Below are 72,089 nucleotides of genomic sequence, written 5' to 3' on the forward strand. Positions count from 1 at the left end.
CATTGTTTACAAAATTTTTGCTTCCGCCTGACAATTTTCAAATCCAATGAAAATTTATAATTTAAATGGATTTTTTAATTTTCTAGGTCAAAAAATATATTTTAAATGAATTTCAATGGTCACGGCGGGCGCCCGAATGGACACATCACATGCCAAACACAAATCCCACATTTTCCAAAAATTTAAAATAACCTTTGTCTAATTTTCCACTAATTTTCAAGATTTTTTTGAAATTTTTAATTTACCTCGAGCGCATTTAGAATACGAACGATCAAAAAATTTCAGAATCCCAACGGTTTTCCTAGAATACGGAAAGCCAACAGTTTCAGGAAAATGATAAGACAAAAAAAAATCGGAATGTGAAAGGTCAAAAGTTTTCGAAATTCGAAAGGTCAAAAGATTTTTCAGAATTTGGAAAGCCAAAAGGTTTTGGGAAAGCGAAAAGCCAAAAGTTTTCCTGGGAATGCGGAAAGCCAAAAGGTTTCAAGAAGAAATTTTTAGAGAATTTTTTTCTCAAATTTCATATTTTTTTTGGCTTTTTTCCAAGCTTTTTTGAAAAGCTTTCAAAAGCTTTTTTTTATTGGAATAAAAAAAACTCCTTTAAAAACGAATCAACAGTAGGATGATTGTGGCACCTAGAGCAGCAGTAGCAGCAGCAGCGGGAAACACGCAACTCGCAACAACATCTTGATGTTTTGACAAGGTGCGCACAACAAGTGCAAGACAAGGAGCATCAGCGTGAGTGCGTGGGATGCACTGGGAAAGAAACGATGTGCATCACCAACATCAATAGTAGAGTGGAGAAGTGCAACCGCCATTCTCAGTAGGAGACAAGTTGCTGCCATCGCCATCAGTAGAGGCGACTACAAAGATAACATTTTTGTGTGTGGTGGTGAAAACCCTAACGATAGAAAACCATAATCTATTTTTTGTGGTGTAAAGTCTTAAGCAAGGGGTTGTTCACATGGGGAGTAAAAGGAAGTGTGTTATTTACATCAGCTTAAGATGTCACAAAGGGTCTTTCTTCGACATCAATATGTGTTACAATGAAATCAACAAAGTCATCATCATCAACATGTTCTACATCAAACAACCTCGGCATCAACAAAAAAATTATCATGTTGTAAGCGGCCAAATGAGCACGTATAATATCACAATCAACCAACTCACTACCCAAGCCAATATTGTAAAGGCCAAAAATAATTTGAAATGTTGTAACACTCGACCACTTATTGAGAGTAGCTAAAGATGCACCCATGGGGACTAGAAAACAAACCACCTCCAAGTAACCTCTGAGCTAGAGAGTGTCCAAGTTACCCATATCAACATATAGAGTCATCAACGTCTCGATGAGTCACATATGTACATCCGTAAACCATAAGGTGGATTGTATAAATCACCTAAAGTACGGAACTAGAGAAAGAAATGCCAATAAAAGAAAAATCCAAATTTCCTTAATCCGAACACAACAAGATAAACTCGCTGAACTCTAAAGAAAGAGATTCCAACAAGTGAATATGCCGACGAGATTACCCTCATCAAAGCATGCAGGCTATAGATAAAAGAAGTTTATCTAGAGAATGCCCACACTATAACTTTAGTGAATTTAGAAAATAAGATTATCTTTGAATGTTGAGGTCAACATGCTAAGTGATGTAAGCAAAGGTGCCGATCCAGGCGACAGACATTGTCAGGTGGGGTGTGTTAAAAGATAATGCAAGTGTCCTAAGTGAGCTCAACGAGAATAGAAATCTCTTGTGGAACAAAAGGGTAAAAGCTCATTTGATTTTGATTTTCAGTACAAATACAAATTATGAAAGCATGGCCTATCGATCCTTTAGATTTTCAGAATCAGAAGCTAGAGGTGTCAGAAAAGTTACCACAGGGATAACTAGCTTGTGGGTGGCAGCCAAGCATTCATAGCAACGTTGCTTTTTTATCCTTCGATGTCAGCTCTTCCTATCATTGCGAAGCAAAATCTGCTAAGTGTTGGATTGTTAACCCACCAATAGGGAACGTGAGTTGGGTTTAGACCGTCGTCGTGAGACATGTCAATTTTACCCTATTAATGAGCTGTGCCGCAATAGTAATTCAACTCAGGTATGAGAGGAACAATTGATTCACATAATTGGTTATTGCACTTGGTTGAAAAGCCAGTGGTGCAAAGCTACCATGTGTAGGATTATGACTGAACGCCTCTAAGTAAGAATCCATGCTAGACATAGCACTCTCTACCTCCCTGGTTGTTACCCGACTTATAGTAGGGGTGCTTGTGCATCCTTGAGAGCATGTGTCCCTCGAGGTGGCGAAAGCGGCCACCCTGGGGGCTCTGAATGGCAATTCTAGGCGATCGGGGAGATGAATCCTTTGCAGATGACTTAAATATGTGGCGAGTATTGTAAGTGGCAGAGGAGCCTTGCTGCTATCTACGATCCACTGAGATTCAGCCCACCATCGCAATGCTTTGTCCCCTCATGCATTTAGTCGTGGGGTTTGGCATGGCTCTCCTCGTGTAAAAAAATGCAAGTCCCTTTTTGCTCCATCCCCTCCTCGTGCCACTCCTCCACACTCGCATTGTAGGGGGGCCCTTGCGTATTGAATGGCAGCCCTTGGATTTGTCTCCTCTTCGTTTAGTCGTGGGGTTTGGCATGCCCCTTATTATCGAAAAAATTGTAAGTAATTCTCGATGAGACCCATCCCCCCCTGGGCGGGTCTTCCACGCACGCATTGAATGGGGGGATTTGGATTCGTCCCCTCTTACATTTAGTCTTTGGGTTCAGTGTGCCCATTGTTGAAAAAAAATGAAAGTGTGCCCATGATCTCCCCCTCCCACACAAACACACACACACACACACACACACACACACACACACACACATTCAACGGGGGACTTTGGATGAATGAGATACGATGAAATAGCAACATTGTACCCTCTCGCACACACACACACACACACACACACACACACACACATTCAACGGGGGACTTTGGATGAATGAGATAAGATGAAATAGCAACATTGTACCCTCTCGCACAATGTGGGATTGGCTTTTCAAGTATGACATGTATACACAAGACCATGCCTTCTAAGAGTGGTGCAGTCATACCAGCGCTAATGCACCGGATCCCATCAAAACTCTGCAATTAAGTGCACTTGGGCCAGAACAGTACTGGGATGGGTGACCGCTTGGGAAGTCCTATGCACCCTTCCCTTTTTTTTCGAGTGACTTTTGACACATTTCCCCCCTTGCACCCTCTCCTTTTTATTCAAGTGACCTTGGAAACATTCCCCTCGAGACCCTAACCCCTCAACCCCCTCGGGTGCCATGCTTGATCACCTCGCCTTGCCCACGTCAGCTCTTGAGACTAGCCACCTCACCCCCGACACTCCGGTGTGATTGTCGCACACCACCCACATCAGGGTCTCGGGATCTCCTCGCTTGCCCCCCGATGACGCCCCCAGGACCCCCCCAACACTTCACACACGACCACGCCATCCCACCCTCACCAGTGTTAAATTTGCAACAATGTGATGAGCTATGGTGGATCAAATGCTAGAATCAACATCATTAACAAAGAGATTAAATGATAATTAAGATATGATTAGTGAGTAATTAAGATATGATTAGTGAGTAATTAACTGATAGCTTAATGTAGGCATGGATAATAAAAAACCAGCAAATTCTCATTAGGCGAGTGTCTCAATTTATAGGGTTTACATCCAAGCATCTAATCCCACTGATTTCTCCTTGATTCACTCCACCTCTTTTGCTTGATTCTCTCCACCTCTCCCAGAATATCTCTACACATCCTAAATCTTCTCATGCTACCATTTATTCTCTCCCAGTAGATACTTCTCACCTTTTCACAGCTTCTCAATTTATAGGGTTTACATCCAAGCATCTAATCCCACTGATTTCTCCTTGATTCACTCCACCTCTTTTGCTTGATTCTCTCCACCTCTCCCAGAATATCTCCACACATCCTAAATCTTCTCATGCTACCATTTATTCTCTCCCAGTAGATACTTCTCACCTTTTCACAGCTTCTCTCACATTTACAGATTCTCTTTTACAGTCTCTTGCTAAGGGCTTGTTCCCGCACAAACCCTATTCACTTGTATATTTCAACACCTCCCCTCAAGTGAATACTCCTAGCACACCTAGACCTTATACCAAGTTTCCATCTTACTTGATAGTCTGCGACCAGTGCCTCAAGTCCCTAAACTCATTGTCCTTGACACAGTCTCTCTCTATGTGTCCAAGGCTACTACAAGTGCCCATGACCTTGACTAAAGTGCTCACACATACATCTACCACATGGCCTACATCATCGGTGGTTTAGAGGTGGTTTTACTCTGTTGGGGCAGGTTACATTGGGTTGTGGGGTTTCACTCTCTCTCTCTCTTAGAAAAGATGATCTGACTCCACTTCCTTAGGAGCCTCCATGAAGTTTGCCGATGTCGATCCTTCTCCACTGGGTTTGCTGTAGCAGTCTCTTGCCATGTGTCTTGGCTTTCCACAGTTGTGGCAAGTGAAGGGTCCTTCCTCCTACTCTGCCTCTTCCTCGTCCTCATCCTCGTCCTCGAGAGAATCCTCCTCGGGTGAAGAATGCTTTTTCTTCTCCTGATGTTGAGTCAAGCCATTTCTTCGCTTTGCCTCTGGTCTCTTGCTCTAGTAGAGCTCCTTCTATCTTGTGTAGCTTCAATTCAGGTACATTCTTTAGTGTTATTACAATGTTTTCATATTCACCTTTGTCCACACTCTTCAGAAGCACTGCTAGTGCCTCATCATCTTCTACCTTTTTACCAATAGCTGCTAGTTGTTGCTTAATGCTTTTATATCTGTTCAAGTGTGTGATTAAAGGTTCACTTTCCTTTATATCCAATTTGTAGAATTGCATTAATAGATTTATCTTTGAATTTTTAGCTTGTGTGCCAAATAATTTATTTTCATCCCATGCGTCTTTTGCCCACTGTATCCCTGTGATGTGATGAGTGATTTCATCGTTTAAACTGAGTGCGATAAGTCCCAATGCTTTTTCATTCTTGCTCTTCCACTCATTTTTCCCTCTCACCTCTGGGCATGCATCTCTTCCCTCAACTAGCCCCCACAGATTTTTCCTCATGAGCAGATACATGGTTTTTGTCTGGGCTGCCATGCCATGTGTAAAACTGTTCCCCATTAAATTTGGGTCTCTTGTGCCGTACTCATGATGATGTGAAGGGGGTCTTACCTCTTGATCTAATTCAAGATTCAAGGGCAGTGTTTACCCTTTTACAACTCAATCTGGTTTTAGGTGATGATTACAACAGATTTATCAGCATAAAATCACGAGAAATTACATTAAACCAAGGGTAACAAATCTGTATGGAATGATTGGAGTATCAAACCATCTCTGAATTGCAATCTGAAGTTATAGGGATATGTATCGGATACCCAATGGTTAATTTGAATCCTCAATTGCACCAAAATATAGTGATTAGTATTGATTAATCACTGATTAGCAAATTAATCCTCTGTTTTGTGTGCAAAAGACAGTTGATGCAGGGAGTCGAGATCTAAGGCCTTAGAGTTCAAATGAGCTCAAATCCTTTCAAGGCCCTCAATAGCAATTAGTAGAGTTCAAATGAGCTCAAATCCTTTCAAGGCCCTCAATAGCAATTAGTCTAGTAGAGGATTAAGCCAAGAAACACAAGATTTGACCAAACATTGAATGCTTAATCTCTGTTTTACCAAAGTCACCTGCAAATTTGATGAAGAGCTTGGATCTCACTGTAGACTTGATCAAATCAAAATCTGTCTTCACCAGCTTGTAGAGCACCCTTGAAAACCCCTAGGGCCAAAAAGAATTAGAGCCATTACATCTGATGAAGTAGAAATCTCATTTTTTCCTCTGTAAAATTAGCGAAAATCGAGAGCTTGCGCCGGCGGTTTGAGGTTTTGATTGAATGGGTTGAACCCTTGGGAGTGTAGCTATGCTTGGCTAAAAGATTTTGCCCTAATGTTTCTCCTGGAGATCAAGCCCCTCCACTGGCTGGGGGTGCAGAGAATACTTGAAAAAGAGGTAAAAAAATCTAATTATCTACTAATCCTAATTAGCCAAGTGATTAGCAAGATAATGGGCACACTGGAGTGTAGCTATGCTTGGCTAAAAGCTTTTGCCCTAATGTTTTTCCTGGAGGGAGACCAGGCCCCTCTATTGGCTAGGGGTGCAGAGACTACTTGAAAAAGACGTAAAAAAATCTAATTATCTACTAATCCTAACTAGCCAAGTGATTGGCAAAAGATAATGGGCTTACTGGAGCTCATATTTTATTAGGTAAAGCGAATGATTAGAGGCATCGGGGGTGAAACACCCTTGACCTATTTTCAAACTTTAAATAAGCCGTTGGGGTTTCTCTTTTGAACCTGGTGCGGAATGGGAGCTCCAAGTGGAAAATTTCTGGTAAGTAGAACTAGCAATGTGGGATGAACCGAAAGCCAGGTTAGGGTGTCGAACTGCGTAGTGCTAACCTATATTCCACAAAGGGTGTTGATTGATTAAGACAGCAAGACGATGGTCATGGCAGTCGAAATCCGCTAAGGAGTGTGTAACAACTCACTTTCCGAATCAACTAGCCGGCCATCAAGGTGAGTGCGAGGCCCCGATGAGTAGGAGGGCGTGGGGGTCATGGCGCGGCTCCGGGCGCGAGCTGCTTGAGTGTGAAACGGCCCCCAGTGCAGATCTTGGTGGTAGTAGCAAATATTCAAATGAGAACTTTGAAGACTGAAGTGGAGAAAGGCTCCATGTGAACAGCAATTGGACATGGTTTAGTCAATCCTAAGAGATGGGGTAGTCCTGTGTCAAGTGCGCAATGCGCGCCGTGCATCATCAAAAGGGAATCAGGTTAATATTCCTAAATCGGGAGATATGGAGGTGGATGGCAACATGACTGAATCCAGAGATGTCAGTAGAAGCAGGGTCCCCGGGAAGAGTTCTCTTTTCTTCCCGCCCACCCTGAAATCGGATCATCGGAAGATAGGGTCCAGTAAACTCCATTCCCATCGGATAGATTAAAGTGGTCTCTTGCGATTGATCCTATGACGTAAAAAGCTCTCTCAATCTATCTCTCTTTCCACTCAAGGAAGGGCCCTCCTCCGTCCTCCCTACTAATCGTCTGCGGCGGCGAGACGACGACCAGCATAACTGATGGGAACGGGTAGTCAATCTCTGATCCCACAACTCATCCAGAAAACATTTTCGCACCATACTGCATCCTGTAGTGCTGCATACCCCGCGTCCAAGGAAAATATAATCATGCCAAGAGGTGGTTAACGCGGCGGCGCGAGGCGGGGTCGCCCACGTAACGAGGTGGCCGCTGCCCAAGAGGTGGTTAACGCGGCGGCGCGAGGCGGACGCTGCCCAAGAGGAAGTGTCGGCGGCCCCCCAGTGGCGGCCAATGCTCCAGCATTGGTGGCTGGCCGTCCCTCTCCCCGTTGCTGCATTCATGATGGCTCCCGTGCGTCACGTAAGTGCCGCAAACAAGAGTCGTGATTTTCAAACTTGTAATTTATAATTAAGGAACCGACCACATTTTATTTATAAATTCTTGTAAGTTTGCATGTATGCGTGGATGATCAAAACGCTCAAAATAATCAAGATGCTACTAATGATTTTTATTTCTCATAAAAATTAATCAAGGTCGCATTGGGGCACACCTTGGGGTAACCAACGCCGGGTAGTGCGTTGGGGTAACTGGGGATAATCCTCGTCTTTAGGGTAACCAACCTTAGGTCTAGGGACCGGGTTGGGGTAACTGCTCAGGAGTTTGACCCAACTCCGAGCAGGGTGGGGCTCCTTTCTAGAGCAGAACAAGTGTAAGAGTGTAAGGGCTTACCAGCGGTTGTGAGGAGCGAGGTGAGAGGACATTGGCGCCCGACTAATAAGATTCCGAGGCATCAACTACATTGTTCTCTAGATTGAATAACTCGGTGCACCGAGGGTACTTAGCTCATAAAATCTGAGGGATGAGATTGTAATCTCTCAAGTTAAATTTTAAATGTCTTTTCTGTTCTCCAAGAGTTGCATGCGAAAAAGATATGGTGATTTATTTTAAATGTTGCAATAGCATTAAGGGTTAAAGGAAAACTGTGCTAAATAACAGGAATTAGAAAATAACTTTGGCGTACCCATGCGTCCATGCCAACCTTGTGGTAGTAATTAAAAACAAGCATTACAACTTTTTACTCAAAGGAAAGCCGGTGGGGCAGGGTGGACCTGATTAGTCGTTGGGTGCTTTCCTTCTTGCATAAGATCCAACATGGTAGGAATCTATGATTGGGGATCGCTTAGCTCATCCCTACATATAGAGGGGGCCAAGGATTAGGCAAGCTATCCCAAGGAAAAATTGTAGGGTTAAACTACCGAGTGAGGTACCCCCCATCGTTACTCTGAAGGGAATCAAAGGTGGTATCAGAGCGATGTTTTACCCACCTTGTCACAAAATTTTAATGTTGTATCTCTGCAGAGGCGAGTGTTGGATGATGAGTTAGTGCTTGGCATTAGCTTCGATTGCCATGAAATCGCTCGACTTTCGTAAAGCATGGGTTGACCATTCTGCGGAGTTTTACTGCTCTCGAGGTTCTTCCAATCGGTGGTACAATAGCCTCCACTACCGCAAATACATCTTTCTAAACGACATTCGCCACAATCTAGACCCGAACCTATGTTTCCTCCAAATATTAGAGAAACTTAGGGTTGTGCACCATTTCGTGTTTTATGGTGCATTAATCCTTGATGAAAATATGATAGTAGAAGGGCAGCAAGTGTACGTGTCTGTATACTACTATAATCGCATCCTAGAATTCATCCCAAAGAATAGGATTTTTTGCCCAGGTCGTTTCCATCCCGGATTTTTGAGTATCTCTAATCCCGAGAAGATCTATAGCGTAAATGTGTACAAAACTCCCCCTCGCTTTGTGAAGGATTTGTCCTCCTTCCCGAAGCAAATCTGATCAAAGTTGTAATTTCTTCTTTTTGAGAATCTTGCAGTCTTTTTCTAGTGTTGTGACGAAATCTTTTCTTAAGGTTAGCTAACTTACGCGTATCTTTCCCAGGATGGGGATGATGAGAGGAGAATCCTTCTCAAACAAATGAAGCCATCTTCTTTCTCTGGTGAGGGAAATGAAGTGGCGAAAGACGTTGAAGCTTGGATGGAATCTTTGGACTACTACTTCTTACTTGTTATGGGACCACAACCGGAAAACCAATCAATGCTAGTTAGTTATTACAAGTTAAGTGGCAAAGCAAAGATTTGGTAGAAGGAGTGGTGCCATGAGCAAGAGATTGACGAAGCCTCAGTAACCTAGGAGATTGTCAAGGAGGCAGTCAAAGAAAACCACGAAACCCTGAAGATGAATGAGTTCTATAGGCTCACCCAAAGGAACCTCTCAATGGATTCTTCACAGACATACCTTCATAAAGCCACAAACATACGCTCATAAGCATACTTTCCTTAGGCCACAGACATACCTTCATAAAGCCACAAACATATGCTCATAAGCGTATGGATGTACCCAAAAAAAATCCCGAAAAAAATATCAAAATTTTCAAATCTTTAATGGTGCATATAGTCTACCTCCCCAACCCACTAAAGTCATTTTTTACACGCACGAAACACCTCAAAAGACCATTTTTTACCTTAAGTGTGCATTCACACGCGAGGCAAAAGAGAGCCAAAACTCCTATTTCGGGTCCACGCACACCGTTGAAGCCTTTCTAAGCTTCCCCGCACACCATGGACACCTTTTGGTCATGGTTGCGTGCCCCAAGAACCCCCATTCCATTGGGTGCCATGACCACCATAGCACATTCACATGTGATCGCCATGCCAAACATGTTTGGCCGTGAGGGCGAAACAATTTATGAAGAGTCCTAATCTAGTGGGGCCCCTCCATACATGCATCCCGACGTGAATAGACACCCTGAGCACACCCACGGATCTCCCCCTCTAATAACAGCGAATCTATTCCCACCCCCACCCACATACCACCTCAAGCCACAACTCGACATTCCGAGCTTAGCACAAGCTTTAGGAAGGGGAGGGTCCCAACAGTTGCACCCATAAACCGTACATACACAACCCATGTGGGCAAAAAATTTCAAACTTCTGCCAAAATTCCACGGAGTTGGAGACCCCATATTCCACATAGAGGTCTTAAACCAAATTTGTAAAGCATTTCAAATTTTTGATGATGCAACCAAAGTCCATCTCCTTGGGCTCAGCCTTGAAGGTAAGGCAGTACAATGGTTCTCCTTGGACACTCAGCACAAAGGCACTTTCAATGCAATGAGAAAGGCCTTCATTCTTGGCTTTTCACCCTACGGGCCCAAATAGAGCCCCGTGATCCAACTCTTCCAATTGGAACAAAAACCAGAGGAAACCTCGACTACATCGCACACATCAAGTACCTTGATTCACGTTGTGAAGAGAGGGAAAAGTTGAGTGACAAGCACTTAATGGATCGTTTCCTCTTGGGATTGCACAATCTAAGACTTCACTACTGCATGTTGGTTAAGGACCCTCCACCTTTGATTAGGCCTACAAATGGGCGATCTCTTTCTATGATAACATGCGAGAAAGCTATTCCATGCCACCGCACCAATGACAATCCCAAGCTCATTTGTAACATTACCTTCCTTTCCTCCCGGGCACCAAGCCTTAGTGGTGGCACCACCCCCAACTAACTACTCACACATAGCGCCACTGCAACCTTCTCTAGTGCCTATCTTTCCAGTCCAACCGTTGCCTATCCAGGCAAACCCCATTGATCATGGAAAGATTTAAACCAGGTCTATTGTTAAACCCTTGGAGCCCATCCGCTCCACCATCCTTGAGGCACCCATAGCATATCACCTCCCTTTGCATGTGCCTCACATGGACCCTAAACCAATTGTGCACAGCATTGGTGCACCCACAGAGGGAAACCACCTCTTCAGTGTTTCCTCTGCCAGGGACCCCATAGAGTGGTTAAATGCCCTCAAAAGCAATGCATGCTAGTGACACCATAACATCATGGGGGGGTGGCTGTGGAATCGACCATTACTTCAAGGATTTCCCTTTGCAACCAGTTTTTCACTCCACAATCAAAGGCATGCCATCCCTCAATGTGTTGAGAATTAAACATGTATCGATTGTCCCCTTGAATGTCATCACACGGTTGCAAGCCAAGCTAAAGAAGGCAACATCCCAAAAGAAACAACACTCTAAGCAGATTGGCCAAAGGTGACGATCAAGTGAGCATTTGCACTGGCTCAACAAAGACCACATCCTCCTCCTCCTGAAGTGATGATCATGCCGAAATGCCACTCCCCCATGCAGCTCCCCAAAAACTCACCAAACGGCAAAAATGGTTGGCCACATATGCTAGTGCCATCATTGAGAAGCAGCATCTTTAGGAGGCCCAAGCACTAGTAGAGCACTACCATGCTCAACTTGAACCACCACCCATTTTTTCACCTTTGACCCAATATCTGAGTGCGCGTTGTCCCCCATACCTACTCAATGTCCAAGTCAAAAACCTAAACTTCCGCACCAGGTAAGGCAGGAGTCCAACTTATGTTCAAGGCCAAGGAAGATCCATTCACTAACATGACGTTGACAAACAAAAATCTTGCCCCACCTATGCCTCCTAACCCTCGAGTGCCTATTCCACAAGCGGTAATTCTAGAACCTAGTTGGACTTGGTTAGAGGCCTCCCTCACCTAAAAAAAGATCCTTAGTCTTTTGTAAAGAAATCTATGAACTATACCATGCCAGTATTATACTAAAATAATGATATTTTTTATTATCCCTTAAAAATCCTCTACTTTTGGAGAGAGTGGAGCCTCTCTCTCTCTTCAACCATCCTTGGAGCTTTCCTTTCAACACACAAACCAATTGATTGGTTGGGGGCTTCTTCTATGATAGAGAAACAAAAAAAACGAGAGGTAAATTATAATTTTATGGTTTTTCTCTACTATTCTCAATGTTTCTCACTTCTCAACCCCTCTTAATCTTGAGAAGTTTTTAATTAAGTGGTTATAATGCAAATCAAGCTTTTCTTAAGAGTTGTAATGAATAATTAAGAAAAGTTTATATTTATGCTTAATTTAGGATGCTTTTATGTTTATCTCTCTCTCCCCCAAAGAATGGTCATTCCTATGACCAATTCTCTATTCAATTGATGCTTCTCATGGAGAAATTCTCAATTCACAAATCAAACTCTAGGCTTGTGAAGCTAGAGGTTAAGAAAATGGTTTTTTATACTTATATGCTAGTAAATTATGGTAATTTTATGAGTTAAATCCATAAATTGGATTTAAGGCTAAAAGATAGTTATACTATCATAATTACATTACTAAGTCTTATTCTTTTCAAAAATATTAAAAATTGTCAGTAATAGTAGCGGAGCTATGGCAAAATTTTTAAGAAATTGACACATAATTCATTCTTATGCATAACGTGAAAAGAGGACTTTCTACCATATTCTAGGATTGAATATCCTAGGCTGAAAGAATGATTTTCATCACATTCAAGGGAAAATTAAATTTTAAGATTTATGTATAATTAAATAATTAAGAAAAGAGAAAATAATGGTAATTTTATTTAAATGATAAAAGAGGAATTCCCATGACATTTGGAATTCAATCACTTAAATAGGAATAGTGGGATTCCTAGCATATTGGAATTAATAGATATTTTATTTAAATTCAAAGATAAATTTTAGATAAATTTATTTTATGCATGAGAAATATTTAAATGATAAAAGATGAATTCCCATGACATTTGAAATTCAATCATTTAAATAAGAAAGGTGGAATTCTTAGCATATTGGAATTAATGGGTATTTTATTTAAATTCAAAGATGAATTTTAGATAAATTTATTTTATGTATGAGAAATATTTAAATGATAAAAGAGAAATTCCCATGACATTTGGAATTCAATCATTTAATTTCACGAGCCACAATTTTAACTCGATTTGTTAATGGGTAGAGATAGTCAGTGGGTCCGAATAGATATGAAAACAAGATTAAAAGCAGTGGGTTTAAACTAGCATTGTTAACCACATATTGCAATGTTAACGTATTCCTACGACAACTATGTCCACACACTTATGTAATGGGTGCCCGCATTATATTTTAAATCCTGCCATTTGATGAGGGAAACACCCTAAAGATTATCCCCAGTATTGAGCTTCGAAGGACAAACAAGAGGATCTTGGTCAATTGGCCAAACCATAGAGAAAAGACTTGTAACTATGTTTTGGGCACCCCGGGTCACTTACTCCCAGGCGCAGCCTAGTGGGAAAAGACTTGGAACTATAAAAGCTAATTTCTCTTATTTGTAACTCATTCTCGCATTTGTGCAATAGAAGTGGAGTGTTCTCTCTCCCTCTCTCCCTCTTTCTTGCAACTCTAATCTAGCATGTGTGGTGTGCTTAAGGTTAGGATTTAGGAGTGATTAGTACTAATCACTTATTCTCTCTTGCTTCCCTCTTGCTTCTTCTCTCCCTCTTGCTTGAGTGATTAAGCTACCATCTCGATCATCTTCTATAGAGATCCTACACGATCTTCGCAAGAGAGGTTGCACCACCCGTTGGATTAGAGTAACTGCCTCAATGTGACCAACGAGTGCGGGAGGATGGCGAGATGACGAGCAACTACGGTGGAGCTCTTGAGCCTAGCTTCTTGAGCTCGGGGAATCGGCAACTTCCCATGACATGTTAAGGGGATCTTAACATATTTGGCAAAGTTGTCGGGGGAGCGCCAATCCACTACTTGTCAAAGCCTTCTTTGATTCGAATTCGATGAAGTCTCCATAGCCTAGTGCCAAGTAAGTAGCTATGGCATTCGGTTTTTGGTTGTTGGATTTGTTGTGTTTATTTTTTTGTTGTTTTTGCTTTGATTTTGTGCATAGCTTGTGGTTGTTGGGAGTAGGATAAGCAAGTGTTTAGGTTTAAAAAACTAGAGATTTAGGCGATTAGAGAGCTCAAAGAAGAGGGTTTTTGCTTAAGCATAGAGTGTTTTTTGCTATTTCTTTACTTTCAAACATGTTTTGTGTTAGATTAGTGTACATAAGTAGCTTAGGAATGTTCGATAGAACCCTAATCCATCAAAAAACCCAAAAAATCATAAACAATCTCTTAATTTTCACTAATTAGCACTAATCTCTTAATTTTCACTAATTAGCACTAATCCACTAGTTAGTATGATTAGTGAATTTAAAGAGAGCAAAAAATCAAAAAATTATGCCAATTACTCGTAACAATTAGAGTAATTAGAGTGGAATTAGTGTTCTAAATACTTGCCTTGACCTAATTTCATACCTAGTCCACCCCCATTAGTTCACAATTAGTGAGAATTAGGTCTCATTTGCCTAATTTTTTCTTTTTTGAGTGGGTTAATTAGAGACCTAATTAGAGAGAATAATTAGGAGTGATCACATCATTGGGTTAGCCTAAACATTGCTAATCCACCTAACAAATCTTCATCCCTAAACTCATCACCATTAGGGAGTAATTAGAGAGCAAAGAAGAGGGTTAAAAGGTGATTAACAATGGGATTAAGAAGAATTAATCTTTAGTTAAGTTAGAGTGTCTCTAAACTGCTTGAAAACCACTAATTTCAAGTTTATCTCTAACTTTATCCCACTGCTAATCCACCTAACAAATCTTCATCCCTAAACTCATCACCATTAGGGAGTAATTAGAGAGCAAAGAAGAGGGTTAAAAGGTGATTAATAGTGGGATCAAGAAGGATTAATCTTTAGTTAAGTTAGAGTGTCTCTAAATTGAAAACCACTAATTTCAAGTTTATCTCTAACTTTAGCCTTTTCCAACCTACCTTGCATTAATGAGGGGATCTTAGTTATCCCCCACTCAACAACCACTTTCTCCCTAAATTCAAATTTAAGCAGCGTACGAACGTATCGTCCCCAAAAAAAACTTTTTTCCAAACCTTTTTTTTTTGGCCATGGCCGTACCTTCCTTAGGGCATAGACATACCTTCATAAAGCCAGGGACATACCGTCCCAAAAATAAGCTTTTTTAAAAAATAAAAATTACCATAATCGTACCTTCCTAAGGCCATCGGGGTACCTTCAAAAAGTCATGAACATACACTCACAAGCGTATTGATGTACCATCCCCAAAAAAAAATTTAAAAGTAAAAAAAATACCACGATCATACCTTCCTAAGGCCACGGACGTACCTTCATATAAAGCCACAGACGTACCTTCATATAAAGCCACAGACGTACGCTCATAACCGTATGAACGTACCGTCCCCCAAAAAAAATCTTTTTTCAAAAAACAATTTGCCACGACTGTATCTTCCTAAGGCCACATACGTACCTTCATAAAGCCATGGATGTACGCTCATAAGCGTACATCCACGGCTGTATCTTCCTAAGGCCACATACGTACCTTCATAAAGCCATGGATGTATGCTCATAAGCATACGGACATACCATCCCCCCAAAAAAAATTCTTTTCGAAATTTTTTTTAACCATAGTCGTACCTTCCTAAGGCCATGGACGTACGTTCATAAAGCCATGGACGTACGCGCACATAAGCATACACGGGGACATCATCCCCAAAAAAAACTTTTTTTTGAATTTTTTTTGCCATAATCGTACTTTCCTAAGCTGATTTAATCCTCTGTAATCGATGCACAGTCAAAGTGTTCCATCCTTCTTCTTTTGGAATAAACCTAGAGCACCCCCAATACAAGCCCCCAGTACAAGCCAACGAGTGCAACAACATCTTGATGTTTTGACAAGGTGCGCACAACAAGTGCAAGCCAAGGAGCATCAGTGTGAGTGCGTGGGAGGCACAGGGAAAGAAACGATGCGCATCACCAGCATCAATAGTAGAGTGGAGAGAAGTGTAGCTGCCATCCTTAGTAGGAGACAAGTTGCCGCCATCGCCATCAGCAGAGGCGACTACAAAGATAACATTTTTTGTGTGTGGTGGTGAAAACCCTAATGATAGAAAACCATAATCTATTTTTTATGGTGTTAAGTCTTAAGCAAGGGGTTGTTCACATGGGGAGTAAAAGGAAGTGTGTTATTTACATCAGCTTACGATGTCACAAAGGGTCTTTCTTCGACATCAATATGTGTTACAATGAAATCAACAAAGTCATCATCATCATGTTCTACATCAAACAACCTCGGCAGCATCAACAAAGTCATCATCATCATGTTCTACATCAAACAACCTTGGCAGCATCAAACAACCTCGGCAGCATCAACAAAAAAATTATCATGTTGTAAGTGGCCAAATGAGTTAGTATAATATCACAATCAACCAACTCACTACCCAAGCCAATATTGTAAAGGCCAAAAATCATTTGAAATGTTGTAACACTCGACCACCTGAGAGTAGCTAATAAAGATGCACCCAGGGGGACTGGAAAACAAACCACCTCCAAGTAACCTCTGAGCTAGAGAGTGTCCAAGCAAAACAAGAATCTCTGAGTCACCCAACCAAGTTAGAATTAAGAAGGGGGAATGAAATTTGTAAACCTCACATCCAACCACCTTGAGTAGCCCAAAGATTTGCCACCAAGGGGGGGGGTGTTAAGATATGTGGTGCCAAAGAGCACAAGGAAGAGGTAGGGAAGTCACATGAACAAGAGAAGAAGTATGCACATTAGAAAAAAGAATTGACTAAGGGTCTAATATGCAAGGTTGATTTGTATGGTCACCTGTGTAAAAGGTAAAGTCAATGGTCAAAAGGTGAAACATGGAAAGCACAAGGTTGCACATGTAGTGTGAGCATTAATGAACACATGGTTGGCACTAGGGTGCACAAAAAGCATGGATTAAAGTCCTTCCCAAGACTATAAATATGGGTGTATGAAATTTGATTATTGCAATGAGATTATGGAGTTTGTGCCTTAATCATTGTGTCATTGATTAATCCTTATCTTAATCTCATATTAGCATTTTCTTAGTTTTCATTTATGGACTTAATAACTTGCTACTATGAGCTACCTAGACTCATGTATTCTAACACACTAGGCAATTGAATTTTTGGCATTGGCAGTGTAAAGAGATGGTTTGCCTAGGGAGACCCATGTTTCCCATGGCAAAAGATTGTGGCTAGTTGTGGGAGACAGCAAGACACGTTTTCTTTCTATATTTATACCAAAGGGAATTCTAGCCATATCCGTAGGGTGGTCGTTTTGTGTTGGGGAGCTACACTTACACTCAGAGAGTTAAGCGAGGCAATGGCCTTGTAGGGTTCATGAAGGGACTGGTTGTGAGGTTGAAGGTCATGTCACAGACTTTTACCTTGAGGTCATGCACTAGGGGTCGTGCAGATTTCCTATCTGCAAGCTTTATCACCAATGTCGTTTCCCAGCATGTTCTTGTGAGGATGCTTATGCCAGCACCTCCATCCATGATGCCTTTGACCACATGTCTGTTATAGGAAATGGGTAGGGCTGCATTTGTGTCATCACCTTCAAAGTAGTGGCCCAACGCATTTACTTAAATTGTTGGTGCACCTTTGGCTTGTGGTGATGGAGTAGTTCGTTTGAGGAATCTAAGTTAGCTCCCTCCTCCAAACAAGCCGGTAGTTTTTGTTCCATCCAATCCTAAGGTCATTCCATAAATTTAGATTACCTTTTAACAAGGTTCCAATGACGAATTTGGATTTGGGAAGAAAGGAAAGCTGAGAGGCTGGCCAGATTACGTTAATGAGGAGCTTCTGCAAGTGCGGGGCCTTTATCATAAGGTGGACCAACAATGGTATATGGAAGTTCAATGTGGTCCTTATTTAATGGGGGTGGAGGTTGAGATTTGGGTGCCATAGGAGGGTTAAATACCTCAGCAAATTTTGTGTGGGCATCTCATGAGTCTTTGTGCGATAGGTTCAGTTTGGCTGAATTTGGACAAGATTTGGACCTAGTTTGGCTCCCTTTTGATTTGGTTTGATCCAAGAGAGAGAAGGGATAAAAATATCACAATTTTTTTGAGTTAAAAACTCCACCACATGTGTGAAATAGGCGCCTCCTTGAAGTCCCCCCTTCTCCTTACCAAGGTGTAAAAAATGTATCATTATACCAAAATATCTCATTTTTTTAGTAATATCTCATAGTTTTTAACTAATAAACCTTGTACTCAGTCAACTCTTCATCTTATGTGGGCATTTACTCATTTTTGGGTATTTTCTTTAATTCGTTGGAATTATCTCCTCCCCACACTTGGATTGATCCTATTGGCCCATAGGAACCTTAATTGGACCATAATCTATTTTTTTTGAAAATCTAGACCCTTAGGCTAAGGTCCTTTATACACATTTTCAATTAATTCCAATTGCACATTGGAAAGTTCTTTTTGAATTTCTGTTTCAGGGGAAACCATTTTAGACACTAGGAGGATTTTTATATCCAAAAATATCTCAATTTTGGATTATCTCTCTAGACATTTTCTCTCTCCAAGCCAAAATCGGATAAAATAGGATCTTTCTTTTATTTCAGAGAGGGGAATAATTACAAGATCAGAAGGGGAGGTTCTTACTCCTTTACACCTCAAAAGCTGGAGGGAGGAATCTTACACCTTCCTGCGTTGCTCTTGCGTCAGAAGGCTTCTAAAATGCCTTTGCTTGTTGAAATTATATATGGGGCTAGTCTGGGAGATCTGGTGGCTAAGGTTGGGGATAAACAGCTCTTCTTCACCAAATTACATATGAAATCTTCACTCTGTTTTGTTCCTTTTGACAGCCTATCTTTTCATAGAACTGGTTCTCTATAGAATCTGCAGGAGATCTTCACACTGAAGGAACCTTGTATGCAAGTTAGGAGAGCCTTTGTGGTGCATGGGACACACTGGCTCACACCAGTGGATTGGGTTCATTTCCCAAGAAGGCCATACTTGCAAAGACAGTGCTAATCAACAAACTTTTTGAGTTTCTGCACTCAAAATTGTAAAGCTTGTACACTTTTGTATCAACATTCTCTTTGCATAATACTGATTGCTCAGATCGATAATAGAATAACATACTATACATCTTCTTGATGGCAATGTGCTAAAATGCTGTAAACCAAGGTATGTGCTTGTAAACAGTGTTTTCTCAACACTTTTCTTGCTTTTTTTACTTCTAATATATCAAGATTTATAATGATCTGTGTAGATTTATACTACTCCAACAGATTTGTAATCTTTGTCTATATTCTTTGCAAGAAAGTACCAAGATTAGAAAGATTTGATCAAGAATCACTTATTATTCTGTTCTGTATCAAGATTTGATTTCAGCACAAATAACTTTGCATAATCTGTAAACTGCTATGTTCTGTACTGTAGATCTGCACAGTAAATCGTATTTTGTATACTTCTTGAAACTTAATACTTTGCACAATAATCTAAATTCTTTACACAATAATTTGAATACTCTGCTCAGCAATATGGATATTATACACAGTAATTTGAAAACTTTGCACAACAACCTTGATTTTATGCACTGTAACTTGCTTCTTGCAATGTTTTCTCCCAAGAACTCAAGATTTGGGAATCTAGGGTTATGTCTAAAAATTGGATTATGTCTAATCCAATTTTTTGGATTGCTTGCATGAATAGGTTTGCTTATAGGTTGCTCCCTCTCATTAGCTTCTTCTTCATCTGCCTTTTGAGAGAGAGAAGCACCACAAGGGCCATTCTCTTCTTGCCTTTATCTAGGCATAGAGAGCTCTTTCTTTACCCACATAGCCATGGAGCATTCCGGTGTGACAATGGATAACTTAGCACTAGAGATTATTTCACTAAATTGAAAACCTTACTCGATCTAGACTAATTATTGGAAACGACAATCTAAACAATTATAGTGTATCAAACCACACCTCCTCAAACCTAATCTTTGGTCTCAGTAAACAACCAACAAAGTGCTTTCCTATTAAAGAGACAAGACTCCTTTAGATCTACCTGGAGAAGGAGCTCTGAGAAAAAAATGAGCTAATTAAATGTAGACGTGAGCAAACGAGTTCTTAATGGGAGTTGCCATGGTCCTCCGAGCCCTAGACTCACCAATTGCCTCAAACCACACCTCCTCAAACCTAATCTTTGGTCTCAGTAAACAACCAACAAAGTGCTTTCCTATTAAAGAGACAAGACTCCTTTAGATCTACCTGGAGAAGGAGCTCTGAGAAAAAAATGAGCTAATTAAATGTAGACGTGAGCAAAGGAGTTCTTAATGGGAGTTGCCATGGTCCTCCGAGCCCTAGACTCACCAATTGCCTCAATAAATAGTGCCATAAGTGTTGTGAAGAGGGCATTAAATCGCCCTATCTTTTCGCAAAGCTCCAGTGAAGAAGTGGGAGCAATACACAGAACCTCAAGGTTCGCTCCCTCAGGTAGTCCATGTCGAATGCCACAATGTTTCAAACACTTAGTATCTATATTGAGCTGGGTTTATCCCAAACAAGAAATACAACAACAACAATCATAATATTCAAGACATATCTCCTTTGTTGTGCCATTAGAGATAAGAATTCCATAAAATACCCATCAACAAGCACATAAAGTGTACACATGAGTCCCACCTTCTACAAGAGTCACCACTTCCATATTTAAGCATTAAAGCTTACCAATTACAAGTAGAGCCGATGACAGCGGAAGTCTTCGCGATGGAAACCAAGTTCTAATTCCTCACTTTTTTGGACAAGGAACATGGAACACATGGAAAGGTAAAGAGCCAATTGCTATTAAGACTACCTCAAACCCAAGGGATCCACAAGAATAATCACAGAATGTGCCCTTAGACACAATAAGCGTAGAGCCTCAAAGTGAGGCATGCTTTGCCATTGGAAATCTCAAAGTGTCGACCTGTCAAGTGAAGGTGCTCTCTCTTTCTTTAAAATGGGATGGAAGTAAAATGAGCAACGACATGGCCATAACCTACAGAGTCTAAGTGGGCTTCAAGGAGTCATCATAGCCATTGTGCTTCATGGAGTCGCCATAGCCAGTGTCGACCTTTCAAGTGAAGGTACTCTCTCTTTCTTTGAAATGGGATAGAAGTAAAATGAGCAATGACATGGCCATAACCTACAAAGTCTAAATGAGCTTCAAGGAGTCGTCATATCCATTGTGCTTCAAGGAGTCGCCATAGCCATTGGGCTATTGAGAGAGAGAGAGAGAGAGAGAGAGAGAGAGAGAGAGAGAGAGAGAGAGAGATGTATGGACCTTGACTGGTTTTTTGTTGCATCCAAGAGGTGCTACAATCCTTGTGTCCGCCCATGAGCTGCCCATGTAGGAGTTCAAATCATCTCCTTGGCACACAATACTCTAGATTCTTGCAATGTTTAGCATTTCTCCACATTCTACTAAATCAAGCAACCACACATCAGGAAGTTTGTTGACATAGTCTCTGGTGTGGAAGAGTGACTGGGTGTGTGTGTGTGTGTGTGAGAGAGAGAGAGAGAGAGAGAGAGAGAGAGAGAGAGTGGCTGGTCTATGAGAAAGATGGCCAGCTAAAAAGTTGGACCTGGGCAAGGAAAGCATTCATGAATGAGCTTGGATTTTGAGAGGAGGCAACATGTACCTGCATACACACACACACACAAATTCAAGAGTGACTGGGTGAGAGAGAGTGAGAGGGTGGAAGAGTGACTACGTGAGAGAGAGAGGGGGGAGCAAGGGGGAGAGTGCCGAGCTATAAAAGAGAGAGAGAAAGAAAGACTATATTAACGTCTTCAGAAAACCAAAATGTCCTATGAGACAACACCTGTGTACAATCATCATGTCTTGTGGACATCACAAAAGAACTAAAAAGTAGTACAAATATGTATACAAAATCAGAAATCCTAAGAAGATGGGCAGATATGGGATATGGATCTATATCTAGGCTCCATGTAGCACTATATCTCATTAGCTAGTATGCCAAGGGTCGCAGTCCATGTCTCTCTGATGTAGAGCTATAACAAATCATATCTCATGATGCGGTTCCTCTCCACTCAGGAAAGGCGGAAGTATGGACAATCATCATCATACTGAAAAGGAGGAAGTCTAGCCATATCAAGCCCGTGCTGTGAGAACCAATGAAGAACCTCTGCATACCATGATCTCTGTCTACCTAAGGTTGCAATCCTCTCGGATGACTCCAGGGCCCGTTTGGGAAGTCGATCTGGATCCATGGCTTTGACTCTCTGAATGAAAGCCATTGTTTCGTATAGAGCCTCCACCAACATCGGAGATGCAACAAACTCTGCCCTAACAATATCGTGTGGAACTGATGATTTGCTACGAATCATCCCCATGATAACATGAGTATCTGTGGGAGCTCTATCTGTCGCTAGTCACCCACTGAGAGACTCGGAACCCATACAGGAGAGGCGTACATCATAGTTGGCATAACCATGGTATCAAATACCCACCCCTTCGTGTAGGGCTCCTGAACATGTGCCTAATGACATTGCCTCTCAAGTAGCGCTAATGTTGCATATCCTCTAGTCAATCTATCATGTGCTGCTTGCCTCATGGGAGAAGTGACCAAATATACATATGAGAGAGAGAGAGAGAGAGAGAGAGAGAGAGAGAGAGAGAGAGAGAGAGGGACTCGTCTATAAGAAAGAAGGCCAGCTAAAAAGTGGGGCCTATAAGGATGGCAAGGAAGGGCATTCACGCATAAGCTCTGCAGCAAAAATTGAGGGGAGGCAACATGTACCTGTGCACACACAAGCCCAGGGCAGAGAAGAGAGTGTGTGTCGGGCTGATTTGAGAGAGAGAGAGAGAGAGAGAGAGAGAGAGAGAGAGAGAGAGAGAGAGAGCTCGCCAAGAACCCAACTCTTCAGATGTGTCTCCCAAGGGTGAGAGCAAAATCATTGGAGCTTTCTCCACCCCCCCTCTTGAAGCAGCTCATTAAGACAGATCAGATGCATGGGTTGGTAGATCAAGTGCATAGAGAAAGCGAGGGAGAGTGATGAAGGCATGCCCCAAGTTGCTGCACTATTATAGTTCTGACGCCTTGATGTTGCACGCCCCAGGCAACAACTCGGCTATAGGGAGAGCAAGGGCTGACAGTCTACGAGAAGTCTTTGAGTGGTTCTCGCTCTTCTATCGCCGTATAGTAATGACATCACAAAAGAGACAATCACTCAAGCTAAGCAACTAAAGTAAAGTGCAATCACACTTGCCACAACTACTTCAAAGTTAGTAAGGATTCATGCATACAATAAACTCAAAGTAAGCAAGCCAAATCAATGTAATGGGCAAGCAAATCTACTAATTCCTACTCAAATAATCACTAAGGTAGTTACTCAAGCCCACACATAATTCCTACTCAAATAATCACTAATTAAGTTAGTTTCTCAAGCCCACACATGATTCAAAGCTCAAACAAGCATAAGGAGAAGAGAGCATAAGGTTTCATTGATTCATGCATGCACATAAGCCCCCCACACACATAAATCAAGAAGCTTAAGCTAATTCAACAATGCTTTAATTAACAAAGAGATTTAAGAAAAGAGAGAACGATAGACTTCTTCATTGCAAGTGTAGCATCAAGCATAGAGCTTACTAATAAAACATAATGCTATCCCATGATGCCACGTTGGCCAAAATTAGCTTACTTGCATGCCACGCTGGCCCGCTACCCTGATTCGCCACCACGTCATCCTTTTGGGTCGAGTTTACAAATTTTTGGCCTAGTTTACTTTTTTGGAGATGGACGGCCCAGATTGCTTCAATCTTGCAACCCCCATTTGCCGACCGTCGATCCCATGGCTTAGCTTCCCCTCAGCGGCGGCAGGCCGTGCCCCTCACTAAGGGAGTCTACACACCGGGCGCCAATTTAAGTGCGTGTGCTGAGGTGGCTGCCAGGTGCCACCCTCCGCAAAAGGAAAGGAGGGCTCGCAAAAAGTATGGACCCCCCAAGCTACATTTGAACGCCAAAGTATTGAACCAAGCAGAGATACAGACGGCTGAAGCAGAGAAGTCCGAAGCAGAGATACAGACGGCTGAAGCAGAGATGCAGACGGCTGAAGCAGAGAAGTCTGAAGCGATGCAGAAGGTTGAAGCGGAGCTGCAGAAGGTTGAAGCAGAGAAGGCCAGGGAGGCCAGGGAGAAGGTGCAGAAGGCTGAAGCAGAGATGCAGACGCGTCTAGTAAATGACATAACAGATATGGCAAAGTTGCAGGGTATAAGTCTTGGTCTCAGAGACCGTCGGTGGTTGAATAGGCTTGATAAGGAGGGGCTCGTTACACTGGCTCAAGATTTCCAGCGAGCAGCAAACGATGGTCAAGGTAAAGAATTCTGGGAGAACAAGGCTAAGGCTGATGTAGATTCAGCATTAGCAGCCCTAGCCGCAGCTTTCACAGCACCGTTTGTGGACCCAGATCATTCTTTACGTATGCTTCTGGCAAAACTAGATGAGCGGCAAGGTACTGCTTCAACGTCAACTACACCTTGTGCTTCATTGATACAATCCAGCGGCACTGGCAAGTCCAGAAGCCTCGTGGAATTGAGCAGCTTGGGTGTATTTGTGTGTTATTGCAGTCTTCAATCCAAATCAGGGTTTCCTTTGCGAACTAGTCCACTAGCTGATGCCCTGATAAGAGAAGAGCAAGAGGAAGCCTATTATCGGGGTTATCTGAAAGCTTGGTTGGAAAGCTTGTATATGTATCTCACAGGGGAACTGCAGGTTGCTTCTTAACCATCGTCATCTTCTGCTGCTCCCCCATCACCATCATGCAAACAATGGATTCTGGATCACATCATCACAAAAGAGGAGCAAGTATCAAATGTTATCGACTCTGTCAATCAACAGTGGGTCCAGAAACCTGGTTGCACCAAACTTGAACTTGGAGGTGCCTTGAACAATGTCTGCCCACGACTTTTCCGCCAAGAGGGCGTGGGCATCTTATTTGTGTTTGATGAAGCAGCTCAACTCTTTTCCAATGGAGCAGGAAACAATATAAGAAGAGCCTTTCTTTCTCTTCTGCGGTCAGCGTTTGGAGTTTTTGTTGACACATGCCCCAATGTATCAATGCTTGCACCAAGCTTGGATAGGGATCCCAGTCAAAGGGTCCGCACAGGAAAGCTGACTGTTCCTCCACCTGTGTGGGAAATCTCTAATGTCAATGTTCTAGCAGAGGACCTTAAAAGTTTTGGCAGTGTGAAAGACCTCACATTGCAGAGTCTTTTCATGTATGGGAGGCCGCTGTGGCCATCCTGCATGTCCTCCATAGCTAACGAAATAAAGAAAGGGTCACGAAGCCAAGGTGAAAAAGAAACTGCAATGCGAATGGCCAGTCGAGAGGCACTAGCTCTAGCAACAAGAAAACTGTGTGGAGGGGTACAAGAAAATGCCCTTGACAGGGTAAGACAGGGAAATGATTCGTTCGAGCCATCCACAGCCATTGCTATATTAGGTGCACGACTTGTAATAGATGTCAATCCCCTCTCTAGGTTGGCAACCAATCTAGTGGCATCGCACATGAGCTATGTCCTGGACATTTCTGATGATAATAGATGTCTTACATCATGTGAGCCATGGGATCCCATAGTGACGCATGCTGCCAAAGGTATTTTTCGTTTCAAAGGGTTCAGGGAAGCTGCATTGCACCGTCTACAAAGGTGCATGGAGAATCACTGGGTTGACGAGGGTAAGAACGGAGAGCTGGTTGGCCGGTACATTCTCGTAAGGGCCATGGATACAGCAAGGAGGGAACAACAGACTGTCCCCCTTTGGGATTTCTTGCATGTGCTGGCAGGTGACACATGGTATGGCATGCCAAGAGGTGTGCAAGATGTGAGACAAGCAAAAGGCCTGGTAAATTTCTCTGGCTTTGTGCCAGTTATAGGCCACACTCCTGATCTCGAGGATCTGTTGCACTTGTTTATCCTAGAGAAGGCTGCCATATGTAGGACTAATCAATCCAGATTTGATGTTCTGATTCCAGTACTTCTTCCGACAGAGGACCAGTCGTTCCTCCTGAGCCAAGAAAGCTTGTCAATACTTGGTATTCAGTTCAAAAGCATATATGGAAAGCGTGATATGAGCTTTGAAGCATCTACATGGATGAGTCCAGAAGGTGCAGAAATTGGTGGATGGTCGTCTAATCAGCCATTTGCAACAGTCTTAATGCAATTGGGTCAATGCGAAGTAGGGTCCGTGGAATTTGTTAAGTACCACAAACCAGTAACAAGGTCTGATACTCGCAAGGCAGCAGCCACACCCAAGCCAACTACCAAATCTGGCACTCACGGATTCAGCAGTAGTGAGATGGCAACAAGTTCCGGCACTAAGTCTGCCTCTCTACACAGGGTACCCAACATAAAACAGTTAGCTCTTGTTGTGTACGGCCTCACAGGCGTGTATGATTTCTTAGAAACGGAAGAACGGACCTTACTGCAGAAACTGATTCATTGCAGGAGGCATCCACTAACGGTCCCAAGTGTGAGACAATCTGCCCAGACAATAATGCCTCTCTCTTTGAAACGGAGGCATGACTAAATCAGGAGGCATGCCTATCTTGCTCATGCTTGGTTGGTTGTTTTGTCGCTACCTTGTTGGTGAATGAATATGTATTGTACTTCTTGTTTGTTAAGATGGCTCCTCAGCAAGAGTAAGCTCCCTCCAAGTCATGCTGTCTATCTGCAAACGAGGGTGATCAACAGCAACTTTTACACAGGTGGATGATCTCTACTTAGTTCTAATATTGTAGTATGGAGGTGTCTTGCATAACCTCATGCAAATTGTTTGTTCCCTCCTTGCAATCTTTTACTGGATGAAGTTTTTTCTTACCTTACCTTCACAATATTGGTTGTGGTAGTGGGAGGGTGTCTTATACATTCACTTTCTTTGGCTCCCTACATGTTATGTTTTGGTCATCCTCCTAGGAATTGTGTTTCCCAATGTAACATTTTGCATGATTTGTGGTAGTGATATCTCCATCCCCTATTACTTCTAATCCATGATGGTGGTTGACTGGTCTGCTATCTTTTGGTGTATGAAAGCAGTGCTGGTCCTTACCTATGATAAGATTTTTTTGGTACCTGATGATATTCGCCTAGGTTGGCTCTGTTCTTGTTGGACACTTGCAACACTGTTTCGTAAACTTCATGTTTCTTGTTGCATGGTTATTATAGGTGGTGGTCACATGTGTACTCTGGCCTATATATATATATATAGGCCTATATATATATACGCATGCGCATTAGCGTATATGCGCTAATATACGCTAACGCTTTATCAATCTAAGAGATGAATCTAGACTATGGACATACCTAAACTACATTGTTGATGCCTAATTTATACATAAACAATATGTATTTCCCTCTTACTTGATAGTCTACGACCAGTGCCTGAAGTCCCTAAACTCATAGTCTTTGACACACACTCTCTCTATGTGTCCAAGGCTACTACAAGTGCCCGTGACCTTGACTAAAGTGCTCGCACATACATCTACCACATGGCCTACATCATCGGTGGTTCAGAGGTGGTTTTACTCTGTTGGGGTAGGTTACATTGGGTTGTGGGGTTTCACACACTCTCTCTCTCTCTCAGAAAAAATGATCTGACTCCACTTCCTTAGGAGCCTCCATGAAGTTTGCCGATGTCGTTCCTTCTCCACTGGGTTTGTTGTAGCAGTCTTTTGCCATGTGTCCTGGCTTTCCACAGTTGTGGGAAGTGAAGGTCCTTCCTCTGCCTCTGCCTCTGCCTCTTCCTCGTCCTCGTCCTCGTCCTCGTCCTCGAGAGAATCTTCCTCGGGTAAAGAATGCTTTTTCTTCTCCTGCTGTTGAGTCCAGCCATTTCTTCTCTTTGCCTCTAGTCTCTTGCTCTAGTAGAGCTCCTTCTATCTTGTGTAGCTTCAATTCAGGTACATTCTTTAGTGTTACAATGTTTTCATATTCAACTTTGTCCACACTCTTCATAAGCACAGCTAGTGCCGCATTATCTTCTACCTTTTTACCAATAGCTGCCAGTTTGCTTAATGCTTTTATATCTGTTCAAGTGTGTGATTAAAGGTTCACTTTCCTTCATATCCAATTTGTAGAATTGCATTAACAGATTTATCTTTGAATTTTTAGCTTGTGTGCCATTTATTGAGTTCATCCCATGCATCTTTTGTCCACTGTATCCCTGTGATGTGATGAATGATTTTATCGTTTAAACTGAGTGCGATAAGTCCCAATGCTTTTTCATTCCTGCTCTTCCACTCATTTTCTCCTCACCTCTGGGCATTCATCTCTTCCCTCAACTAGTCCCCACAGATTTTTCCTCATGAGCAGATACATGGTTTTTGTTTGCCATGTGTAAAACTGCTCCCCATTAAATTTGGCTATCTCTTGTGCCGTACTCATGATGATGTGAAGGGGGTCTTACCTCTTGATCCAATTTCAAGAGTTGAGGGGGTAATTTAATCCTTGAATAAATCTGCTACCTAGTGGTTGAGTGGAAACGACCGGGGCAGAAAATTCTATGCCTTGGGATGAATTCTAGGATGCGATTATAGTAGTATTCGGACACGTACACTTGCTGCCCTTCTACTATCATCTTTTCATCAGCAAGGATTAATGCACCATAAAACACGAAATGGTGCACAACCCTAAGTTTCTCTAATATTTGGAGGAAACATAGGTTCAGGTTTAGATTGTAGTGGGCGGATGTCGTTTACAAAGATGTATTTGCAGTAGTGGGAGGCTATTGTACCACAGATTGGCAGAACCTTGAGCAGTAAAATTCCGCAAAATGGTCAGCCCATGCTTTACAAAAGTCAAGGAATTTCGTGGCCAATTGGTCGAAGCTAATGCCAAGCACTAACTCATCATCCAACACTCGTCTCTGTGGAGATACAATTATCTTTCCCCTTCAAGTACTTAACCTCAAAGTTATATGCCACCAAGGTTTCCATCCATCGCCTTTGCCTCATGTTGAGGACTAGCTGGGTTAGAATCCAATTTAGACTTTTGTGGTCTGTACTAAGCACAAACTTCTTCTCTAGCAGGTAGTGTCTCCATGATTGGAGAGCATGAATTATTGCTAAAAGTTTCAAATCATGGGTTGCATAGTTCTTCTCATAGTCCTTTAGCTTTCGAGAAGTATATGCTACCGGCCTTCTCTCTTGCTGAAGGACTCCTCCAATTCTCCTAAACCATTGGCATCAGTTATCACCTCAAAATCTGCTTCAAAGTCTGGCAGTTTTAATATGGGGGCCGTAATTAGAGTACCCTTGAGTGATTCAAAGGTTTTATCTTGATCCTTTTCCCATATTATCTTGGCATTATTCTTTAGCACTTTAGTTCGAGGAGTGACAATCTTCGCATAATCTTTGATGATGAAGACCCTATACCACTCGATAATTCCAAGGAATCCCGTAACTTCTTTGGCATTTTTGGGTTGCGCCACTCCACTATGTCCTTAACCTTTGCAGGGTCCACCGAGATCCCTTCTTCAGATACAATGAACCCTAGGTATTCGATTTTACTAGAGAAGAAGGTACACTTACTCCTTTTGATGAAGAGTTGGTGTTTTCTGAGTATTTCTAGTACTTCCCTTACATGCTTTTCGTGCTCTACGTCATCCTTTGAGTAGACCAAAATATCATCAAAGAAAACTAGAACATGTCTGTCTAGTTGATTCTTGAAGATATCTTGCATCAGGCGGTTGAAAGTTGTTGGAGCATTGGTCAAGACGAAGGACATCACCGTGAACTTATAGTGTCTGTACCTAGAGTTGAAATCTATCTTTGGCATACCTTCCTCTACTTCATCCTTGCGTAGACCAAAATATCATCAAAGAAGACTGGAACATGTCTGTCTAGTTGATTCTTGAAGATATCTTGCATCAGGCGGTTGAAAGTTGTTGGAGCATTGGTCAAGGCGAAGGACATCATAGTGAACTTATAGTGTCCGTACCTAGAGTTGAAATCTATCTTTGGTATACCTTCCTCTTTAACCCAAATTCGATAGTACTTAGATTTTAAGTCAATTTTGGTGAAGATATTTGACCCATGTGGCGATCTAGAAGCTCATCTATCCTAGGGATAGGATAGTTGTTCTTCACTATGAGTTGATTTAATCCTCTGTAATCGATGCACAGTCGAAGTGTTCCATCCTTCTTCTTTTGGAATAGAACTAGAGCACCCCATGGTGAAACACTAGGCCTAATGAACCCTTGGTCAAGAAGTTGTTGAAGTTGTTCCTTCAACTCCACAACTTCAGGTACTGACATTTTGTAGGGGCTCTTTGCTATGGGACTTGCTCCAGGAAAAGTTCTATTTCGTGGTTAATATCTCGCTTAGGCGGCATCTGAGTGAGCTCTTTTGGAAAGAGATCATCATATTCATGTAGCCAAGACAGTTCATACCCTAGTGATAGGACATCTACATTGTTTAGTTTTGTTAAGTAAATTGATTGGTGCTTCCTAAGACCCTTTAAGATCTTGCTGGCTTTTATCAGCAATTTAGATTTACACACAGCTCCTAAGGCTATTACTTCCTGATCTTGGGTAGATCTGAAGGTTACTGTGCCAGACTTGCATTAGATGTTAGCTCCATGAGATATTAGCAAATCCATCCCAATTATGTCGTCATAGATCCCTAGAGGCATAACATGAAAGTAGCATTCGGTCGGTTTCCCACCATCAAGTTCAAACTTGAGGTTACGCACTGCATGATAAGTGACTACTTCCTCGCTTGCTGTGGCTAGCTCGACTGTCATTTTCTTAGATGATTTTTTATTAAGTCCCAATTGACGTATGCATCTTGGAGAAAGAAATGAATGTGTACTTCCAGAATCAATCAATAATTTGAAATGTTTACCTTCATATGATGTTGGTGTTTGAATGACTGACAATTGTAGATTTTCTCCTTGATGTTCCACTACTGTGTGAATTTGGGCCCGCTCATATTCCTCGTCTTCTCAGCCTACTTCTTCTTCATTGAAAATTGCTACTACGCATCCATGATCGCATCCTCTAGGGGTACCTCGTCCCCTAGAAGCTTGGGGTTGGGTAAACTGCGCGGCTGCTGAATAAAGGCAGCTCTACCACGAGGGTTTGGTTGATTTTGGTTTCTCGGTTGACCACCAAAGGTTGGAACCCTAGTCGAATTTAACACTCTTGGAGGGTGAGGACAATCTTCTCGACAATAACCAATTTGGTGGCAGTTATAACATAGGCCATTTTGCCACGCTACTTCTTAGCTTGCCGTCTCCGGACGAGGGAGGAGAGGGGGTTTACCACTTCGTTGAGTTCGAGGAAATGGGGCCCTTGGAGCTTCTCCTTGCATGAAAGGTCCAAGAAAGGCTCGTTTTTGAAAATTTTGGGAACCCTCCTCTTCTAAGGGTTTGGCTCAAAAAACTGCATCCTGGAGGCTAGAGGGCCGCATGGACTCTACTTAGTGGTTGAGGGGGAAATTTAACCCTTGAATAAATCTGCTCATAGATGCTTGACCATCATATCTGGAGCATATTTTTTTAGCTTCACAAACTCTGAGTAATAAGAATCCATTGAGAGGTTCCTTTGGGTAAGCCTATAGAACTCATTCATCTTCAGGGTTTCGTGGTCAAGGGGTAGGTACCTTTCTTTGACTGTTTCCTTGACAATCTCCTAGGTTACTGAGGCTTCGTCAATCTCTTGCTCATGGCACCACTCCTTCCACGAAAGCTTTTCTTTGCCACTTAACTTGTAATAACCGACTAGCATTGACTGGTTTTTCGGTTGTGGTTCTAACAAGTAAGAAGTAGTAGTCCAAAGATTCCATCCAAGCTTCAACGTCTTTCGCCACTTCATTTCCCTAGAAGATGGCTTCATTTGTTTGAGAAGGATTCTCCTCTCATCATCCCCATCTTGGGAAAGATACACGTAAGTTAGCTAACCTTAAGAAAAGATTTCGTCACTCACAACACTAGAAAAAGACTGCAAGATTCTCAAAAAGAAGAAATTACAACTTTGATCAGATTTGCTTCGGGAAGGAGGACTAACCCTTCACAAAGCGAGGGGAGTTTTGTACACATTTACTCTATAGATCTTTTCAGGATTAGAGATACTCAAAAATCCGGGATGGAAACGACTTGGGCAAAAAATCCTATGCTTTGGGATGAATTCTAGGATGCCATTATAGTAGTATTCAGACACGTACACTTGTTGCCCTTCTACTATCATATTTTCATCAAGGATTAATGCACCATAAAACACGAAATGGTGCACAACCCTAAGTTTCTCTAAAATTTGGAGGAAACATAGGTTCGGGTCTAGATTGTGTGGCGGATGTCGTTTAGAAAGATGTATTTGCAGTAGTGGAGGCTATTGTACCACCGATTGGAAGAACCTCGAGAGCAGTAAAACTCCGCAGAATGGTCATCCCATGCTTTACGAAAGTCGAGGGATTTCATGGCCAATTGGTCAAAGCTGATGCCAAGCACTAACTCATCATCCAACACTCGCCTCTGCAGAGATACAACATTAAAATTTTGTGACAAGGTAGGTAAAACATTGCTCTGATACCACCTTTGATTCCCTTCAGAGTAACGATGGGGTACCTCACTCGGTAGTTTAACCCTACAATTTTTCCTCGGGATAGCTTGCCTAATCCTTGGCCTCCTGTATATGTAGGGATGAGCTAAGAGATCCCCAATCATAGATTCCTACCATGTTGGATCTTATGCAAGAAGGAAAGCACCCAACCACTAATCAGGTCCACCCTGCCACACCGGCTTTCCTTTGAGTAAAAAGTTGTGATGCTTGTTTTTAATTACTACCACAAGGTTGGCATGGACACGTGGGTACGCCAAAGTTATTTTCTAATTCTTGTTATTTATAGCACAGTTTTCCTTTAACCCCCTTAATGCTATTGCAACATTTTAAACAAATCACCATATCTTTTTCGCAGGCAACTCTTTGAGAACAGAAAAGACATTTAAATTTTAACTTGAGAGATTACAATCTCATCCCTCAGATTTTATGAGCTGAGTACCCTTGGCGCACCAAGTTATTCAATCTAGAGAACAATGTAGTTGATGCCTCGGAATCTTATTAGCTGTCGGGCGCCAATGTCCTCTCACCTCGCTCACAACCGCTGTGGGTAAGCCCTTACACTCTTACACTTGTTCAGCTAGAAAGGAGCCCCACCCTTCTCAGGAGTTGGGTCAAACTCCTGAGAAGTTACCCCAACCCGGTCCCTAGACCTAAGGTTGGTTACCCTAGGGACAAGGATTATCCCCAGTTACCCCAACGCACTACCTGGTGTTGGTTACCCCAAGGCGCGCCCCAATGCGACCTCGATTAATTATGAGAAATAAAAATCATTAGTAGCATCTTGATTATTTTGAGCGTTTTGATCATCCACGCATACATGCAAACTTACAAGAATGTGGTCGTCGGTTCCTTAATTAAAAATCACAAGTTTGAAAATCACGACTCTTGTTTGCGGCATTTACGTGTGATGCAGGGGAGCCATCACGAATGCAGCAACGGGGAGAGGGACGGCCACTCCGTTGCTCATAGCCACCAATGCTGGAGCGTTGGCCGCCACTAGGGGGACCGCCAACACTTCCTCTTGGGCAACGTCTGCCTCGTTGCGTGGGCGACCCCGCCTCGCGCGCATGAACCACCTCTTGGCATGATTATATTTTCCTTGGATGCGGGGTATGTAGCACGACATGATGCGGTATGGTGTGAAAATGTTTTCTGGACGAGTTGCGGGATCAGAGATTGACTACCCGTTGGAAACCCTCCCATGAGTTGTGCTGGTCTCGCAGACGATTAGTAGGGAGGACGGAGGAGGGCCCTTCCTTGAGTGGAAAGAGAGATAGAGTGAGAGAGCTTTTTACGTCGTAGGATCAATAGCAAGAGACCACTTTAATCTATCCGATGGGAATGGAGTTTAGTGGACCCTATCTCCAGGTGATCCGATTTCAAGGTGGGCAGGTTGCTAAAAAGAAAAGAGAACTCTTCCCAAGTTTCCTGCTCTACTGACGTCTCCGGATTCAATCACGTTGCCATCCACCGCCATGTCCCGATTTAGGAATATTAACCTGATTCCCTTTTGATGCATGGCGCTCATTGCGTCCTTGACACAGGACTACCCCATCTCTTAGGATTGACTAAACCATGTCTAATTGCTATTCACATGGAACCTCTCTCCACTTTAGTATTCAAAGTTCTCATTTGAATATTTGCTACTACCACCAAGATCTGCACTGTGGGAGCCGTTTCACTCGAGCTCTCGCCCGGAGCCGCGCCATGACCCCCACACTCTCCTACTCATCGGGGCCTCGCACTCACCTCGATGGCCAGCTAGTTGATTCGGAAAGTGAGTTGTTACACACTCCTTAGCGGATTTCGACTTCCATGACCATCGTCCTGTTGTCTTAATCAATCAACACCCTTTGTGGGATCTAGGTTAGCGTGCAGTTTGGCACCCTAACCTGACTTTCGGTTCATCCCACATTGCTAGTTCTACTTACCGAAAATTTCCCACTTGGAGCTCCCATTCTGCACCAAGTTCAAAAGAGAAACCCCAACCGCTTACCTATTTAAAGTTTGAGAATAGGTCGAGGGTGTTTCACCCCCAATGCCTCTAATCATTTGCTTTACCTCTTAAAATACGAGCTCAGTGAGCCCATCTTAATCACTTGGCTAATTAGAATTAGTAGATAATTAGATTTTTTTACCTCTTTTTCAAGTAGTCTGTGCACCCCCAGCCACTGAAGGGGCTTGATCTCCTTCCAAGCGAAACATTAGGGCAAAAGCTTTTAGCCAAGCATAGCTACACTCCCAAGGGTTCAGCCCATTCAATCAAAACCTCAAACCGCCAGCGCAAGCTTTCGATTTTTGCTAATTTTGCAGCGCCGTTTTTCGGAGAAAAAAATGAGATTTCTACTTCATCAAATGCAATGGCTCTAATTCCTTTTGGCCCTAGGGGTTTTCAAGGGTGCTCTACAAGCTGGTGAAGATAGATTTTGATTTGATCAAGTCTACAGTGAGATCCAAGCTCTTCATCAAATCTGCAGGTGACTTTGGTAAAACAGAGATTGAGAATTCAATGTTTGGTCAAATCTTGTGTTTCTTGGCTTAATCCTCTACTAGACTAATTGCTATTGATGGCCTTGAAAGGATTTGAGCTCATTTGAACTCTAAGCTTTCAGATCTCGACTCCCCGCATACTCTGTTTTTACACACAAAACAGAGGATTAATTTGCTAATCAGTACTAATCACTATATTTTGGTACAATTGAGGGTTCAAATTAACCATTGGGTATCTGATACAGATCCCTATAACTTCAAATTGCAATTCGGAGATGGTTTGATACTCCAACCATTCCATACAGATTTGTTACCCTTGGTTTAGTATAATTTCTTTATGCTGATAAATCTGTTGTAATCATCACCTAAACACCAGATTGAGTTGTAAAAGGATAGACACTGCCCTTGAAGTAGAGTCCATGCGGCCCTCTAGCCTCCAGGATGCAGTTTTTTGAGCCAAACCCTTAGAAAAGGAGCTCAAGGGTTCCAAAAATTTCTGAAAACGAGCCTTTCCTAGATCTTTCATGCAAGGAGAAACTCCAAGGGTCCCATTTCCTCGAACTCAACCAAGTGGTAAATGTTAGAATATGCAGTGAAAATGATGACCAGATCTAGGAACACAAGAGCAAAACGCATGCAGAATAAATATAGCACGAGAGAGAGAGAGAGAGAGATGTAGGCGTGTAACTCTGCTCTATATACACAAGAAAATCCCGGGTATGATACACAAGTGGCAAGGGGACTGGGGGCCTATTTATATGCCCCCACATCAGCAGTTGGGGCCTGCTCTGTAGGGCAGCTGACTGGCCCTGAAACTCCACGACCAGCTCACACATCCAGTCGGCCAGCTTGTCAGCAGTAGTCGGCCACCTCATAGATGGAGTCGTGGACCAGTTCAGCAGTCGGCCAGCAAATGGGCTGCCTCCCAAGCCACATAAAAAATAGGAAAAATAGGGAAAAAATGCGAAGAGTGGGGAAAAATGATAAAACACCTCATAAGGGCGGGCACACCCACAACAAAGGCCCTGGTGTCTAAAACTAGACAGGAGATGACTTCTAACACCCCCTCTCAGCTCATGGTTGTGAAACCAACCACTGGGAGCTCGGGTGCCGCCTGAGCAAATCGTGAGAGAGCGACTTCGTGAAGAGGTCCACCGTACTGTCCTCCGTTGAACAGAACTCTAGCAAGATGTCATCAACGATCTGTTCACGAACAAAGTGCCTCTGGATGACCATGGGTTCCTCCAGTGGAAGCCCAAACCTGCAATGCAACCTCTGCATCCTCACCACCTCTCACAAGCAGCATCACAAGCAGCCCAGTACTCTGCCTCTGTCTGCGACGACAAGGCAAAAGATGACTGTCTCTTACTGCTCCGGAAAACTGCTCCTGGGCCTGAAGTAGATCTCCTCGTGTCCGGATCTCCTTCCCAAACCGAGTCACTCCAACCGTGGAGTCGGACTCCCCCTCCTGTGTACAAGAGTCCATGATCCTTCGCATGCTGCAGAAACCACAGGAAACACAATCCTGCCTCCCAAAAAGTCATCCGCAACCATGAGCTCAACTGCCTCATCAGGAAGCTCCCGTCCAATCTGGTGTCCATCAACCAGATCAATGAACCATCCTGCTTCTAAGTAAAAGAGGCATCACACTGCTCACAAGGATCAACACCTATTACAGTGCATAAACAAGTCCTGGAAACCTCCTGAAGACCATGCAAGGCCTTCTGAAACCTGTCAACCACCCCCTATAAATCCGGAACCACAAAGCTTGGAGAAACCACCTCCTTCTGCAAGTAATCAGCTGCCACCTGCCTGGCTTTCCGAAAGGTCCCCGTGGAAAGAACATCCTCATCTACTGAAGGTTCTTTGTCCCAAACATGACGAGACATCAGAGCATAAGTGACCTATTCAGTTTCCTCTGACTCACGAACACAAGAACCACCAACATCAGTACTGGAAAGTTCCTGCCAACTGCTACCCTCTACTGGCAAGCTATCCACCATCTAGTCTCGAAAAGCCTGCACCTGCAGCGTATCCACACACAAGTGGCCATTACCAGACTGCCACTCATCACAAACCTGAGGACCTTGGAGAGAGAGTGCTGAAAGCTTGTAAACTCCATTCTCCACTCCGCCTTCCCAAACCACCTGGCCTATTGCTTTGTCCTGGAGAGCAACAAAATGCTCATCAAACTCCACCCGTACGCCAGTCTTGCAAACCTGATGCACTGAATGAAAACCAAGTGCCGGAACATACAACACCTGGGAGGAATGCTTCCCCCCTCTGCCATTGAGAACTATCTCCATCCTGCCCTCACTGTGAACTGGGATAGTGGACGTATCCCCAGTAAGAATATGACTAGAAAGCCTGTTTTGCAGAGATCCTGTAAACCAGAACGGGAAGGAGTCATGTGCCTGGAAGCACCACTATCGAGAATCCACTCCCGAGTATCCCCGTTGCTGCGGAGAGTCCTCCAATCTCCTCCGTGCCTGAAGAAAATAAAACATCGGTGTCCACCATCACCTCCAGGTGCACAAAAGCCAGAGTCTTCATGATTGCTGCCGAGGAATCTTCACCCTTCTCGGTCTTTTGCTTGGGACATTGCCTCTAATAGTGGCCTTTCTCGCCACAATCATTACAGGTCCTCTCTGCCTTCAATTTCTCGCAGTCAACATCAGACTTCTTCTCAGAAGACTTCTCCGATGAAGCCTTCCCTTTGCCCGAGTTACAGCCTTTCAACCGTTGGGCCAGTTAAGGCCTCCGAACCTCCACCTTGAGGAGGGTTCGTGAATCATTCCTCCTGGTCGAGGACCATGGGCAAAAGCTCCTCCCACGTGATGGTCCTGAGCCTGCCACTAGTAATCAAAGACGAGTAAAATGCTGAGTACGAAGAGGGCAAGTGCGACAGCAACGTTATGGCCATGTCCTCTGACGATATCTCCTTCCCAGCCTGAAGAACTTCCTGCTGTTGCTGAAGAGCCTGTAGCTTGTTGATATGCTCTCGTGCGACGACTTTGCAGGGTTCATAACCCGCATCTGTACTTCCAAGGAAATCCTCTTCATGGGCGATACCCTTTTGTAAAGAGAGGCCAAATGCTGCCATATACCTCTGGCCAGCGTCATATGCTTTACATGATTGATTACCTGTGGTGTGTAGTTGAGGAAAATAAACGAACGGACCCTGGCGTTGACACGATCCCACATCTGTGTCTGAGCCTCCTGGTCCTTTCAGATCGACGGTAACTCCCCTTCCTCTAATTCCGACTGTGGAACACCAACAATGACGAAATCAGCGAGGTCGTAAGACTCTAGAACAGATTCCATCATAACCTTCCATATGCCGTAGTTGCTCCCGTCCAACTGACGGTCCACCAGGAACGTGGGGAGTGTCGGGATCTTCACATGCCTCTCGGCCAGCTCTAACAGATCTGCCATTGCGGGGATGTACTCTGAATAGGGTGGGTGGGTGGGAACAAAGAAGAACTAAAACCTGCAAGTGGCTATCGAGCAAATCAGCCCACCGTACTCTTGCTTCTCCTCTGTGGGTGGATGTACTCTGAATAGGGTCGGTGGGTGGGAACAAAGAAGAACTAAAACCTGCAAGTGGCTATCGAGCAAATCAGCCCACCGTACTCTTGCTTCTCCTCTTCCTGAACAGTCCAAAACAGTCCACCAATCAACCACACAACAGCCCCCCTCTTACTCACACAAATCCCAAGAACTATCTAGAGCCTAGGCTCTAATACCATGTCAGAATATGCAGCGGAAATGATGACCAGATCTGGAAACACAAGAGCAAAACGCATGCAAAATAAATATAGCACAAGAGAGAGAGATGTAGGCGTGTAACTCCGCTCTATATACACAAGAAAATCTTGGGTATGATACACAAGTGGCAAGGGGGCTGGGGGCCTATTTATATGCCCCCACATCAGCAGTTGGCGACCTGCTATAGGGCTGCCGACTGGCCCTGAAACTCCACGACCAGCACATCTAGTCGACCAGCTTGTCAGTAGTCGGCCACCTCATAGATGGAGTCGTGGACCAGTTCAGCAGTCGGCCAGCAAATGGGCTGCCTCCCAAGCCACAAAAAAAAGGAAAAATAGGGGAAAAATGTGGAGAGGTGGGAAAAATGATAAAACACCTCATAAGGGCAGGCACACCCATAACAAAGGCCCTGGTGTATAAAACTAGATAGGAGATGACTTCTAACAGTAAACCCCCTCCTCTCCCTTGTTTGGGCAAGCCAGAGATGTAGCTTGGCAAAATGGCCTATGTTATAATTGTCACCAACCTGATAATTGTTGAGCAGATTGTCCTCACTCTCCAAGAGTGCTAAATATGACTAGGGTTCCAACATTTGGTAGTCAACCTAGAAACCAAAATCAAGCAAACCCTCATGGGTAGAGCCGCATTTATTCAGCAATCGCGCAGTTTACCCAACCCCAAGCTTCTACTAGGGGAAGAGGTGCCCCTAGAGGACGCAGTCGTGGTGGACGCGTAGCAGCAATTTTCAATGAAGAAGAAGTAAGCTAAGAAGATGAGGAATATAAGCGGGCCCATATTCACGTAGTAGTGATCAAGGAGAAAATCGACAATCCTCAGTCATTCAAACACCAACATCATATGATTGTAAACATTTCAAATTGTTGATTGATTCTGGAAGTACACATTCATTTCTTTCTCCAAGATGCATACGTAATTGGGCCTTAATAAAAAATCATCTAAGAAAATGACGGTCGGGCTAGCTAGCGGCGGCGAGGAAGTAGTCACTCATCATGCAGTGCGTAACCTCAAGTTTGAACTTGATGGGAAACCGACCGAATGCTACTTTCACGTTATGCCTCTAGGGATCTATGACACCATAATTGGGATGGATTGGCTAATAGCTCATGGAGCTAACATCCAATGCAAGTCTGGCATAGTAACCTTCAGATCTACCCAAGATCAAGAAAAGGAATAGCCTTAGGAGCTGCGGGTAAACCTAAACTACAACTAGTAAAATCCAACAAGATCTTAAAGGATCTTAGGAAGAACCAATGAATTTACTTAACAACTAAACAATGTAGATGTCGCATCACTAGGGTGTGAATCGTCTTGGATACATGATGAATATGATAATCTCTTTCTTGAAGTGCTCACTCAGATGCCACCTAAGCAAGATATTAACCACAGAATAGAACTTTCTCCTAGAGCAAGTCCCATAGAAAAGAGCCCCTACAAAATGTCAGTACCTGAAGCTGTGGAGTTGAAGGAACAACTTCGATAACTTCTTGACCAAGGGTTCATCAGGCCTTGTAAGATTCCTCCCCAGCCTCTCAAGATATCCAGCATCTTCCCGTGTAATCAAATCCCTCTTCAAAAATATAAAAGATCTTGTTTCTACCAGTTTTGGCCTAGAGAGAGAAAATCTTCTAGAGAGTGGTAATTCAGTTTTTAAATATTTTTGGATAGAAAAATATCTCATCGTATTAAAATAAGTTCCCCTGAAACAGAAGCTCAAAAAGATTTCCAGAAGGTGCATTAGATATTAAGTATAATCTGTTCAAGAGGCATTATCCTGGGGGGTGAAGATTTTTTCAAAATTTTAAATTAAGGTTCTTATGGAGACCAATAAGATTCATCCAAATGTAGGGAGGAGATAAATAAAGAAATAAAAGAAAAATATCCCAAAAATGAGTAAATTCTCACATAAGATGAAGAGTTGACTAAGGACAAGATTAATAGTTAACAAAGAGAGATATTTAGGTGAAATGATGTATTTTTGACACCTCTGCATGGGGAAATTTTCCTCATGAAGGAGGCACCTATTTCATATGCTTGAATGAGTTTTAAACTCCCAAATAATGGGATATTTTTATCTCTCCTCTCTCCTGTTTCAACTAGATCCAAAAAGTGAGCAAAACTGACCTAAAAATGGTCAAAAATTGACCAAACTGATCTGAAAAATTCTAGAATCAGTTGGCTTGGTTAGAAGCTCACTTTTTTCTATAAATAGGAGCCCTCCCCTTTGTTGAAACTCAATAGTGTTTTTGCACTGTTACCCTACCTCTCCCAAGTGCCAAAGACTGTGAATTTTACTCATAATTCACTAGTTTTTGGTTAGAAGCTCACTTTTTTCTATAAATAGGAGCCCTCCCCTTTGTTGAAACTCAATAGTGTTTTTGCACTGTTACCCTGCCTCTCCCAAGTGCCAAAGACTGTGAATTTTACTCATAATTCACTAGTTTTTGACCTTCCCTCTTCCAAAAGATTGGTGGCCACTCTTGTCTCAAATAAGAGTTGAACCTTAAACCATCAAGCCAAAGGAAGCTCTCAAAGTCATTAGTAAGTTGGTGATTCTTCTCTTTTTTCACTTAATTTTATGGTTTTTTATGCTTTATGTCTTCTCTAAAATCGCAAATAATGTTATGCCTCATTATTACAAAAAGGCATTCCCCTCTCCGATAGTAAATCCAACCATTCTCTTTCCTAGGTGAATGATTAATGATTAAAGTCAAGTTTTCTATAATGTTTGTCTTAAATAAGTAGAAAAATGATTACTTTAGAATAATTTCCTAGGTGAATGATTAAAGTCAAGTTTTCTATAATGTTTGTCTTAAATAAGTAGAAAAATGATTACTTTAGAATAATTTCAATACTCTTGGTGCACTTTTAAATAATTTTTGAGACTTAAAATTTGAAAAATGGTCAGCCATACAAAGGAGGTTATGGCGAAATTTTTAAAAATTAGTGAAATAAATTTTATCTTTTATTATTCTAAAAGAGTAATCCTTATGGTTTCTATATTCTAAAGTACCATTTTCATGCATAGAAGATGCATTTTGATTATTTGTATAAAAGAAAATTAGTATTATTATAAAAGTGTTACTTTTATCATATTTGATTTTCATGCATAGAAGTATGCATAAAAGATTAATTTTTATTATAAAAGTGTTACTTTTATCATATTTTTTTTAATGCATAGAAGTATGCATAAAAGATTATTTTTTATTATAAAAGTGTTACTTTTATCATATTTGATTTTCATGCATAGAAGTATGCATAAAAGATTAATTTTTATTATAAAAGTGTTACTTTTATCATATTTGATTTTCATGCATAGAAGTATGCATAAAAGATTAATTTTTATTATAAAAGTGTTACTTTTATCATATTTAAGTTTTATGCATAAATGGTTGCATAAAAGAAATTTTTTTATATTAAAAGAGTGAATTTCATCATAAATGATTTTTATGCATAAATGGTTGCATAAAAGAAAATTTTCTATATTAAAAAAGTGAATTTCATCATAAATGGTTGCATAAAAGATATTTTTTATATTAAAAGTGTGATTTTCATCATAAATGGTTTTTATGCATAAATGGGTGCATAAAAGATATTTTTTATATTAAAAGTGTGATTTTCATCATAAATGGTTTTTATGCATAAACTTATGCATAGAAGATTTTTTTTAATATTAAAAGAGTGATTTTCACCATAAATGATTTTTTTATGATGATAAAAGTGTGACTTTCATCAGAATTGGATTTTATGCATCATTAGATGCATATTGAATCTTTATAATTAAATAAGGGTTCTCTTTAGTCCTCTATTTAAATTTCGTAAGAATTGGAAAAATGAATAGGTAGATAATATGTGAGAGGAAATTCTACCATTTCATATTCACTAAGATGGTAATGAGAAAATTCAATTAAATTATCAAAGTCAGAGATCGAGATAAATGATTATTTTATTCCTCTTAAGAGATCCATGTTTTAGAAATCTGTAAACAAATATTCGTCGAAAGAAATTTAAAAAAAGAGAAATTGAAATAGTACCTTTCGAGAAAGATAATTTAGGAAGAACCTTTCCAGACCTAAACTCTGATTTGGACTATACCAAGACCAAATTCATTCATCAATGACGATGTGATCAGTTCAGGCAAAATGTACTCAAAACAACCACCGAATCTGAATCTAGTTAAGACTTTTGATTTTGATCTGAGGATCAAGTTAACAGAATTCGAGGAATTCTGTTTGGAGTTCAAACCTGGATCTAGAAGTATTGGGATACGGATTTAAGATTATTCATGGTTTTCAAACAAAAAATCAAAACAAAACTTGCATAGAAACCCTGTTTTCTTAAAAGACTGTCTTACGCCAGAATGCTGGAGGGAGCATTTGGCATATATGTTTATCTAAGGGAAGTTCGGTTATAACAGCTGGCAGGGAGTGTTCGAGGGATAGCTCACGCGGCAAAGCCTGCCGAGGTCTTGACCAGCCTCGGTATGGTTAAAATGGTGCGCTTCCAGTACGTGGGGGCGAGGGCCGACGAAGCGGTCCCTGAGTGAAGTGCCAGGACACCTAAGGAGGATCCTGGAGGATTCTGACCAGGCGATGCACGGGCTCGCGGTGCCGAGGACACCCATTCGTATGTCGAGGAAGATATTGTATGACAGACCAATGTTATTGTAATCTATCACTGGATCTCGTTATTGACTCGCTGGTCTCAACGGAGAGTCTAGAGTGATACTGTTTTGTGAGAAACAAAGACTCAATGGAAATTTTGAAGTATGGCATGTGAAACCAGTAAATTGTTTTGTCAATGGATTATTTTTATATTAAAGTTTTAAAGAGGAGTGTGTGTGTATCTGTTTTCTAAAGCTAAAGTTAAGAAAGGCATTTCAATTATGGGTGGGTGAGTACTTGTTTGGTTCCACCGATTCCAGTGGTAGTGGCTAACCCATGGGCCAAATGGGGTTAGGCTAGAATCATGGAGTTTTAATAATCAAATTGAAAAAAAATCTTAGGATTACGCTAGGCTTCGAGTAGATAGTTAATGCCCTGATAAATTCTCGATTGAGTGGATCAACGGTTGTGCCTAATCTTGATTAGAAAAAAAGCGTTGAATTGCTCAGATGATCAAATTATATCAGTGATAGTTTCCTTCTATTTGTTTATTCAGGTAGAGGATAGTTTAGATTTTGATCTCGTTAGAAAACTCGTTAAGAAAAATTCAAAAAGGTGGAATTGTCCCCGCTTTCCGGGCATGGGAACTTTTTCCCGGTTTCGGTTTTCGGAGTGACCACCAGCCTAGTCTCGTGGCCGGATATTTGTGGGCGAGGCCCCGAGTGAGAGACCCTACACCGTGCAGGAGGGGACTGCTTCCGCTGCTGTCAGCTACCGGGAGTCCGGCGCACAGAGGGAGCAGTGGGATCTCACAGTTGGTATCAGAGCAAAAATTGCCTAATTTTTTTTAATAGAAATGTGGAAAAGAAATGTTTTTCACTCGTTAATACTTTGTGAATGAACTTCAAAAATTAAAAACTTATAAATTGAATTGTAAATTTATAGATGGACACCCCAAACCTATCTGGAATTCCTGGACTCTCTCAGAGTCAGGATATGATAGCTTTTGCGTTTGATCACCTCATCAACTCTGCTACGAACCGAATGAGCAGAGTGAGACTCGCTCGCCATTTTGAGAGTCTTTACTTTCCTGATCCTCTTGAGCGACATCGGTATATGTGGTTTAATGGAGGACGGTGCATTAATGTCAGTACCAGCCAGCGTCGGAGGCTCAGGCAAAATATCTCCTTGGCCATGATTCTGATAAGACTAGGGCTTGTTCAGCATGTGCAGCTCTTTGATCATTCACCTAGAAACTTTAGAACTTCATGCCGATTTTTTAGACTTCTTAGCCGCTTTATCCCTAGGAATAGAATTACAGCACCTCTTTGTGTAATGAATCGTGCGTACCATGGTATGTCTTCTTCGTAATTTCACTTCTTTATGCGATTAAGACTGAGGCGGTGATTCTGGAGCCGAGCTGCTCTATGTACATATTGTAACTTTTATATAAATAAAGAAATGTTTCCGGAGAAAAATTCCCTGTTATATAAGTGATTGTTTATAGACGATCTGATATAAAGAAAAATCTGTTATCGGACATATGTCATAGATCTCCAATAAGATCATTGTCTTGTTTAAGAAATTGTTTTCCGAACCTCTTAAGTCTTAGAATCTCGTGGATGATATCAAAATAAAAATTTAATAATATATAATTTTTTGGCAGAATCATGATACGAGGAAACCGTGGCCGTCAGCCAGACCCTGTCTCTGAAGATGACGAGCTTGACCCTGATGTTCGCAAGGCTCTTCATAGGACTTAGCCAGGACCCTTCAAAGGAGAAGGGTAGAACCTGGGCGAGGCTGTGGAGAAATGGGTGGAACCCATGGAAGGGTATTTTGATGTCACAGGCTACCATGAGCGGAGCAAAATAGCTCTTGCCCGGCTGAAAATAGTGGAAACAGCCAGGGTAGCATGGAGGAACCACTGTGACACCAATCGTCTGAAAATAGTGGAAACAGCCAGGGTAGCATGGAGGAACCACTGTGACACCAATCGTCTGGACAGAAATACTTAATCTTGGAATGATCTAAAAACCTATCTAAGAAAGAGATTTTGTCCCCCTGGATTTTTGGAAACCAAAATGAACGAATTTTTAGAGCTAAAGGAGGAGAGCAAAACCATCGAGGAATATCACCACGCCTTTGCTCTTCTACTCAAATATTCACCACCTCTAGATGAAGAGCAACTCATGGCCAGGTTCATTCGGGGAATGAACGAACCTTTGGACACACTGTTCAAAAATGCCAAGCCAGTGTCCATGGCTGAAGCCATAAGAATGGCAAAAGATTTTGCCAAAGCCTTTGTAGGAAAGGTCCTACCAAAGCCTGCACCCTCTACCTTTAAAAGATTCCAAGCCCAGGGAAGTACTTCAAACTTTCCATCCCCGAAGAGGCAGCAAGGCCCGAATCAGAATCAGGATGCAGGAAGATTCCGAAGTGAAGGAAGACCCTTCCCCTAGAATACTTTCTCAGGAGCCCCACCTCTTTCAAGAAATCAGAGGGATGAGCTTAGAACTGAAAACCGATGTTTTGGATGCCAGGGTTTCGGTCAGCAGTTAAAAGATTGCCCGACTCCTGCCATGTCAAGGGGACAGGGAAGTCAAGGACCCCGAATTCAGAGACCAACCCCTTCATACTAGTCCAATCAAGGTCCGTCTTGCCCAAGCCAGGGTAATCCCAGAAGAACTCCAGCTCAGCCATTTGCCTCTGTCCAGAGTAACCTCAGAACTCCTTCCCAGAACTGGGGCAACCAAAGAGGAAGATTTCTACCTTAGACTGCAGCAGCCAGAGCAGTCACAATTTCAGATGTAGTAGAAGAGGAAAAAGGGCAGATCTATGCTGCCATTCAAAATCAAGGGCCTAACCAGTAGTTCTCCGTCATCCATACTCCAGCAGAGTATCAGGGTAAGCCTTTTAAACTTTTGATTGATTCAGCAGTTCTCATTCATTCATTTCCCCTGGATGCTTGCGTAAGCTAGTCTTAGAACGGAAATCAGGGAAACCTATGCAAGTTGAATTGGCCAGTGGGAAGACTCTTTTCACTCACCATGAGATAGATCTTATCCAGTTCAATCTAGATGGTAATGTAACCGACTGTCAGTTTAAAGTCTTACCTCTGGGAGTTTTTGATGGGATCCTTGGAATGGATTGGCTTCACAAAAATCAAGCTGACATACTTTGTCACAATGGAACCATTTCCTTCCATGACCTTCACGGGAACAAAGTTCAAGGAAATGGAGTTTCCGGATCCCCAGACCTTCAGTTATAGTAAAAGCTTCCAGGTTGCTGAAAGGACTTAGGAAGAAGCAGCAAATTTATGTTGTCAAAATGAACCCAGTAGACTCAAAGCTTAAGGCTAAAGAACCAGAATGGTTAAGTGAATTTGATGATCTATTCCTAGCAGAGCTAACTGAAATGCCTACAATTCGGGAAGTAGATCATGTGATTGAGTTGACCCCCGGAGCTTAACTAGTAGCCCTACACACGTACAAAATGCCAGTTCCTGAAGCCATTGAACTCAAGGAACAGCTTAGGCAGCTGTTAGAACAAAGGTTTGTAAGACCCAGTGTTTCACCTTGGGGAGCGCCAGTTCTCTTTTAGAAAAAGAAAGATGGAACGCTTAGACTCTGTGTGGACTACAGAGGTCTAAATCAGCTGCAGTTAAGAATAAGTATCCTATCCCAAGAATTGATGAGCTTTTGGTTGGACAGGCTAAATGGATCCCAGATCTTCACAAAAATAGATCTCAAATCCAGGTATTACCAGATCAGGATCAATGATCAAGATATACCAAAAATAGCTATCAATACTCGCTATGGGCATTATGAATTTACTGTCATGCCATTCGGATTAACTAATGCCCCAGCTACATTCAATCGCCTAATGCAGGACATCCTCAGAGAATACTTGGATGATTTTGTTCCAGTTTTCTTTGATGACATTCTGATTTACTCAAGGAATGCAGCTGACCATGAGACTCATGTTAGAAAAGTTCTTGAGATTCTAAGGAAGCATCAACTCTTTGCCAAAAAGAGCAAATGCACTTTCTCTGCCAACCACGTTGAATACTTGGGCTTTCTGGTATCCAAAGATGGAATTTCTCTAGATTTCGCAAAAGTCCAAGCAGTCACATAGATTGGCCGGAACCAAAGATAGTGAAAGAAGTTAGAGGATTCTTGGGATTGACTGGTTGGTATAGGATTTTTATACCAAAGTATGCTCTCATAGCTTCCCCCCTGACTAATCTTCTCAAGAAGAATACCCCGTTTCAGTGGTCTGCCAGGTACAAGAGTGCTTTTGATAAGCTGAAGACTGCCTTGGTAACCAGTCCCATTTTGAAGCTGCCAAATTTTTCTCTACCCTTTGAGGTAGTAACTAATGCAAGTGGTTTTGCCCTGGGAGGTGCACTCATGCAGGAAGGTCATGCAGTGGCCTATGAATCCCGAAAGCTCAGAACGCATGAGAGGAATTATGCTGTCCATGACCTGGAATTACTTTCAGTAGTCTATGTATTAAAGTTGTGGAGACATTACCTACTGGGAAAAAGATTCACTTTGATGACAGATCATCAGAGCTTAAAGTGGATCTTTACTCAGAAGGACCTCAACATGCGCCAAAGAAGGTGGATGCAGACCCTGCAGGAATTTGATTTTGAAATCAAGTACCGCCCAGGCAAAGAAAATGTGGTAGCAGATGCCCTCAGTAGAAAAGCCTCCTTGCTTGAAACTCTGTGATATCAAATCCTTTGATTATTGAAGCAAGTGAGAAGATCATGCAGGATAGATTCTTTGGCCCTATTGCTACCCTACTTATGCAGGAAAGCAAAACTCCTCAGGAGTTGAACAGAGTTCAAGGGTATAGCCTAGATGATGGCATTATGTATTATAATCGTAGGCTATGCATTCCGAATGTTGAGGAAACCAAGGGACAAATTATGAATGAAGCCCATGATAGCCTTATAGAGCAGGACATCCAGGTTTCATCAAAACCTACATGTCTGTAAAGAAAAGCTTCTTTTGGCCTGGTCTGAAAAAGGATGTACTGAATCATGTATGTCAATGTCTGACATGCGAGAAAGTCAAAGCTGAAAGAGAGATATTTAGGTGAAATGATGCATTTTTGACACCTCTGCATGAGAGAATTCCCCTCATGAAGGAGGCGCCTATTTCACATGCTTGAATGAGTTTTAAACTCCCAAATAATGGGATATTTTTATCTCTTCTCTCTCTTGTTTCAACTAGATCCAAAAAGTGAGCAAAACTGATCTAAAAATGGTCAAAAATTGACCAAACTGATTTGGAAAATTCTAGAATTAGTTGGCTTGGTTAGAAACTCACTTTTTCCTATAAATAGAAGCCCTCCCCTTTGTTGAAACTCAATAGTGTTTTCGCACTGTTACCCTGCCTCTCCCAAGTGCCAAAGACTGTGAATTTTACTCATAATTCACTAGTTTTTGACCTTCCCTCTTCCAAAAGATTGGAGGCCACTCTTGTCTCAAACAAGAGTTGAACCCTTAAACCATTAAGCCAAAGGAAGCTCTCAAAGTCATTAGTAAGTTGGTGATTCTTCTCTTTTTCCACTTAATTTTATGGTTTTTTATGCTTTATGTCTTCTCTAAAATTGCAAATAATGTTATGCCTCATTACAAAAAGGCATTCCCCTCTCTTCTCTAGTAAATCCAACCATTCTCTTTCCTAGGTGAATGATTAATGATTAAAGTCAAGTTTTTTATAATGTTTATCTTAAATAGGTAGAAAAATGATTACTTTAGAATAATTTCAATACTCTTGGTGCACTTTTAAATAATTTTTGAGACTCAAAATTTAAAAAATGGTCAGCCATACAAAGGAGGTTATGGCAAAATTTTTAGAAATTAGTGAAATAAATTTCATCTTTTATTAATAAATCCTTATGGTTTCTATATTCTAAAGTACCATTTTCATGCATAGAAGATGCATTTTGATTATTTATATAAAAGAAAATTAGTATTATTATAAAAGTGTTACTTTTATCATATTTGATTTTCATGCATAGAAGTATGCATAAAAGATTAATTTTTATTATAAAAGTGTTACTTTTATCATATTTGATTTTCATGCATAGAAGTATGCATAAAAGATTAATTTTTATTATAAAAGTGTTACTTTTATCATATTTAAGTTTTATGCATAAATGGTTGCATAAAAGAAATTTTTTTATATTAAAAGAGTGAATTTCATCATAAATGATTTTTATGCATAAATGGTTGCATAAAAGAAAATTTTCTATATTAAAAAAGTGAATTTCATCATAAATGGTTGCATAAAAGATATTTTTTATATTAAAAGTGTGATTTTCATCATAAATGGTTTTTATGCATAAATGGGTGCATAAAAGATATTTTTTATATTAAAAGTGTGATTTTCATCATAAATGGTTTTTATGCATAAACTTATGCATAGAAGATTTTTTTTAATATTAAAAGAGTGATTTTCACCATAAATGATTTTTTTATGATGATAAAAGTGTGACTTTCATCAGAATTGGATTTTATGCATCATTAGATGCATATTGAATCTTTATAATTAAATAAGGGTTCTCTTTAGTCCTCTATTTAAATTTCGTAAGAATTGGAAAAATGAATAGGTAGATAATATGTGAGAGGAAATTCTACCATTTCATATTCACTAAGATGGTAATGAGAAAATTCAATTAAATTATCAAAGTCAGAGATCGAGATAAATGATTATTTTATTCCTCTTAAGAGATCCATGTTTTAGAAATCTGTAAACAAATATTCGTCGAAAGAAATTTAAAAAAAGAGAAATTGAAATAGTACCTTTCGAGAAAGATAATTTAGGAAGAACCTTTCCAGACCTAAACTCTGATTTGGACTATACCAAGACCAAATTCATTCGTCAATGACGATGTGATCAGTTCAGGCAAAATGTACTCAAAACAACCACCGAATCTGAATCTAGTTAAGACTTTTGATTTTGATCTGAGGATCAAGTTAACAGAATTCGAGGAATTCTGTTTGGAGTTCAAACCTGGATCTAGAAGTATTGGGATACGGATTTAAGATTATTCATGGTTTTCAAACAAAAAATCAAAACAAAACTTGCATAGAAACCCTGTTTTCTTAAAAGACTGTCTTACGCCAGAATGCTGGAGGGAGCATTTGGCATATATGTTTATCTGAGGGAAGTTCGGTTATAACAGCTGGCAGGGAGTGTTCGAGGGATAGCTCACGCGGCAAAGCCTGCCGAGGTCTTGACCAGCCTCGGTATGGTTAAAATGGTGCGCTTCCAGTACGTGGGGGCGAGGGCCGACGAAGCGGTCCCTGAGTGAAGTGCCAGGACACCTAAGGAGGATCCTGGAGGATTCTGACCAGGCGATGCACGGGCTCGCGGTGCCGAGGACACCCATTCGTATGTCGAGGAAGATATTGTATGACAGACCAATGTTATTGTAATCTATCACTGGATCTCGTTATTGACTCGCTGGTCTCAACGGAGAGTCTAGAGTGATACTGTTTTGTGAGAAACAAAGACTCAATGGAAATTTTGAAGTATGGCATGTGAAACCAGTAAATTGTTTTGTCAATGGATTATTTTTATATTAAAGTTTTAAAGAGGAGTGTGTGTGTATCTGTTTTCTAAAGCTAAAGTTAAGAAAGGCATTTCAATTATGGGTGGGTGAGTACTTGTTTGGTTCCACCGATTCCAGTGGTAGTGGCTAACCCATGGGCCAAATGGGGTTAGGCTAGAATCATGGAGTTTTAATAATCAAATTGAAAAAAAATCTTAGGATTACGCTAGGCTTCGAGTAGATAGTTAATGCCCTGATAAATTCTCGATTGAGTGGATCAACGGTTGTGCCTAATCTTGATTAGAAAAAAAGCGTTGAATTGCTCAGATGATCAAATTATATCAGTGATAGTTTCCTTCTATTTGTTTATTCAGGTAGAGGATAGTTTAGATTTTGATCTCGTTAGAAAACTCGTTAAGAAAAATTCAAAAAGGTGGAATTGTCCCCGCTTTCCGGGCATGGGAACTTTTTCCCGGTTTCGGTTTTCGGAGTGACCACCAGCCTAGTCTCGTGGCCGGATATTTGTGGGCGAGGCCCCGAGTGAGAGACCCTACACCGTGCAGGAGGGGACTGCTTCCGCTGCTGTCAGCTACCGGGAGTCCGGCGCACAGAGGGAGCAGTGGGATCTCACAGTTGGTATCAGAGCAAAAATTGCCTAATTTTTTTTAATAGAAATGTGGAAAAGAAATGTTTTTCACTCGTTAATACTTTGTGAATGAACTTCAAAAATTAAAAACTTATAAATTGAATTGTAAATTTATAGATGGACACCCCAAACCTATCTGGAATTCCTGGACTCTCTCAGAGTCAGGATATGATAGCTTTTGCGTTTGATCACCTCATCAACTCTGCTACGAACCGAATGAGCAGAGTGAGACTCGCTCGCCATTTTGAGAGTCTTTACTTTCCTGATCCTCTTGAGCGACATCGGTATATGTGGTTTAATGGAGGACGGTGCATTAATGTCAGTACCAGCCAGCGTCGGAGGCTCAGGCAAAATATCTCCTTGGCCATGATTCTGATAAGACTAGGGCTTGTTCAGCATGTGCAGCTCTTTGATCATTCACCTAGAAACTTTAGAACTTCATGCCGATTTTTTAGACTTCTTAGCCGCTTTATCCCTAGGAATAGAATTACAGCACCTCTTTGTGTAATGAATCGTGCGTACCATGGTATGTCTTCTTCGTAATTTCGCTTCTTTATGCGATTAAGACTGAGGCGGTGATTCTGGAGCCGAGCTGCTCTATGTACATATTGTAACTTTTATATAAATAAAGAAATGTTTCCGGAGAAAAATTCCCTGTTATATAAGTGATTGTTTATAGACGATCTGATATAAAGAAAAATCTGTTATCGGACATATGTCATAGATCTCCAATAAGATCATTGTCTTGTTTAAGAAATTGTTTTCCGAACCTCTTAAGTCTTAGAATCTCGTGGATGATATCAAAATAAAAATTTAATAATATATAATTTTTTGGCAGAATCATGATACGAGGAAACCGTGGCCGTCAGCCAGACCCTGTCTCTGAAGATGACGAGCTTGACCCTGATGTTCGCAAGGCTCTTCATAGGACTTAGCCAGGACCCTTCAAAGGAGAAGGGTAGAACCTGGGCGAGGCTGTGGAGAAATGGGTGGAACCCATGGAAGGGTATTTTGATGTCACAGGCTACCATGAGCGGAGCAAAATAGCTCTTGCCCGGCTGAAAATAGTGGAAACAGCCAGGGTAGCATGGAGGAACCACTGTGACACCAATCGTCTGAAAATAGTGGAAACAGCCAGGGTAGCATGGAGGAACCACTGTGACACCAATCGTCTGGACAGAAATACTTAATCTTGGAATGATCTAAAAACCTATCTAAGAAAGAGATTTTGTCCCCCTGGATTTTTGGAAACCAAAATGAACGAATTTTTAGAGCTAAAGGAGGAGAGCAAAACCATCGAGGAATATCACCACGCCTTTGCTCTTCTACTCAAATATTCACCACCTCTAGATGAAGAGCAACTCATGGCCAGGTTCATTCGGGGAATGAACGAACCCTTGGACACACTGTTCAAAAATGCCAAGCCAGTGTCCATGGCTGAAGCCATAAGAATGGCAAAAGATTTTGCCAAAGCCTTTGTAGGAAAGGTCCTACCAAAGCTTGCACCCTCTACCTTTAAAAGATTCCAAGCCCAGGGAAGTACTTCAAACTTTCCATCCCCGAAGAGGCAGCAAGGCCCGAATCAGAATCAGGATGCAGGAAGATTCCGAAGTGAAGGAAGACCCTTCCCCTAGAATACTTTCTCAGGAGCCCCACCTCTTTCAAGAAATCAGAGGGATGAGCTTAGAACTGAAAACCGATGTTTTGGATGCCAGGGTTTCGGTCAGCAGTTAAAAGATTGCCCGACTCCTGCCATGTCAAGGGGAAAGGGAAGTCAAGGACCCCGAATTCAGAGACCAACCCCTTCATACTAGTCCAATCAAGGTCCGTCTTGCCCAAGCCAGGGTAATCCCAGAAGAACTCCAGCTCAGCCATTTGCCTCTGTCCAGAGTAACCTCAGAACTCCTTCCCAGAACTGGGGCAACCAAAGAGGAAGATTTCTACCTTAGACTGCAGCAGCCAGAGCAGTCACAATTTCAGATGTAGTAGAAGAGGAAAAAGGGCAGATCTATGCTGCCATTCAAAATCAAGGGCCTAACCAGTAGTTCTCCGTCATCCATACTCCAGCAGAGTATCAGGGTAAGCCTTTTAAACTTTTGATTGATTCAGCAGTTCTCATTCATTCATTTCCCCTGGATGCTTGCGTAAGCTAGTCTTAGAACGGAAATCAGGGAAACCTATGCAAGTTGAATTGGCCAGTGGGAAGACTCTTTTCACTCACCATGAGATAGATCTTATCCAGTTCAATCTAGATGGTAATGTAACCGACTGTCAGTTTAAAGTCTTACCTCTGGGAGTTTTTGATGGGATCCTTGGAATGGATTGGCTTCACAAAAATCAAGCTGACATACTTTGTCACAATGGAACCATTTCCTTCCATGACCTTCACGGGAACAAAGTTCAAGGAAATGGAGTTTCCGGATCCCCAGACCTTCAGTTATAGTAAAAGCTTCCAGGTTGCTGAAAGGACTTAGGAAGAAGCAGCAAATTTATGTTGTCAAAATGAACCCAGTAGACTCAAAGCTTAAGGCTAAAGAACCAGAATGGTTAAGTGAATTTGATGATCTATTCCTAGCAGAGCTAACTGAAATGCCTACAATTCGGGAAGTAGATCATGTGATTGAGTTGACCCCCGGAGCTTAACTAGTAGCCCTACACACGTACAAAATGCCAGTTCCTGAAGCCATTGAACTCAAGGAACAGCTTAGGCAGCTGTTAGAACAAAGGTTTGTAAGACCCAGTGTTTCACCTTGGGGAGCGCCAGTTCTCTTTTAGAAAAAGAAAGATGGAACGCTTAGACTCTGTGTGGACTACAGAGGTCTAAATCAGCTGCAGTTAAGAATAAGTATCCTATCCCAAGAATTGATGAGCTTTTGGTTGGACAGGCTAAATGGATCCCAGATCTTCACAAAAATAGATCTCAAATCCAGGTATTACCAGATCAGGATCAATGATCAAGATATACCAAAAATAGCTATCAATACTCGCTATGGGCATTATGAATTTACTGTCATGCCATTCGGATTAACTAATGCCCCAGCTACATTCAATCGCCTAATGCAGGACATCCTCAGAGAATACTTGGATGATTTTGTTCCAGTTTTCTTTGATGACATTCTGATTTACTCAAGGAATGCAGCTGACCATGAGACTCATGTTAGAAAAGTTCTTGAGATTCTAAGGAAGCATCAACTCTTTGCCAAAAAGAGCAAATGCACTTTCTCTGCCAACCACGTTGAATACTTGGGCTTTCTGGTATCCAAAGATGGAATTTCTCTAGATTTCGCAAAAGTCCAAGCAGTCACATAGATTGGCCGGAACCAAAGATAGTGAAAGAAGTTAGAGGATTCTTGGGATTGACTGGTTGGTATAGGATTTTTATACCAAAGTATGCTCTCATAGCTTCCCCCCTGACTAATCTTCTCAAGAAGAATACCCCGTTTCAGTGGTCTGCCAGGTACAAGAGTGCTTTTGATAAGCTGAAGACTGCCTTGGTAACCAGTCCCATTTTGAAGCTGCCAAATTTTTCTCTACCCTTTGAGGTAGTAACTAATGCAAGTGGTTTTGCCCTGGGAGGTGCACTCATGCAGGAAGGTCATGCAGTGGCCTATGAATCCCGAAAGCTCAGAACGCATGAGAGGAATTATGCTGTCCATGACCTGGAATTACTTTCAGTAGTCTATGTATTAAAGTTGTGGAGACATTACCTACTGGGAAAAAGATTCACTTTGATGACAGATCATCAGAGCTTAAAGTGGATCTTTACTCAGAAGGACCTCAACATGCGCCAAAGAAGGTGGATGCAGACCCTGCAGGAATTTGATTTTGAAATCAAGTACCGCCCAGGCAAAGAAAATGTGGTAGCAGATGCCCTCAGTAGAAAAGCCTCCTTGCTTGAAACTCTGTGATATCAAATCCTTTGATTATTGAAGCAAGTGAGAAGATCATGCAGGATAGATTCTTTGGCCCTATTGCTACCCTACTTATGCAGGAAAGCAAAACTCCTCAGGAGTTGAACAGAGTTCAAGGGTATAGCCTAGATGATGGCATTATGTATTATAATCGTAGGCTATGCATTCCGAATGTTGAGGAAACCAAGGGACAAATTATGAATGAAGCCCATGATAGCCTTATAGAGCAGGACATCCAGGTTTCATCAAAACCTACATGTCTGTAAAGAAAAGCTTCTTTTGGCCTGGTCTGAAAAAGGATGTACTGAATCATGTATGTCAATGTCTGACATGCGAGAAAGTCAAAGCTGAAAGAGAGATATTTAGGTGAAATGATGCATTTTTGACACCTCTGCATGAGAGAATTCCCCTCATGAAGGAGGCGCCTATTTCACATGCTTGAATGAGTTTTAAACTCCCAAATAATGGGATATTTTTATCTCTTCTCTCTCTTGTTTCAACTAGATCCAAAAAGTGAGCAAAACTGATCTAAAAATGGTCAAAAATTGACCAAACTGATTTGGAAAATTCTAGAATTAGTTGGCTTGGTTAGAAACTCACTTTTTCCTATAAATAGAAGCCCTCCCCTTTGTTGAAACTCAATAGTGTTTTCGCACTGTTACCCTGCCTCTCCCAAGTGCCAAAGACTGTGAATTTTACTCATAATTCACTAGTTTTTGACCTTCCCTCTTCCAAAAGATTGGAGGCCACTCTTGTCTCAAACAAGAGTTGAACCCTTAAACCATTAAGCCAAAGGAAGCTCTCAAAGTCATTAGTAAGTTGGTGATTCTTCTCTTTTTCCACTTAATTTTATGGTTTTTTATGCTTTATGTCTTCTCTAAAATTGTAAATAATGTTATGCCTCATTACAAAAAGGCATTCCCCTCTCTTCTCTAGTAAATCCAACCATTCTCTTTCCTAGGTGAATGATTAATGATTAAAGTCAAGTTTTTTATAATGTTTATCTTAAATAGGTAGAAAAATGATTACTTTAGAATAATTTCAATACTCTTGGTGCACTTTTAAATAATTTTTGAGACTCAAAATTTAAAAAATGGTCAGCCATACAAAGGAGGTTATGGCAAAATTTTTAGAAATTAGTGAAATAAATTTCATCTTTTATTAATAAATCCTTATGGTTTCTATATTCTAAAGTACCATTTTCATGCATAGAAGATGCATTTTGATTATTTATATAAAAGAAAATTAGTATTATTATAAAAGTGTTACTTTTATCATATTTGATTTTCATGCATAGAAGTATGCATAAAAGATTAATTTTTATTATAAAAGTGTTACTTTTATCATATTTGATTTTCATGCATAGAAGTATGCATAAAAGATTAATTTTTATTATAAAAGTGTTACTTTTATCATATTTGATTTTCATGCATAGAAGTATGCATAAAAGATTATTTTTTATTATAAAAGTGTTACTTTTATCATATTTGATTTTCATGCATAGAAGTATGCATAAAAGATTAATTTTTATTATAAAAGTATTACTTTTATTATATTTAATTTTTATGCATAAATGGTTGCATAAAAGAATTTTTTTATATTAAAAGAGTGAATTTCATCATAAATGGTTTTTATGCATAAATGGTTGCATAAAAGAAATTTTTTTTATATTAAAAAAGTGAATTTCATCATAAATGGTTTTTATGCATAAATGGTTGCATAAAAGATATTTTTTATATAAAAGTGTGATTTTCATCATAAATATTTTTTTATGCATAAATGGGTGCATAAAAAATATTTTTTTATATTAAAAGTGTGATTTTCATCATAAATGGTTTTTATGCATAAACTTATGCATAGAAGATTTTTATATATATTAAAAGAGCGATTTTCACCATAAATGATTTTTTTATGATGATAAAAGTGTGACTTTCATCAAAATCGGATTTTATGCATAATTAGATGCATATTGAATCTTTATAATTAAATAAGGGTTCTCTTTAATCCTCTATTTAAATTTCGTAAGAATTGAAAAAATGAATAGGTAGATAATATGTGAGAGGAAATTCTACCATTTCATATTCACTAAGATGGTAATGAGAAAATTCAATTAAATTATCGAAGTCAGAGATCGAGATAAATGATTATTTTATTCCTCTTAAGAAATCCATGTTTTAGAAATCTGTAAACAAATATTCGTCGAAAGAAATTTAGAAAAAGAGAAATTAAAATAGTACCTTTCGAGAAAGATAATTTAGGAGGAACCTTTCCAGACCTAAACTCTGATTCAGACTATTGACCAAGACCAAATTCATTCGTCAATGACGATGTGATCAGTTCAGGAAAAATGCACTCAAAACACCCACCGAGTTAAGACTTTTGATTTTGATATGAGGATCAAGTTAACAGAATTCGAGGAATTCTGTTTGGAATTCAAACCTGGATCTAGAAGTCTGCCGAGGTCTTGACCAGCCTCGGTATGGTTAAAATGGTGCACTTCCAGTACGATGGGCGAGGGCCGACGAAGCGGTCCCTGAGTGAAGTGCCAGGACACCTAAGGAGGATCCTGGAGGGTTCTGACCAGGCGATGCACGGGCTCGCGGTGCCGAGGACACCCATTCGAATGTCGAGGAAGATATTGTATGACAGACCAATGTTATTGTAATCTATCACTGGATCTCGTTGTTGACTCGCTGGTCTCAACGGAGAGTCTAGAGTGATACTGTTTTGTGAGAAACAAAGACTCAATGGAAATTTTGAAGTATGGCATGTGAAACCAGTAAATTGTTTTGTCAATGGATTATTTTTATATTGAAGTTTTAAAGAGGAGTGTGTGCGTATTTGTTTTCTAAAGCTAAAGTTAAGAAAGGCATTTCAATTATGGGTGGGTGAGTACTTGTTTGGTTCCACCGATTCCAGTGGTAGGGTGGTGGCTAACCCATGGGCCGGATGGGGTTAGGCTGGAATCATGGAGTTTTAATAATCAAACTAAAAAAAAAAATCTTAGGATTACGGTAGGCTTCGAGTAGATAGTTAATGCCCTGATAAATTCTCGATTGAGTGGATCAACGGCTGTGCGTAATCTTGATTAGGAAAAAAGCATTGAATTGCTCAGATGATCAAATTATATCAGTGATAGTTTCTGTCTATCTGTTTATTCAGGTAGAGAATAGTTTAGATTTTGATCTCGTTAGAAAACTCATTAAGAAAAATTCAAAAAGTGGAATCGTCCCCGCTTTTCGGGCATGGGAAATTTTCCCGATTTCGGTTTTCGGAGTGACCACCAACCTAGCCTCGTGCCCGGATATTCATGGGCGAGGCCCCGAGTGAGAGACCCTGCCCCGCGCAGGAGGGGGCTGCTTCCGCTGTCAACTACCGGGAGTCCGGCACGCGAAGGGGGTAGTGGGATCTCACAGTTGGTATCAAAGCAGAAATTGCCTAAATTTTTTTAATAGAAATCTGGGAAAGAAATGTTTTTCACTCGTTAATACTTTGTGAATGAACTTCAAAAATTGAAAACTTATAAATTGAATTGTAAATTTATAGATGGACACCCCAAACCTATCTGGAATTCCTGGACTCTCTCAGAGTCAGGATACGATAGCTTTTGCATTTGATCACCTTATCAACTCTGCTATACGAACCGAATGAGCAGAGTGAGACTCGCTCGCCATTTTGAGAGTCTTTACTTTCCTGATCCTCTTGAGCGACATCGGTATATGTGGTTCAATGGAGGACGGTGCATTAATGTCAGTACCAGCCAGCGTCGGAGGCTCAGGCAAAATATCTCCTTGGCCATGATTCTGATAAGACTAGGGCTTGTTCAGCATGTGCAGCTCTTTGATCATTCACCCAGGAACTTTAGAACTTCATGCCGATTTTTTAGACTTCTTAGCCGCTTTATCCCTAGGAATAGAATTACAGCACCTCTTTGTGTAATGAATCGTGTGTACCATGGTATGTCTTTTTCGTAATTTCGCTTCTTTATGCGATTAAGACTGAGGCGGTGATTCTGGAGCCGAGCTGCTCTATGTACATATTGTAAATTTTATATAAATAAAGAAATATTTTTGGAGAAAAATTCCGTGTTATATAAGTGATTGTTTATAGACGATCTGATATAAAGAAAAATCTGTTATCGGACATATAAGTGATTGTTTATAGACGATCTGATATAAAGAAAAATCTGTTATCGGACATATGTCATAGATCTCCCTAAGATCATTGTCTTGGTTAAGAAATTGTTTTCCAAACCTCTTAAGTCTTAGAATCTCGTGGATGATATCAAAAAAAAATTTAATAATATATAAATTTTTGGCAGATTCATGAGACGAGGAAACCGTGGCCGTCAGCCAGACCCTGCCTCTGAAGATGACGAGCTTGACCCTGATGTTCGCAAGGCTCTTCATAGGACTCAGCCAGGACCCTTCAAAGGAGAAGGGGAGAACCTGGGCGAGGCTATGGAGAAATGGGTGGAAGCCATGGAAGAGTATTTTGATGTCACATGCTACAATGAGCGGAGCAAAATGGTTCTTGCCCGGCTGAAAATAGTGGAAATAGCCAGGGTAGCATGGAGGAACCACTGTGACACCAACCGTCTGGACAGAAATACTCAATCCTGGAATGATCTAAAAACCTATCTAAGAAAGAGATTTTGTCCCCCTGGATTTTTGGAAACCAAAATGAACGAAATTTTAGAGCTAAAGCAGGAGAGCAAAACCATCGAGGAATATCACCAGGCCTTTGCTCTTCTACTCAAATATTCACCACCTCTAGATGAAGAGCAACTCATGGCCAGGTTCATTCGGGGAATGAACGAACCCTTGGACACACTGGTCAAAAATGCCAAGCCAGTGTCCATGGCTGAAGCCGTAAGAATGGCAAAAGATTTTGCCAAAGCCTTTGTAGTAAAGGTCCTGCCAAAGCCTGGACCCTCTAACTTTAAAAGATTCCAAGCCCAGGGAAGTACTTCAAACTTTCCACCCCCGAAGAGGCAGCAAGGCCCGAATCAGATTTAAGATTATTCATGGTTTTCAAACAAAAAATCAAAACAAAACATGCATAGAAACCCTGTTTTCTTAAAAGATTGTCTTACGCCAGAATGCTGGAGGGAGCATTTGGCATATATGTTTATCTAAGGGAAGTTCGGTTGCAACAGCTAGCGGGGAGTATTTGAGGGATAGCTCACGCGGCAAAGCCTGCCGAGGTCTTGACCAGCCTCGGTATGGTTAAAATGGTGCGCTTCTGATACGATGGGCGAGGGCCGACAAAGCGGTCCCTGAGTGAAGTGCCAGGACACCTAAGGAGGATCCTAGAGGGTTCTGACCAGGCGATGCACGGGCTCGCGGTGCCAAGGACACCCATTGGTATGTCGAGGAAGATATTGTATGATTGACCAATGTTATTGTAATCTATCATCACTGGATCTCGTTGTTGACTCACTGGTCTCAACGGAGAGTCTAGAGTGATACTGTTTTGTGAGAAACAAAGACTCAATGGAAATTTTGAAGTATGGCATATGAAACCAGTAAATTGTTTTGTCAATGGATTATTTTTATATTAAAGTTTTAAAGAGGAGTGTGTGCATATCTGTTTTCTAAAGCTAAAGTTAAGAAAGGCATTTCAATTATGGGTGGGTGAGTACTTGTTTGGTTCCACCGATTCCAGTGGGGCTAACCCATGGGCCGGATGGGGTTAGGCTGGAATCATGGAGTTTTAATAATCAAACTGAAAAAAAATCTTAGGATTACGCTAGGCTTCGAGTAGATAGTTAATGCCCTGATAAATTCTCGATTGAGTGGATCAACGGTTGTGCCTAATCTTGATTAGGAAAAAAGCGTTGAATTGCTTAGATGATCAAATTATATCAGTGATAGTTTCCTTCTATCTGTTTATTCAGGTAGAGGATAGTTTAGATTTTGATCTGGTTAGAAAACTCGTTAAGAAAAATTCAAAAAGGTGGAATCGTCCCCGCTTTCCGGGCATGGGAAATTTTCCCGGTTTCCGTTTTCGGAGTGACCACCAGTCTAGTCTCGTGCCCGGATATTCGTGGGCGAGGCCCCGAGTGAGAGACCTTGCCCTATACAGGAAGGGGCTGCTTCCGCTGTCAGCTACCAGGAGTCCGGCGTGCGGAGGGGGCAGTGGGATCTCACAGTTGGTATCAGATCAAAAATTGCCTAATTTTTTTTTAATAGAAATCTGGGAAAGAAATGTTTTTCACTCGTTAATACTTTGTGAATGAACTTCAAAAATTGAAAACTTATAAATTGAATTGTAAATTTATAGATGGACACCCCAAACCTATCTGGAATTCCTGGACTCTCTCAGAGTCAGGATATGATAGCTTTTGCGTTTGATCACCTTATCAACCCTGCTACTACGAACCGAATGAGCAGAGTGAGACTCGCTCGCCATTTTGAGAGTCTTTACTTTCCTGATCCTCTTGAGCGACATCGGTATATGTGGTTCAATGAAGGACGGTGCATTAATGTCAGTACCAGCCAGCGTCGAAGGCTCAGGCAAAATATCTCCCTGGCCATGATTCTGATAAGACTAGGGCTTGTTCAGTATGTGCAGCTCTTTGATCATTCACCCAGGAACTTTAGAACTTCATGCCGATTTTTGAGACTTCTTAGCTGCTTTATCCCTAGGAATAGAATTACAGCACCTCTTTGTGTAATGAATCGTGTGTACCATGGTATGTCTTCTTCGCAGTTTCGCTTCTTTATGCGATTAAGACTGAGGCGGTGATTCTGGAGCCGAGCTGCTCTATGTACATATTGTAACTTTTATATAAATAAAGAAATGTTTCCGGAGAAAAATTCCCTGTTATATAAGTGATTGTTTATAGACGATCTGATATAAAGAAAAATCTGTTATCGGACATATGTCATAGATCTCCAATAAGATCATTGTCTTGTTTACGAAATTGTTTTCCGAACCTCTTAAGTCTTAGAATCTCGTGGATGATATCAAAATAAAAATTTAATAATATATAAATTTTTGGCAGAATCATGAGACGAGGAAACCGTGGCCGTCAGCCAGACCCTGTCTCTGAAGATGACGAGCTTGACCCTGATGTTTGCAATCTGGGAGTTTTTGACAGGATCCTTGGAATGGATTGGCTCCACAAAAATCAAGCTGACATACTATCACAATGGAACCATTTTCTTCCATGACCTTCACGAGAACAAAGTTCAAGGAAATGGAGTTTCTGGATCCCTAAACCTTCAGTTAGTAAAAGCTTCCAGGTTGCTGAAAGGACTTAGGAAGAAGCAGCAAATTTATGTTGTCAAAATGAACCCAGTAGACTCAAAGCTTAAGGCTAAAGAACCATAATTGTTAAGTGAATTTGATGATCTATTCCCAGCAGAGCTAACTGAAATGCCTCCAATTCGGGAAGTAGATCATGTGATTGAGTTGACCCCCGGAGCTCAACCCAGTAGCCCTACGCACGTACAAAATGCCAGTTCCTGAAGCCATTGAACTCAAGGAATAGCTCAGGCAGCTTTTAGAACAAAGGTTTGTAAGACCCAGTGTTTCACCTTGGGGAGGGCCAGTTCTCTTTCAGAAAAAGAAAGATGGAATGCTTAGACTCTGTGTGGACTACAGAGGTCTAAATCAGATGCAGTTAAGAATAAGTATCCTATCCCAAGAATTGATGAGCTTTTGGACAGGCTAAATGGAGCCCAGATCTTCACAAAAATAGATCTCAAATCCGGGTATTACTAGATCAGGATAAATGATCAAGATATACCAAAAACAGTCATCAATACTCACAAAAATAGATCTCAAATCCGGGTATTACTAGATCAGGATAAATGATCAAGATATACCAAAAACAGTCATCAATACTCGCTACTATGGGCATTATGAATTTACTGTCATGCCATTCGGATTAACTAATGCCCCAGCTACATTCAATCGCCTAATGCAGGACATCCTCAGAGAATACTTGGATGATTTTGTTCTAGTTTTCTTTAATGACATTCTGATTTACTCAAGGAATGCAGCTGACCATGAGACTCATGTTAGAAAAGTTTTTGAGATTCTAAAGAAGCATCAACTCTTTGCCAAAAAGAGCAAATGCACTTTCTCTGCCAACCACGTTGAATACTTGGGCTTTCTGGTATCCAAAGATGGAATTTCTCTAGATTCCGCAAAAGTCCAAGCAGTCACATAGATTGGCCGGGGAACCAAAGACAGTGAAAGAAGTTAGAGGATTCTTGGGATTGACTGGTTGGTATAGGATTTTTATACCAAAGCATGCTCTCATAGCTTCCCCCCTGACTAATCTTCTCAAGAAGAATATCCCATTTCAGTGGTCTGCCAGGTGCCAGAGTGCTTTTGATAAGCTTAAGACCGCCTTGGTAACCAGTCCCGTTCTGAAGCTGCCAGATTTTTTTCTACCCTTTGAGGCAGTAACTGATGCAAGTGGTTTTGCCCTGGGAGGTGCACTCATGCAGGAAGGTCATGCAGTGGCCTATGAAACCCGAAAGCTCAGAACGCATGAGAGGAATTATGCTGTCCATGACCTGGAATTACTTTCAGTAGTCTATGCCTTAAAGTTGTGGAGACATTATCTACTGGGAAAAAGATTCACTTTGATGATAGATCATCAGAGCTTAAAGTGGATCTTTACTCAAGAGGACCTCAACATGCGCCAAAGAAGGTGGATGCAGACCCTGCAGGAATTTGATTTTGAAATCAAGTACCACCCAGGCAAAGAAAATGTGGTAGCAGATGCCCTCAGTAGAAAAGCCTCCTTGCTTGCAATTACTGTGTTACTTGCATGATCTTCTCACTTGCTTCAATAATCAAAGGATAGATTCTTTGGCCCTATTGCTACCCTACTTATGCAGGAAAGCAAAACTCCTCATCAGGAGTTGAACAGAGTTCAAGGGTAAAGCCTGGATGATGGCATTATGTATTATAATCGCAGGCTATGCATTCCGAATGTTGAGGAAACCAAGGGACAAATTATGAATGAAGCCCATGATAGCCTTATAGTAGGACATCCAGGTTTCATCAAAACCTACATGTCTGTAAAGAAAAGCTTCTTTTGGCCTGGTCTGAAAAAGGATGTACTGAATCATGTACGTCAATGAGACTGACATGCCAGAATGTCAAAGTTGAAAGAGTAAAAATGCCTGGGAAGTTACATCCATTGGACAGATGAAGTGGGAATGTATCAGTATGGATTTTATTACTAGATTACCTTCAGTGCAATCAGGTTACAACTCCATTTTCATGGTAGTTGACAGACTAACCAAAGTTGCCCATCTGATCCCAATAAAAGAAACCTACACTGCAGTGGATGTGGCCAGAGTGTTCCTCAAAGAAATCTTCAGATTGCATGGCCTACCCACCAGGAGAATAGTAAGTGATCGAGATCCCAAGTTTACTTCAAGGTTCTGGACTGCATTTTTCGAAGCAGTGGGAACTTTCTTGGATCTCAGTACAGCTTATCACCCTGAGACCGATGGTCAAACTGAAAGGGTAAACCAAGTAATCGAAGATATACTTTGGTCAGTGGATGTTGAATAGAGTTCAAGGGTACAGCCTGGATGATGGCATTATGTATTATAATCGCAGGCTATGCATTCCCAATGTTGAGGAAACCAAGGGATAAATTATGAATGAAGCCCATGATAGCCTTATAGCAGGACATCCAGGTTTCATCAAAACCTACATGTCTGTAAAGAAAAGCTTCTTTTGGCCTGGTCTGAAAAAGGATGTACTGAATCATGTACGTTAATGTCTGACATGCCTGAAAGTCAAAGCTGAAAGAGTAAAAATGCCTGGGAAGTTACATCCATTGGACATCCCCCAGATGAAGTGGGAATGTATCAGTACGGATTTTATTACTGGATTACCTTCAGTGCAATCAGGTTACAACTCCATTTTCATGGTAGTTGACAGACTAACCAAAGTTGCCCATCTGATCCCAGTAAAAGAAACCTACACTGCAGTGGATGTGGCTAGAGTGTTCCTCAAAGAAATCTTTAGATTGCATGGCCTACCCAGGAGAATAGTAAGTGATCGAGATCCCAAGTTTATTTCAAGGTTCTGGATTGCATTTTTCGAAGCAGTGGAAACTTTCTTGGATCTCAGCACAGCTTATCACCCTGAGACCGATGGTCAAACTGAAAGGGTAAACCAAGTAATCGAAGATATACTTCGGTCATGCTGTGGCAGGGAACCCAAGAAGTGCCTACGCTATTTGCACCTAGTCGAGTTCACCTACAATGCTTCTTATCACCGAAGTATCGGGATGAGCCCTTTTAAAGCTCTGTATGGACAAGATTGCTTAACTCCATTAACTTGGTACGACCCATTGATTAGGGTCGAGATGTCCAGACAGATGCTTGATGACATGGAGCAACAAATGCAGGCAATTCGTAGAGATATAAAAGCTGCCCAGGATCAACAGAAGCAATATGCAGATAAGAAGAGGACAGACAGAGAAATCAAAGAAGCAGATATGGTCTTCATTCGAGTACGACCCAAAAGGAGTTCTTTATCTCTTGGGAAGTACAAGAAGTTATCCCCCAGATATTGTGGGCCATATCTGATTACAAAGAAAGTAGGTGACTTAGCCTACGAGCTTCTTCTGCCTCCTCATCTTAAAGTTCATAATGTATTTCATATAAGCCTTCTAAAGAAATATGTGCCAAGACATCTCACGTTTTTCAAGTGGGAGAGAATGTAAGATTCCTCCCCAGCCTCTCAAGATATCCAGCATCTTCCCCTGTAATCAAATCCCTCTTCAGAAATATAAAAGATCTTGTTTCTACCAGTTTTGGCCTAGAGAGAGAAAATCTTCTAGAGAGTGGTAATTCAGTTTTTAAATATTTTTGGATAGAAAAATATCTCATCGTATTAAAATAAGTTTCCCTGAAACAGAAGTTCAAGAAGATTTCCAGAAGGTGCATTAGATATTAAGTATAAGTTGTTCAAGAGGCATTATCCTAGGGGTGAAGATTTTTTCGAAATTTTAAATTAAGTTTCCTATGGACCAATAAGATTCATCAAAATGTAGGGAGGAGATAAATGAAGAAATAAAAGAAAAATACCCCAAAAATGAGTAAATTCTCACATAAGATGAAGAGTTGACTAAGGACAAGGTTAATAGTTAAAAAAGAGAGATATTTAGGTGAAATGATGCATTTTTGACACCTCTGCATGGGGGAATTCCCCTCATGAAGGAGGCATCTATTTCACATGCTTGAATGAGTTTTAAACTCCCAAATAATGGGATATTTTTATCTCTCCTCTCTCCTGTTTCAACTAGATCCAAAAAGTGAGCAAAACTGACCTAAAAATGGTCAAAAATTGACCAAACTGATCTGGAAAATTCTAGAATTAGTTGGCTTGGTTAGAAGCTCACTTTTTCCTATAAATAGGAGCCCTCCTCTTTGTTGAAACTCAATAGTGTTTTTGCACTGTTACCCTGCCTCTCCCAAGTGCCAAAGACTGTGAATTTTACTCATAATTCACTAGTTTTTGACCTTCCCTCTTCCAAAAGATTGGTGGCCACTCTTGTCTCAAACAAGAGTTGAACCCTCAAACCATCAAGCCAAAGGAAGCTCTCAAAGTCATTAGTAAGTTGGTGATTCTTCTCTTTTCCCACTTAATTTTATGGTTTTTAATGGTTTTTTATGCTTTATGTCTTCTCTAAAATTACAAATAATATTATGCCTCATTACAAAAAGGCATTCCCCTCTCTTCTCTAGTAAATCCAACCATTCTCTTTCCTAGGTGAATGATTAATGATTAAAGTCAAGTTTTTTATAATGTTTGTCTTAAATAAGTAGAAAAATGATTACTTTAGAATAATTTCAATACTCTTGGTGCTTTTTTAAATAATTTTGAAGACTTATAATTTGAAAAATGGTCAGCCATACAAAGGAGTTATGGCAAAATTTTTGAAAATTAGTAAAATAAATTTCATCTTTTATTATTCTAAAAGAGTAATCCTTATGGTTTCTATATTCTAAAGTAACATTTTCATGCATAGAAAATGCATTTTGATTATTTATATAAAAGAAAATTAGTATTATTATAAAAGTGTTACTTTTATCATATTTGATTTTCATGCATAGAAGTATGCATAAAAGATTAATTTTTATTATAAAAGTGTTACTTTTATCATATTTGATTTTTATGCATAAAAGTATGCATAAAAGATTATTTTTTATTATAAAAGTGTTATTTTTATCATATTTGATTTTCATGCATAGAAGTATGCATAAAAGATTAATTTTTATTATAAAAGTGTTACTTTTATCATATTTGATTTTCATGCAAAGAAGTATGCATAAAAGATTAATTTTTATTATAAAAGTGTTACTTTTATCATATTTGATTTTCATGCATAGAAGTATGCATAAAAGATTAATTTTTATGCATAAATGGTTGCATAAAAGAAATTTTTTTTATATTAAAAGAGTGAATTTCATCATAAATGGTTTTTATGCATAAATGGTTGCATAAAAGAAATTTTTTTATATTAAAAAAGTGAATTTCATCATAAATGGTTTTTATGCATAAATGGTTGCATAAAAGATATTTTTTATATTAAAAGTGTGATTTTCATCATAAATGGTTTTTATGCATAAATGGGTGCATAAAAGATATTTTTTTATATTAAAAGTGTGATTTTCATCATAAATGGTTTTTATGCATAAACTTATGCATAGAAGATTTTTATTTTTATTTTTAAAAGAGTGATTTTCACCATAAATGATTTTTTTATGATGATAAAAGTGTGACTTTCATCAGAATCGGATTTTATACATAATTAGATGCATATTGAATCTTTATAATTAAATAAGGGTTCTCTTTAATCCTCTATTTCAATTTCGTAAGAATTGGAAAAATGAATAGGTAGATAATATGTGAGAGGAAATTCTACCATTTCATATTCACTAAGATGGTAATGAGAAAATTCAATTAAATTATCGAAGTCAGAGATCGAGATAAATGATTATTTTATTCCTCTTAAGAAATCCATGTTTTAGAAATCTGTAAACAAATATTCATCGAAAGAAATTTAGAAAAAGAGAAATTGAAATAGTACCTTTCGAGAAAGATAATTTAGGAAGAACCTTTCCAGACCTAAACTCTGATTCAGACTATTGACCAAGACGAAATTCATTCGTCAATGACGATGTGATCAGTTCAGGAAAAATGCACTCAAAACACCCACCGAATCTGAATCTAGTTAAGACTTTTGATTTTGATCTGAGGATCAAGTTAACATAATTCGAGGAATTTTGTTTGGAATTCAGACTTGGATCTAGAAGTATTGGGATACAGATTTAAGATTATTCATGGTTTTCAAACAAAAAATCAAAACAAAACTTGCATAGAAACCCTGTTTTCTTAAAAGATTGTCTTACGCCAGAATGCTGGAGGGAGCATTTGGCATATATGTTTATCTAAGGGAAGTTCGGTTGCAACAGCTGGCGGGGAGTGTTCGAGGGACAGCTCACGTGGCAAAGCCTGCCGAGGTCTTGACCAGCCTCGGTATGGTTAAAATGGTGCGCTTCCAGTAGGATAGGCAAGGGCCGACGAAGCGGTTCTTGAGTGAAGTTCCAGGACACCCAAGGAGGATCCTGGAGGGTTCTGACCATGCGATGCACGGGCTCGCGGTGATGAGGACACCCATTCGTATGTCAAGGAAGATATTGTATGACAGACCAATGTTATTGTAATCTATCACTGGATCTCGTTGTTGACTCGCTAGTCTCAACGGAGAGTCTAGAGTGATACTGTTTTATGAGAAATAAAGACTCAATGGAAATTTTGAAGTATGGCATGTGAAACCAGTAAATTGTTTTTTCAATGGATTATTTTTATATTAAAGTTTTAAAGAGGAGTGTGTGCGTATCTATTTTCTAAAGCTAAAGTTAAGAAATGCATTTCAATTATGGGTGGGTGAGTACTTGTTTGGTTCCACCGATTCCAGCGGTAGGGTGGTGGCTAACCCATGGGCCGGATGGGGTTAGGCTGGAATCATGGAGTTTTAATAATCAAACTGAAAAAAAATCTTAGGATTACGCTAGGGTTCGAGTAGATAGTTAATGCCCTGATAAATTCTCGATTGAGTGGATCAACGGTTGTGCCTAATCTTGATTAGGAAAAAAGCGTTGAATTGCTCAGATGATCAAATTATATCAGTGATAGTTTCCTTCTATCTGTTTATTCAGGTAGAGGATAGTTTAGATTTTGATCTTGTTAGAAAACTCGTTAAGAAAAATTCTAAAAGGTGGAATCGTCCTCGCTTTTCGAGCATGAAAAATTTTCCCGGTTTCGGTTTTCGGAGTGACCACCAACCTAGTCTCGTGCTCCGATATTCATGGGCGAGGCTCCGAGTGAGAGACCCTGCCCCGCGCAGGAGGGGGCTACTTCCGCTGTCGCGGAGGGGGCAGTGGGATCTCACAGTTGGTATCAGAGCACAAATTGCCTAAATTTTTTTTACTAGAAATCTGGGAAAGAAACGTTTTTCACTCGTTAATACTTTGTGAATGAACTTTGAAAACTTATAAATTGAATTGTAAATTTATAGATGGACACCCCAAACCTATCTGGAATTCCTGGACTCTCTCAGAGTCAGGATATGATAGCTTTTGCGTTTGATCACCTCATCAACTCTGCTACGAACCGAATGAGCAGAGTGAGACTTGCTCGCCATTTTGAGAGTCTTTACTTTCCTGATCCTCTTGAGCGACATCGGTATATGTGGTTCAATGGAGGACGGTGCATTAATGTCAGTACCAGCCAACGTCGGAGGCTCAGGCAAAATATCTCCTTGGCCGCCATGATTCTGATAAGACTAGGGCTTGTTCAGCATGTGCAGCTCTTTGATCATTCACCCAGGAACTTTAGAACTTCATGCCAATTTTTTAGACTTCTTAGCTGCTTTATCCCTAGGAATAGAATTACAGCACCTCTTTGTGTAATGAATCGTGTGTACCATGGTATGTCTTCTTCGCAGTTTTGCTTCTTTATGCGATTAAGACTGAGGCGGTGATTCTGGAGCTGAGCTGCTCTATGTACATATTGTAACTTTTATATAAATAAAGAAATATTTCTGAAGAAAAATTCCCTGTTATATATGTGATTGTTTATAGACGATCTGTTATATAAGTGATTGTTTATAGACGATCTGATATAAAGAAAAATCTGTTATCGGACATATGTCATAGATCTCCAATAAGATCATTGTCTTGTTTGAGAAATTGTTTTCCGAACCTCTTAAGTCTTAGAATCTCGTGGATGATATCAAAATAAAAATTTAATAATATATAAATTTTTGGTAGAATCATGAGACGAGGAAACCGTGGCCATCAGCCAGACTCTGTCTCTGAAGATGACGAGCTTGACCCTGATGTTCGCAAGGCTCTTCATAGGACTCAGCCAGGACCCTTCAAAGGAGAAGGGGAGAACCTGGGCGAGGCTATGGAGAAATGGGTGGAAGTCGTGGAAGAGAATTTTGATGTCACAGGCTACAATGAGCGGAGCAAAATGGCTCTTGCCCGGCTGAAAATAGTGGAAACAGCCAGGGTAGCATGGAGGAACCACTGTGACATCAACCGTCTGGACAGAAATACTCAATCCTGGAATGATCTAAAAACCTATCTAAGAAAGAGATTTTGTCCCCCTGGATTTTTGGAAACCAAAATGAACGAATTTTTAGAGCTAAAGCAGGAGAGTAAAACCATCGAGGAATATCACCAGGCCTTTGCTCTTCTACTCAAATATTCACCACCTCTAGATGAAGAGCAACTCATGGCCAGGTTCATTCGGGGAATGAACGAACCCTTGGACACACTGGTCAAAAATGCCAAGCCAGTGTCCATGGCTGAAGCCGTAAGAATGGCAAAAGATTTTGCCAAAGCCTTTGTAGTAAAGGTCCCGCCAAAGCTTGTACCCTCTAAGGTCCCGCCAAAGCTTGTACCCTCTAACTTTAAAAGATTCCAAGCCCAGGGAAGTACTTCAAACTTTCCACCCCCGAAGAGGCAACAAGGCCCGAATCAGATTTATGATTATTCATGGTTTTCAAACAGAAAATCAAAACAAAACTTGCATAGAAACCCTGTTTTCTTAAAAGATTGTCTTACGCCAGAATGCTAGAGGGAGCATTTGGCATATATGTTTATCTAAGGAATGTTCGGTTGCAACAGCTCGTGGGGAGTGTTCGAGGGACAGCTCACGTGGCAAAGCCTGCCGAGGTCTTGACCAGCCTCGGTATGGTTAAAATGGTGCGCTTCCGGTACGATGGGCGAGGGCCGACAAAGCGATCCCTGAGTGAAGTGCCAGGATACCTAAGGAGGATCCTGGAGGGTTCTGACGAGGCGATGCATGGGCTCGTGGTGCCGAGGACACCCATTCGTATGTCAAGGAAGATATTGTATGACAGACCAATGTTATTGTAATCTATCATCACTGGATCTCATTGTTGACTCGTTGGTCTCAACGGAGAGTCTAGAGTGATACTATTTTGTGAGAAACAAAGACTCAATGAAAATTTTGAAGTATGGCATGTGAAACCAGTAAATTGTTTTGTCAATGG

General features: G+C 40.9%; 1 protein-coding gene across 1 annotated transcript; it reads left to right on the top strand.

Moving 5' to 3' along the window:
- The first annotated feature begins 22,943 nt into the window (after positions 1-22,943).
- Positions 22,944-26,768, top strand: LOC147610887 (uncharacterized). The gene is made up of 2 exons (XM_086785304.1): positions 22,944-23,090; positions 23,700-26,768. The coding sequence occupies exons 1-2, from the start codon at positions 22,944-22,946 to the stop codon at positions 24,672-24,674; spliced, it is 1,122 nt and encodes a 373-aa protein (XP_086641430.1). The 3' UTR covers positions 24,675-26,768.
- The last annotated feature ends 45,321 nt before the right edge of the window (positions 26,769-72,089 follow it).

The sequence above is a fragment of the Cibotium barometz genome, chromosome 48, assembly GCF_041138505.1.
Source record: "Cibotium barometz isolate CiBa-2024 chromosome 48, ASM4113850v1, whole genome shotgun sequence".
Classification (NCBI taxonomy): domain Eukaryota; kingdom Viridiplantae; phylum Streptophyta; class Polypodiopsida; order Cyatheales; family Cibotiaceae; genus Cibotium; species Cibotium barometz.

Bases quoted from the DNA above. Each gene is read 5' to 3' on its own strand.
- LOC147610887 (XM_086785304.1), top strand. From the start codon at position 22,944: ATGAAGGCATGCCCCAAGTTGCTGCACTATTATAGTTCTGACGCCTTG. The intron at 23,091-23,699 runs GTAATGACATCA...TGGACGGCCCAG, and splicing joins CGCTCTTCTATCGCCGTATA to ATTGCTTCAATCTTGCAACC.